Source organism: Phodopus roborovskii, unplaced genomic scaffold, assembly GCF_943737965.1.
Source record: "Phodopus roborovskii unplaced genomic scaffold, PHOROB, whole genome shotgun sequence".
Classification (NCBI taxonomy): domain Eukaryota; kingdom Metazoa; phylum Chordata; class Mammalia; order Rodentia; family Cricetidae; genus Phodopus; species Phodopus roborovskii.
In genome coordinates this window covers 20,708,526-20,780,614 of record NW_026126563.1, presented here as the reverse complement: position 1 = coordinate 20,780,614, position 72,089 = coordinate 20,708,526, and the positions used below count along the sequence as shown (strand labels likewise).

General features: G+C 41.3%; 2 protein-coding genes across 3 annotated transcripts; both read right to left on the bottom strand.

Annotated features, from left to right (window-relative positions):
• Positions 1-13,048: 13,048 nt before the first annotated feature.
• Positions 13,049-36,609, bottom strand: Rnf138 (ring finger protein 138). 2 transcript variants are annotated; one of them, XM_051201985.1, is made up of 7 exons: positions 36,209-36,609; positions 29,070-29,235; positions 27,635-27,750; positions 20,458-20,514; positions 18,674-18,785; positions 16,024-16,131; positions 13,049-14,526 (listed from the first exon to the last, which is right to left on the bottom strand). In XM_051201985.1, exons 1-7 carry the CDS (start codon positions 36,592-36,594, stop codon positions 14,458-14,460), a joined length of 1,014 nt encoding a protein of 337 aa, XP_051057942.1. In that variant the 5' UTR covers positions 36,595-36,609; the 3' UTR covers positions 13,049-14,457. The 2 variants fall into 2 exon arrangements, with proteins under 2 accessions (XP_051057942.1, XP_051057943.1); XM_051201986.1 differs by lacking the exon at positions 16,024-16,131.
• Positions 36,610-46,555: 9,946 nt separating this feature from the next.
• Positions 46,556-70,428, bottom strand: Rnf125 (ring finger protein 125). Its single transcript, XM_051202062.1, has 6 exons — positions 70,235-70,428; positions 58,819-58,972; positions 54,933-55,027; positions 53,537-53,627; positions 52,028-52,135; positions 46,556-50,648 (listed from the first exon to the last, which is right to left on the bottom strand). The coding sequence occupies exons 1-6, from the start codon at positions 70,396-70,398 to the stop codon at positions 50,562-50,564; spliced, it is 699 nt and encodes a 232-aa protein (XP_051058019.1). The 5' UTR covers positions 70,399-70,428; the 3' UTR covers positions 46,556-50,561.
• Positions 70,429-72,089: the final 1,661 nt, after the last annotated feature.

Here is a 72,089-nt window from a genome sequence, read left to right as displayed (position 1 = left end):
AAAATACATAAGTGTAATAAAAAAGTTAAATTCATTGGTTTTTATTTTACATGTATGGGTGTTTTGCCTGCATGAATATATGCATGTACACTACATTTATGCAGAGCCCACAGAGGACAGACCAAGGTGTCAGCCTTCTCAAATGGAATTACAGATGGCTTTAAGCTTCTGTGTAGGTGCCAGGAACCAAATCAGAGTCCTCTGTAAGAGCAGCAAGTGCTCTTAAACACTGAACCCTTCCTTCAGCCTTCCCATTTTACATTTCACGTATGGGTTTTGTAGACTAATGAAGAAGTCCATAGCCCAAGAATGATGGAGAGGAAGCTGTCTCCTCCCACCATATTGTCTTTCCTGGATGGACACTGCCCTGAATTCTCACAAAGGGGTAGGAAGCATTTGCCTGACAGTTCCAGAAAGCAGCCAAGTCATCAAGTCAGAGGATTGTGAGAAAGCTGCTTTATCCACTAGGTACCATAGGAACAGGGCTCAGAGCCAAAGATGCAGCACCATGGTATCTGCAAAAACACTTAAAATAGACCTAAGCATGGAAAATGCTTAGCTTTCAACTAAAAACAAAATTATGGATGTGAAGTCAACAAATGTCTAATTAAATGTTCTACCAAATATCGTATACTGAGCTCATCTGTTATCAAATTTAATATTCATAAATATTTTTGCATTTGAAAAACCACAGATCAGTTTTTTTTCTCACTTTTCAGGCAATTGCAAGCAAACATGCTCATGAAGAAAGGTAGCAACAGATATTTTTAAAATTACAGCTAGAAAGCAAATTATGAAAACGCATCAAATATTTTATGAGGGGAAAAGCTAGACTTGCATAATGTGGCATTTTAAGATTTTTTTGAAAGTAGTTGAGAGGGCAGGCGAAGGGAATAGAAACTAAGGGTGAACCGGGTCTTCAAACGTGCCACGTCCTGCTTGTCAAAACTATAACTTGTCCTCTGGCCTCCCACAAGCAGCAGGGTAGTTAGACAAGGGTGCCCAAAGTTTTGACACTGCGACATGATATTATGGTCTATAAATGTGTAGGGCTGCATACATAGCTGTCCTGGGATAATAGATTCCTTTCTGCTACTGTGATAAAATATCCGTACAAAAGCAAAACTTGTAGGGTATCAATCAGAGCAGACTGCTTGACACAAGTCTGAGCCAATAGAAAGTCTTTATTAGCTGCCTGGCAACAATACTGAGTGTGCAGGGATCCCAGTGTAGCACTGAGCCTTTCTTGGGGCGAACTTTTAAGTGCAAAAACCATCTTTTTGGCTGATAGACTTCAGTTAACAAGAACAATTAGCCAGAAGCAGTACTACGGAAGTCAAAAAGCAAGGTTAGTACATTTAGACTTTCCAAGAACTGCAGACTTTTATGGATTAGGTCTTTTTGTTTTAGCAGCTGTCTTTTTGCTGAGTTTTATGAACTGAATTTCTATCATGGAGTCAGCTGTGCTAAGGTCTGGGGGCCTATTACGGTCTCGGGCCCTTTGCAAATGAGTCAAATCTTGATTCATCCTTCACACAATTGGCCAAACAGTTTAAGATGCAGAGCCAACTATTAATCAGTCAGAATGAGAATAAAAGGCCCAGGCAACATTGATATCAGAGTAGTTAGCCAGGGGGACCTAGAGACTGGTATCTACTATCTGATTTACATCTTTGTCTCTTTCTCTTTTTGAGGTTTTGACCAAGTCTCTTTCTCTTTTTAAGGTTTTGTCCAATCGTGGCAAGATTTTCTCTAATTAATTTCTGGTTAATTAGCATAGAAACAACAGGTTTTCCCCAAAGCCATTCATAGTCCTCCTTATCTCCTGAGAGGCAATTCGAAGTCTCTCTGATTTTGTAGGACCACTTTCTATGAGGGAATCTAACTGTAGTTTTAATTCAGGAATGGAAACTTTTAATGCCTCTAGGTTTCGATCAAGCTGATCAAGCTGAAGTTTGCATGTCCCATGAGTGACCATGACTGTTACCAGCTCCAACAAGGAATGGGATAAGAACAGAAATAGCTTTCCTTTTTTATGTTCAGGGACTACATTAAAATGGTTTTTTGTTTTTGTTTTTTGTTTTTTTTTTTTTTTTCTCTTCTTCTTTCTCATTATACAGGGGCAGAATGTGTACTAAGATCTGTCAGTTTGGAAAGCATTAGCGTAGACACATTTAGTTAATCTATTAGTATGCACCCAGTAAGTAGTGTCTGAGGCCCAGTGATATTGCTGTTGTCCAGATGAGTTATCCTGCAAGGCAGTATATCAGGCATCAAAATAAGGGGAGTGCCTAGGTTTTGGATATTAGACAAGCTTCAGCACCTTGTAAGTCCTTTAATGCTAATTTGGACTGGTTAGTTCCTATCCCTACATAGCATGGGGATTGGAGGTCTAAGAATAACCAGAAATCCTGGCCAGTATCTTGATTAACTAAGTACTGAACCTTGTCAAGAATGGAAAATAAAGATGGGTATTCCTCAGCTTCCTAGACCGTGGGAGGTGGGACTCTGGTCCTGGGTGTATTAAGTGCTTTCAAGGGGACAGTTGGTAGGGGCCTTGACACAAGCAGATCTTTGTTAGGACCCAAAGGCCTCGGGAACTCAAGGGCTGGTGTGAATCTATCCCTAGGCACCTTCCTGTGATACAAAGTCTGATTCTCCAAATTCTAGCCAAAGGCCAGAATATTTCTTAAGGAATTTTCCAGGAAACCTCGGTTTCACAACACCATCTGCCAGGCATACCTTGGTCTGATCAACTCAGCACATTTTGTGGACCCAGATGAGTAGCCTGGTAATGGTCAGTTACCAGAGTCCTGTCAATGGTTTCTGGGAGAATGACCTTTCCTTCTGGTGTCCTCCACCAACCTTTTGTGTCATGGTACATCCTCAGACTATCACTAGACCCCACTGGCCTTAGGGCTATGTGTAGATAGCCAGCTCAGTGTCCCAGTTACCTCTTTCCTCAGAGGAATCACCATTTTTGTGTCCTCCAAATGGAGCAGTAGAAGATAGCAATTCACAGGGGAAACCAATTAGCCTTTAGGAGGGCCGTGATTTTCTCTTTGTTTTTATTGTCTGTTACCCCAGTGATGAGAAGTTCTCTTTCTCTACCGCTCATACTGTGAACCCCTGCAGTACTGAAAACATAGTGACTGTCCTGTACATAGTGTTGGACTTTTCTTTACCCCATCTGAAAGCCTGGGTCAGATTTGTTGGTGATGCTCTCTGGGCTGGGGTGCCTGGCTTGGTCCCAAATTAATTAGATTGTATAGCTCCAAAAGAACATGACCAATAGCCAACAAACAGGCTTTGGCAGCAAAGTTATGGGGGTGGCGGGGGAGAATTCTCCTATAATCAAACTGGGGATAATGCAGTCATTGTAAAAATCTGCAGGGGGGCTGGTTCCCACATGGGGAGATGTAAGGAGGATCCTGGGAATATTTTAGAAATGGAGTCAATGGGACTTGGATGAGATATGGGCCGGGGGGGGGGCGGGGTATCAAGGGTGAGGTCTGATTTTGGAGCATTAAATTGTTTTTGGCTAAAATTTGAAAAATTAAAGGAAACGTGGTTTGGATGGCGTGGGAGGAAATAGGGGTTCAGTTTAGGCCAAGGCCAAGTAAGGCTAAGTTATTATGTAGATGCTGTGAGGGTTCCTCTTCACTGTGAATGTAATTAACTTTGAAATCACCTAGGAGACACACCTTTGGGCATGTCTGTGGAACTGTTTCCGTAGGGAGTAGGGGAGACTCACCCTGAATGGAGATGGTATTTCCCTGGCTGGGATCCCATACTGAATAAAAATGGGAATAAAGTAGAAAGCAAGCTGAGCATTCAATTCTCTGCTTCATGATTGTAGATAAAATGTGTGTAGATAGATAGGGTGGGTGGTAGCTGGGTTGTTCCATCTGCCAGCTGCCCCTCATCCTCACTACCCAGCAAGCTCTCGAGCACACCTCAGCTAGCTCACCCAATGTAGCCTGCATCGAAGAGCAGGGCCGGTTCTCCTGTTCTGGGGTCTTCAGATTCAGGTCCCCCACACTCACATCACCAGGGCCAGCTCTACTGTTTTGCTCAGGCAAGGTGCAGGGCCCCTCGCTCCTAATTCTATAGAGAGAATACAAGGGGTGGAGGTCAACTCTCCTGGTCTCACGCCTTCAGGGTTGGCTCTCCTGTGTCCCTGACCACAGGGTCAGCTCTAGTGCACCCAGGTGAGGTGCATGCCTGTGGTGAGGGTGGGACCATCTTTCCTGAGTGCAGGGCAAGCTCTCCCCTGAAGGGTAGGGCTACCTCGCCTGCTGCAGTGTCCAGAGAGGGACAGGATCAGCTCAGCACAGCATGGTTCCTATGACCCCTGTGCTAACACTGGCCATGGACATCACCACTGACCCCAGCTGCAGCAGGACCATGGACCCAGACATGGCCCTCAGCAGCAGCTTAGGCCCAGATGCCACAACCCCAGTGGCAGCACAGGCCGCCCAGATCATCATAGGCAACATGACCCTTGTTGTAGAATATTATTTTAATGTATGTTACATTTGTTTATGCTCTGGAACATTTATTAATGACGTAAAGATGTGTTGCTTTTGTTTATGCTGCAAGTTTAATTCTGAAGCTGTGACTCTTAGTCTGTCTAAAACACCCAATGGTCTAATAAAGAGCTGAGTGGCCAATATGGAGGCAGGAGCAAGGATAGGCAGGGCTGGCAGGCAGAGAGAATGAACGGGAGCATCTAGGAATGAGAGGGGCAAGAGAAAGAGAGGGCGATACTGGGGCCAGTCAAGGAGTAAGAGTGAAAGTAAGATATGCAGAAGTCAGGAGGCAAAGGCAGGCAGATCTCTGTGAGTTCAAGACCATCCTGGTCTACAAGAGCTTATTCCAGGACAGTCTCCAAAGCCACAGAGAAACCCTGTCTTGAAAAACAAAACAAACAAAAGATATGCAGAAGTAAGAGAAAAATAAAAGCCCCGAGGCAAAAGGTAGTTGGGATAATTGAAGTTTAGGAAAAGTTAGCTAGAAACAAACCAAACTAAAGCCAGACATTGATAACTAAAAATAAGCCTTATGTGTATTTATTTGGGAGCTGAGTGGCAGCCCCCACAAAGAGTAAAAATGTCAAAAAGTAAAGAAAAAGAATTTTAAACTACAGACCCCCCTGGCACAAGCATGGTCCCAGTGCCTGGGCAGACCCTGTACATCCACAGAGCCCTTAATGTCAACTGGAGCCACAAGCACCACCACCCCAGACCCTGGTCTCTGCAAGGCCATGGACCCAGACATGGCCCTAGGCAGTGGCACATGCCTGGAATCTCCAGACTATACCATGGCCCCAGATAATAGCACTGGCTACCCAAATTGGCCAGGATCCGGTAGCAGCACAGCCCTCTGACAACAACATGGTCACAGGCTGCAGCCCAGACCCTGAGCATCTGAGTGGCCCCTGGTGGCAACATGAGCCAGGAACATCAACACAGAACCCCAGCCACAGCAAAACCACAGACCCATGGTCCTTGGCAGCCAGGTCCTTGAGCCAGGATGTCACCATGGCCCCAGGTGGCTGTGCATGCCACCCAGATTTGCATGGCCCCCAAAGGCAGTGTGGCCTTTGGACACCAATGTAGCCCCAGGTGGCAGCCCAGACCACAGGGCCCTGCATGGTCCACAGCAGGTACAGGAGCAACAGATATCAACACTGTACCCTTCAACTGTGAGCCAGGAGAAACCTGTTCTCCTTTAAATTGCTTTTAAACTTATGCAGACCAATATACCCTGCATATTTCCAACATTATGCTACCCAGGTCACTGCCTCAAAGACCTTCTTTTCTGCTAAGATAAAAGACACACCCTTTGGGCTTGCCTCCTAGGAGTCTGCTGGTTACACCAGGTGCATCTCCTAATTGCCCTCTGTTGTGGTATTCAAATCCATGGGAAAGACCAAAGACTTAGATTCAATTCAGATTTGGATTAAATGAGTTATTCTTACTGCTAGTAGAACAATGACAGCCTTAGAGCCAAACAGCATGCTGTAAGGTGGGATTTTAAGGCAGATATCAGAAAGGTGTGTATTACAAATACCTATGGAACCCACAGCTGGGCAGGGAAATTGTTTTACTTCCTTAAATGGTTTCGTTCTTTCTCAGTATATAGCAATAAAAATACCACTTCATCCCTTTCTCATAACAATAAGCAAGTTTTGCAGAAGCAAAGACAACTGTTAATACTCATAGCCCACTATCCTATTCTTACCTCACCTGCAGACCACTAGAAACTTCCAGGCATTCCAGAGCAAAAGATCAACAGCCCTTAGGAGAGACCTGGCTCTATATTAAGTTTTTCTAGCTAACACAGGGAACCTGTGTAAATTATTACTCAGGTCAGAGCACTCTAATGACTGGGATAGAGCGGACGATAACACAGTGCCATCAGGTCAGACCTGGCTGTCATATCCCCACACCTCCACACCCGCCATGAACATCTGCCCTCTTCCTGAATGTCTCCTGGACCCAGATAGCAGGATACTTCACCCTCCTATTATCATCTGCATAAGCTCCTCCGACCAGTCCAGGCCAGAGATGATCCCTTCTATGAAGGCTTCCTTTCTCTGAGGGATCCGTAGCATTTATTCTTGCCATTCAAGTTGGATGTGTATTTGGAGGCTTGTCTGTCTTCTTACATAAAAGCCTGGAAGTATATGCCTGTAATCCCAGTACTGGGGAAGTAGAGGCAGGAGGATCTGATCCAGAGCTCTAGGTCATTCTTGACTACATAGAGAATTTGTGGCCAGCCTTTATGAGACCGTATCTCATATGAATAAATTATTAATAGAAAGCTGGCAAAAGGATCTAGCCTTTCCTGCATGTAGCATGCTTGCTCTGAGAACAGGCTACAGGCATGTTCTTTTCCCTTCCCTTGCTCCTCTCTGTGACTCTCCACACTGTGCTGAATTACCATTCTGCTACCAATTCCTCATCTCCCATTTCTCCATTTCCCTTCAATTCAGTCAGTTAACATCTATTGCACACCTACTGGAAAGTACTGGTTTGATGACTTATCAATGGAGGAATTACAGATAAATCTCTAAAATTAAGCACTTCTGTAAACAGCTCTGAAGTCTGACAGCAACTATCTTAGATGGAAACTGAGAGGTTAAAAAGCCTGTAAAAGCATATCAGATGGGTGTGAATCGAGAGTAAGGCTTTGGGTGTGTGTGGATCATACTGTTCTGCAAGAAAAACAAAATGAGAGATGGATGTAAATACATAAACTGTAGTCTTTGCTTCCTTATCCATTGACTCCAGATCTACTGAGACTTTGACCTGCCATGTTATAGTTCTGAGCTGCCATCTAGTGGCTCCTACATATATAACTAGTCTGTGGTGGAAAGCTTGGCTTCAGTCTGATTTACACATTTTTTTTGCCTTCCATAGTCTGCTCCTTCCACACTCCCCGGAATCTAGGAACAAAGCATTTCACATATGACATGAGAAGAGTTGGAATACTAGCTTCCTCCTGCAGCATCACCAGTTTTCCTGTAACAATCATGAAAATGGGTTACAGTACTCCAAATTTTTCAAGAAAACAAGTGTCCCAAGACCTCCAAAACAGCAGGAGAGCACAGTATGTACAGCTTCCTATTCACCTTGAAATTTGCATTTTAAAGACTCTTATTCCACAGGTAATTCCAGACTGTTTTCACATGCTCTTCTGGGACAGCTGTGAGGCAACCCCACATGAGACCATAATCACAAAGGAGACCTAAGACAAAAAGCTCACATCTCTCTGAAAGGGTAAGTGGTGTCTTCTAGAAATATCCAGGCTGAGACTCAGACAAGAAAGTCCACAGGTTTGACTCCCAATAATGGGAGTAGGGTGGGGACTAGGGTAGATCTTCGGAGGGGAAAGCTGGCCTATTTTGGTGAGAAAAAACACAGACACACACACACACAACACAAAATCTGGAATTCTGTCCCAAGTTCCACAAATCCAAATAGCCATGCTTTCAAGAATACATTTAAATGTTATTAGGTAATCACCTCCTTTTTTACTTTCTTCCAAACAAAATCTTAAGATTTTGTTAAGAGTGCTTGCTGCTCTTTCTGAGGATCCAAGTTTGGGTTCCCAGCACACACATACTATGGCTTACAACCATCTATAACTCCAGCCCTAGTGACATCTAATGTCTTCTGGCTTCCTCAGGCACCTGCACTCATGTGGACATTACCACCCTTTCCCATATACGATCTAAATGCCTTTGGCCTCCTCCAGCATCCATACTCAAGTGTCCATACCTACATTCAGATACACAGAACTCTAATTAAAATAAAAACAAAACTTAAAAAGAAATCTTACATTGACCCATAAGATTTTTGAGATAACGCTTGGCCAGTGACACAACTGCCCAGCATTAGATCTCTTTAATACAGTTCTGCCATTTTAAAATTGCTAGGTTTTTTTTTTTTTTAAGTTTTTTGAAAAAGCAATGTATCCCAGGCCAGGCTCAAACTTTCTTGAATCTCTCCCTGATCTCCACATGCCCACCTCACTCAGCCTTATTCCGGCTGGAGATGAACCAGAACCTCTGGCATGCTAGACAAGCAGTCTATCAACTGAGGTACGTACATCCCAGCCCTCAAAATGACAACTCTAAAGCAACACTTGACATTTTTGTAGATCACCTGTCCTTGAAACTGGACTGATCATGGCTATAGTATCACCCCCAAGGAACTATTGAAAATATGTTTAGAGAAGGCAAAAGGAGAGAAGGAAGAGGGTCCTGCTTTCTCCCATTCTGATTACATGCCCTCAACCTAGCTCAGAGGAGCATGTTTCTGGAAAACTGCAGAAGGCCTAGAAAACATCACCGGTCAACATTATGACAGGTGTTATCTCCATAGTAACTAGCAAATGACATCTCACAAAGAATGTTTTAAATGCATCTAAATTGTAGATTTAGATACATTACAAGTCAATTCCATCTTGTCAGTTTTATGAATCTTAATTGTCAATCCTTAAAAAAAATGATCTACACAGACCCAGTGAGAAAGTTCACTGCTCAGTGATACAACACATGCTTTCCCAAAGGACAAAGGATAAAAATTTAAAATAAAATAGTTCCAGGCTGGGGAGACCACTCAGAGTAAAAAAGCACTTACCACACAAGGATGAGGACCTGATTTTGAATGTCCAGAAGGCATGGAAAAGCCACAAGCAGTCAGGCACACCTATAATCCCCATGACCCTACAGTGAGATGGGAGGCAGATGCAGAATCCCCTGAAGCTGAGGGCCAGTTAGCCTGAAATGTGCAGCACAAGTGTTCAGCAATAGTTTTCCCTAAGATGGAAACATTCCATCCTTCAGTGAAGCTCCTTAAGGAAGATAAGCAAATCAAAATAGTTCCAGGAAGTCCCTGAAACTGACCAGATTCACTAGGCCCCTCCCTGCCAGAGTAAGCAATAAAAGCTTCAAGTCCTACTGGACTAAGAAGACTCTCAGGAGAAAAGGTGCAAAGATGATGCTGTGCCCAGACCAGCTGCCTAGAAGCAGCAACACCAGGCAAGCTGCCTGGCAGAGGTTAGACCACTTGGAAAAGGAACTGTTCAACCTGTTGAGCTGCCAGCTGTGCAGTGTGAACCAGGTTCCCAGTTGTGGTCCATGCTGACATGGCATTATTTGTCTTAATACTTACAAAGTCTTACTAAATATGTAGAACAAGACCAGGGAACGAGAGAATTCTGCAGAAGGGAGACAAATAAAATGGCTGAAAGACTTCAGGCTTATTAGGAAGATGTCTCAGATAGTAAAAGCACCTGTCCTGCACACCTAATGGCCTGAATCTGATCCCTGGAACCCACAGTGGACGGAGAGACTCCTCAGAGTTGTCCTCTAGTTTCCACATCCACAGCACTCACATGCCCAATCTTCCTCCTCTCCCCGCTTTTCCCTCCCTCCCTCCCACACAAAATTTTTGTTGGAAAGACATGTAAACAAAGCTACAGAAAGTCAGGTAGTCATACCAGGGCATTGTTAGGTCATCTGCACCTTTCTTCAACAAGTTACAATGAAGCCAGTTTTTGGTTTTTCATTATATACAACAGACTCCTGGTTTAAATAGTGTTCACAAACACCAAAACTTCTTTAGGTTTTGTGGTTCCTGCCTACTACCGCAATGTTCAAGAGGCTGAGACAGGATTCAAGTTCTAGTTAGCCTGGGCTACAGAGGAAGATCTTGCCAAGAAACTGAAACATTTATAATTTTGGGGGTTTGTTTTGGTCAAGACAGGGTTTTTCTATGTAGCCTTGGCTGGCCTCTACTTCCTGGGTGCTGGGATTAAAGATGTGCACCAATACCACCAACCCAATCAATTCCACGTTTCCAATTTGAGCAAAAGACAAGTTATTACAGGGAGGTACATGGGGAAAATACACGCTTAATGTGAATACCAGTCATTTACTTATGCTTCTGTTCCCTTTGTGTATGCTGTGTCGTGTCAATCACTACAAAGAATATACCTTCTTCACATCCTGTTTCATGTCCTCCACTGAATAGGTTAATTCATCTAGTTGTGTGTTCTGTATCCATAATCATCCTCTTGCTCCTTACTTTCTTCAACTGCACAAATAGTCTTTTAAGTCTCATGTAGATGAGATGGGGAAAGACTTGGTTCCTGCCTCCAACTCAAGTGCTACCATGACCATTACTTTTAAAAATTTCACTTTATGTGCAAAGACTGTGCAACCATGTGTCTGATACCTGCGGAGGCCGGAGGCATCAGAGCACCTGGAACAGGAGTTACAGGTGATTACTAGCTGCCACACAGATGCTGGAAATTGAACTCTAAAACTCTGCTCTAATACCCGAAACCAAGCAATTTTTAAAAACCATACTGGTCTCAAACTCCTAATGCTCCTGCCTCTGCCTTCCAAGTGCACAGAACTTTTTAAAGACATGATCTGGAGAACAGGCTAGTCTCTACCTCCCCAGTGCTGGGACCAGACATGCACCATTATGCACAGAAGTCCAATAAAATTAGAGAGAGGGTTGAGACAGGATCTAATTACATAGTTCAGGCCACTCTTGACCTTATAGCAATCCGTTTGCCTTGGCTTCCCCAGAATTCATCGCTTACACAGGGACTGCAAATGGACTCTAGCAACAGAGCACATACTTTCAGTCCCCAGAACAACAACAACAAAAAAAAACAAGAACAAAAAAAAAAAAAAAAAAAAAAAAAAAAAAAAAAAACAACCCACAGAAACACACTGCAACCTTGTGTTGCAGTTTGGTGCCTTAGCAGGAATGAAAAACACATATATTTTACCAGAGAGAATAGTGTGATGGTTGGCCTCTTTCAAGTCTATGACAGGCAAGTGCAGTTTGGGTGCAGGGCTGTAAGTCCCCATTTTCACAATGCCTTTGTATCTGCCATTAAAATAATTTCATGCCACAGTACTGGGGAGGTCAGGGGACAATTTTGTGGAAGTCTGCTCTCTCCTGGATGTCTGTTCTCCTTCTACCATGTGGTTACAGGGATCAAACTCAAGTCGCCAAACTGTCAGTAAGTGCTTTGCAGTTACCCAGTGAGCCATCTTACTGACCATCTATATCCCTTTTACTCTATGACCTCTTCTTATAAAGATTTGTGTGTGAGTGTTCTGCCTGAGTACGTGTAACGTACAGATGCCCTGGAACTGGAGTTATGGATGGTCGTGAACCAAATCCAGGTATCCTACAAGAGCAAGTGGCTCTTAAGTGATGAGCCATCACTTCAGCTCTCAATATTTGTCCTCTTATGGTTGGTCCCCATTCTCCTTTCCCCAACCCTGTACTGCAGAACTGAAACTACACAATAGGTGGCATCATGCAATAAATTCACTACAAACTACAAATGATGCACTTGGGTGTATTCCAGCACACATCTTTCTACATAAGCTACAATAGCATTCCTCTGATGGGAGTCTATTTGAATATAAGACCTACAATTCCTATATAGAAGGCATGGTTCACTGAAAGCAGTGATATTTACTAAGCAATCTAACATAAAGATGACGCTACATATTTAAAATATTCTCAGAGTCCTATCTTGCCTACAGATGATTTCTCCACATTGAGGGGTCAACTAGCTGACTTTTTGCTTGACTGCTAACAGAACTTGAAATATTTTGCTGTATGAATACTTAATGAAATGCACGTTTAACACTGGAAATACATAACAAAATTTTATACAGTTCAACCCAACATACAACAGCCTGTCAACTTTTTCAAGTGCAAAATAATGGGAAATCAATACATGTTTTGCAAGCTCTTATGAGACCCAAAATGTTTATCTAAGGACAAATTTTAATTAAGACACACTAGTAGGAGAAAACCATTTTTAATTGAAAAAAAAATAAAGCAATACATCTCCAATGACACCATATTTAACAACAAAGTAAACTGTAAAGAGAAATAGCTTTCCTAACTGGTACTGTGAAACTGATGCATCAGCATATTGCTACAGCTTCTCTCCTTTATCCTGACAGCTACAAAGACTAACTAAAGTAGGGGCTTTCCCCAATGAATTAAATAATAAAGCCTACCTATCCCTGTTCTTAATGCAACAACACAGGGGAATTTTAAAAGTTTTTTTCCCATTGTCAGGAGTTCCCAAAACAGGGTGGGGATAATTCTTATTTAAAAGCTATTAATATTTAACTCATCCACAAGACTTCAAAACAGGATTTCAGCATGGCCTCTAGTACAATTTTAAAGAAGTCTGCATATCCCACGATGGTTTATGGGCACATTGGTTAATTAAATTTTAAAAGTATCAAAATTATTGCTTTAAGCTGGAAGAAATGTGGACAGAAGTCTCCTTTTAAAGAGTTCATTATACAGATGTTCCTAAAATTCCTGTATGTCAAACTGAAAGTGCTAGAAAACACAGCAAACATCACACTCAAGAAACGACAGAAAAAAGGCATTAAGATGTATGGCTTTTTGTGTGTTTGACTATTACTAAACATAAATAAAGTCATTACTGTTAAACTGAAAAGGGTTTTTACAAAATGCATGTTTAAAATTAACATTTTTATTAAATCAAGTTAAAAAATGTTCATTGTAGAAAAGTCAACAAGAGTATTAAGAAAAATCAAAATATACTTTTTTTTTTACAATATATGTATATATTAGCAGCAAACTACTTCAGAGATTTTCTTTTGATTTTAGTTATTTTAAAGAAAACATAACAGTGTATGTTAGCATGGAATGTCAGGAATCCACTCTTAAACCCTATACTCTGTGACTCGACCTCCTCTACAATACTTTACACCAAAGACTAAGAACAAACTTGGTTTTGACTAAACAGTAGCTGGTAAAATTGCTCTCACTACATCACCTAAGCATTATTTCAAAAATAACTAATGAGCACCATATTTTTCAGGTGTAATAACAGCCAACTGTACCACTTAATATTTGGCTTACTGTTTAAAAAATTTGGTAACATAGAAAATTTTAATCAAATGAGATAAATACTTCAATCCTATATTGCTTGCCCATTATTAAAACTCTTAATAGAAATTCTATACATAACCTGACAAACTCTAGGCAAAGATATATATGTGTATAGATACATGCAAAAGTGTATGTATATATCCACATACATCTTCAACTTTGGATTTTTAAAAAACTAATTTAAGGGTAATATATCATCACTGAGTGAAAGTTTCATCAGCTAGTGAGAAATACTGACTACAAAGAACTGTCATACAACTCATTTTAGGCTTACAAATTACTCAAACTAGAGTGAAGTAACAAACTAACCACAAAAGAAAACTTTTTTCTCTTCTCTTGATATGTTCATCTAACAGCAAAAGAAGAAACATTTGTACAATACGATTTCAAAAGTCAAAATTATTATAGAAATGTCACTAGTCTTCAAAAATACAAAACATTACATAAATACAATTTTCTTATTATTGAATTCGTCAGCTAGAATCTATACTTTAAAAAAAAAATCCCTTTGGATTATCCCACTTAGCACTTCAAGTTTCCATTCTGCAGCTCTGACAAATGGCTCAGGTTTATTATTTTTATAGGAATCACATCTTTCAGAATTTGCTACCGTTACCTTTCTAATAAAGTACTGTTACCTCTGTACTAAAGTAAATAGAAGGAACTGCATCAAATATCAAAAACAACTTAATGAAACATTCAGAATATGTAATACAAAGAAGAAAAAGACAACAGGAATTCCCTTTTCACCACACAAGAAAACACAACCTTTTCCATGCTGCTAAAGTAACTGTCTAGAGAATGGAGTTAGGGTGTCCCACCTTTATTTTCAATTAAAAACCTAATACAGTAGACTGAATTATTATTTTTATTAATATGCACAGCAAATTACTGAAACGGTGACTTCATGTTGTCTTCCCCTTAAAGATGGCACTTGCAGGTACAAGGATGCAGAGATGTGTATACATCAGATGTTTACTTGAAAAGATTCTTCTACAGCAGTTTGATATTGGGTTTCCTCATCTAGCTGAAGATTCTAAAAAGATTTAAAAAAACATAACAGGAAAATAACCAACTGCTCAATTGTATCTAATGCATTACACATCTTCACATGCATTTGCATACAAAAAAATTTATGTACAGTATGTTTTAAAATGCAAGACTGAGCTGAGCACCATGGTGCAAATTCTCAGCTAAGGAGAATGAAGCAGGAGGATATCTTGAGTCCTGGTGTTTGAAACCAGCATGGACATAATGGGACCCCATCTCAAAAATTAGCAAAATACAAGGCTTCAATACACAAACTTTAAATTAAATTTAGCTATAATTATTTAGTAATAACTGCTCCACTCAGCAGAGGATAAAACTTATACTGACCAAACTTATAGTTAATTAAAACGAATAGTATAATAAACCTGTGTCATTTCTAGAAAAGATTTCTAAGTTTTGAAGAGAAACTCATTTTTAAAAAGATAAGGAGTTGCTGAATTAATAGCTGAATAACAGCTTCTTAACCACAAAGTGAAACTAAGTAAAAGTAGCTCAGTCAAAATTATACACTGACTCTATGACTAGGGCTTAGTACAGCTCTTTAGAGAGCACTGAGTCCCTGACCCACCACCCAAACAACAGAAACACTACTCTCTTTTTAACAACACTATTTGCTGTCAATATATGCCCCTTGGATTAGCTTTAAAAGATATCAAGTCTTCAACTTACAACTGAAATACAGTTTTCTATGGCAAGGTAAAACAAAGAATTACATTAAAAATAGCAGATAAAACCTATTTTACTATTCCAAATATAGTCCTCCAGATATAGTATCAGCTCTTAAAATGGAAAATAATATACAATTACTTCTTTAAAGCACCACATGTGAATTTTACATACATTTAAATTATTCTGAAGTACTGCCTAAAATTGCAAATTCCATAAAAATGAAAATTATGCATGCCTATATATAATTGAACGGAAAAATGAATATCAGGTATTCTTTATTGGGATTGATCATGTATTAAATAAGATCTTAACCACACACAAGCTGAATAACATGCAATTTTACAATTAATAAGGTGAAATCACATCATTTTTAAAAATTGTCATGAATATGAAAAGTAAAAACTGACCCCTTTTGGTTTGAGGGCCTTTGTTGCCATTCCTAAATGAACAACCTGGTTTTTAACAGGTTTCTTTGGTTTGGTTTGTTAATGTGCCTCATATGCTAGCTATATTTGAAAACATATCCTCCCATATAGATTGTGCCAATTTTACTTTTCAAGCAGGTATAACTTTCTCTTAATTCTAGGCAATTTTTATTTAAACTTTCATTTTGCTATTAAGAGATTTATTTTTCTAGTAATTATCCCTCCTGTATAAACAATTCTCAGAACTTCATGAAGCTTAACAATTTTATTATTAAAATACAGCAACTTTTTCTTTATCCAAGCAGTCTGGTTTCACAACTTGCCTGAAAACTCAAAATTTAGATTGAAAAAGTTAATTTAACTTTCTTAATCTTGAAGAACTCACTTACCACAAATTCTCCATAATCAAACTGATGTCTTTGATTTAGATGACTAACGAAATTTCTAGTAATCTGGCTAGGATCTCCCCAAGGAAGAGACACACAAATAGGACATGTCTATGAGAAACAGATTGTTTTAAATAAAAAAATAACAAAAATAATGAAACATTATATAACTATTGAGAGCATTAAAATACAAGCTCATGTTACTGAAAACACCAGGTCTATTTCATTGTGCTTCCCTATGCTGCACTCCGCAGACATTCCATTTCTTTAAAAACTGAATGTTTGTGCCAACCCAATGTTAAGTAAGTCTATTTGGCACCACTGTTCCAACGTCTCAAATGATCAATAACACTGTTTAGCAATGAAGGATTTAACTCAGAAAATGTACAATTCAGGCATAGTATTATTGCATACTTAACAGAAACAGTATATATAGTCAAGTATAACTTTTATATATATATGGACTGAAAAAACATCCAAAAGGGTGTAGCTCAATTCATATAACTTTATTTATTTATTTATTTATTTATTTTGGGTCTCTCTAATGTAGTCCTGGCTATCCTGGAGCCTGCTATGTAAACCAGGCTGGCCTGGAACTCACTGAGATCCTCCTGCCTCTGCCTCCCAAGTGCTGAAGATTGTAGGTAACAGCATACCTGGCCCTCGCATCAATATCTGCTTTATTATTGTGATATGTACTCACATTTACAGTGTCTCTAAGGTTTGCCTGAACACAAAAAGTACTGGATGTTATAAAGAGATTAAGACAGGATCTCACTGTGTACCCCAGACTACCTTGAACTTGTGACCATTCTGTCTAAGCTTCCCAAGTCATGGGACTGTAGGCATGTGCCACCATGTGCAGCTCTTAAAATCCATTTCTAAGAGCCAAATCCCATGACTAGATCATTTCCCAAGCAAATTACCTTACATAAATGACACTATTATAGTAAGAGAGACCATGGACATTCTATTACTTAAATTTCTAGTTATATAACTATTTAAACATGCAAGCCTATACTAACATCAATGTAATGACAGTTTTTATTAGCTACCTACAACGTGTGCTACAACGTGTGCAACATATAGTCCCATTAATAACAATTACATAGAACTATTATTAGCTTCATTTCACTTACATGTAAAATGAAAATGGAATGAATTATAGTTTAAACTGTATCCTCAAAGTTTTATGAAGTACATTACTTAAAATGACACAAAAAGAAACTAATAACTAGATTCTAGCAAAAACTAACAATGTACAGATTAGGCAGAAAATACTAATCAAATAATTCAATATAAAACCAAGCATAATGTCTTAACTATGAAGATTTTCCATATACCTCTTTGGTACTGTATTTGCTTATTTAATCCCTTCCCTTCTAATAAACTGTTGCAGGAATTGAGAGAAATCCTCAATAGTTATTCGGGCACTGTTTTGAAACATTTTTCTACTATATTTGCTATCTTAAGAGTGGCTGTAATTGTTATTAATACATTTTAGTCCTTATTTTTGAAGGAGCTGCTTGTGGTAGCACAAACCTATAGTTTCTAACCTACTGTAGACTATATTACCTCATGATATCATCTTCTTTTATATAAGGTAATAAAATTTTAAATGTCTCATTTTGCAACACTGTCAATCATTAACAAAAATATGCTGTACCAATAACTTAAATTCAAATTTCAATCAACAACCTTCTCTTATGTATGTAGAGAAATATATAAAACCACCTCCTCCTGAGGTGAAGGCAGAAAAAAGCAAATACAAGGTATGCCTGGACAACTAAGTGAGACCCCATCACAAAATTTTATTAGAAAAAATTTAAAAGGCTAAAGATATATTTTAAAGGTATGATGCTTGTGGAGCAAAGTGCAAAGTCCCAGTTCAAGCCCCAGTACAGGGCAGGGGTATGGGAAGGAAGACAAAAGATGTTTTCCAGTTTAATACATCCTCTTCCATTCTCTAGAGTTAAAATTCACTGATCTATATGAAATGTATGCTCAAAACGAGTTCTGGGATCATTAATGTTGGAATCCTGTAATCTACATAATTTTACCCTAAAAAAATAACACCAAAAAAGACAAGTATGCAACAAAATAAAAATACAGTATGTCTTCTTTCCTCCTTGCTTTATACATTCATATAAAAGATTCAAGGATATAATTAAAAGAATCTACTGATTTTATTCTCTTGATTTAGAGACAAGGTCTCACTGTACAGCTCTGGCCAGCCTGGAACTGTTCCCCAAAGTGAAGATTAAAAGCATTCACCAACGTGCCTATCCCAGCTTTATTCTTTTATAGAGGTATTGTCTTCTACAACAGATTCACGTAACTGGATCCAGTCCTCTGCATCCAGCAGAACAAAAAATGAAAGGGCCCCATGGAATCAGGCTCTGCAACTACACAAAAATGACTCCCTCACTCACCTTTCATTCCTTCCTAGACTAGTCTACATTACCTCACAGTAATTATCTTTCTTGACATGAGGTAATCAAATTGTAAAAATCTCATTGTTTTGCCTCACAATCACTTATTAAAACTTTTAAATACAAATTTAAATAAGGAACCCTCCCCTTTATATACATGAAGACATATTCATGGAACCACATGCTTTAAACAAAAGATTCTTTTGAATATATGTACTTACCACAGGAACTATCTGAAATAGATGGTTACTATTACAGTGATCCAATAAACGCTGTCTGGTGAAATTTGACTCTTGACATAAGGGACACTTAAAGGTGGGATGCCCAGAAGAACTACAAAGCAATTCAAATGAGACATACTGAAATTCAAACCATCAACATAAAAAAATTAGATGCTTCTGATTTTTGATGCACTGTTGTAAATTCACTATGTTTTAAGTAATAATTATGATATTATTCAACCCATGATTTGGAATATAATTTCCCTTACAGTCTTATTTTATACAGTACTAGTGTTTATCATTTCAGTCCATTTTTCCCCCACAGCCCCAATTCTTAGTACTCAGAAGACTGAGGCAACAAGATCACGAGTTCAAGATCAGCTTGGACTACCTAATGAAACCTATCTCCAAACAATTACAAACAAAATACAGGACCATGGTTAAGAAGCTAAGTCCAAATTTAACTGTAATCAATCATGTGATGCCAGAAGTCATTGTGTGTTCATTCAAGTTTTTAACTCTCCTTCAGTTTACCACATTTTAGAAAGCCCCTATGTAGGAATTTAACTTCACACAGGCTCCATGGACTAGTGAGATAGCTCAACAAGTGAAGGCACAAAGTAGTTATCTGACCTGTAAAATTGTACAGCATGCTCACTATCCTGCCCAAAGCACACAGTAGTTTAAAAAAGGATATTCATCAAATTAAGAATCTAACAAAAATTCACAGAAAAGCAAAGACTGAAATGTGTACTGGTTTGAATAACAATGGCCCCCAAAGGCTCCTATGTTTGAATATTTGGCTCCTATTTGTTAGAACTGTTTGGGAAGGATCAGCAAGTATGGCCTTGCTGGAAGTGTGTCATTGGGCACACATTCAAAAAACTGACACCATTTCCAGTGTGCTTTTTGATTCCTCCTTATATATTAAGATGTGAGCTGCTCCAGCTACCAATCACCAAGCCTAATACCACCATCATGGACTCTAATCTTCTAGAAATGGAAGCCCTAAATACATTATTTTCTGTAAGATGCATTGGTCATGGCGTTTTTTTACAGCAACAGATACCCTAAGACAAGGTAGTTCAAAGCAATCTAAGAATCAAGCATCACTAGGTTTTAATACCTCAATGTCAGCTAGAGACAGTTCAATACTGATAACTGCCTGAATCGTACATGGAAGAAATCGGACCAAGAAAATAGATAAGCTCTTACATATTCCTGAAAGCAACAAGCATTAGCTTCTAGCACTATAATTAGTGATTTAACTGAACGAATATTTATTTTAAAAAAATACAGCAACTGGGCTGGAGAGATGGTTCAGCAGCTAAGGGACACCTGCCACCTACCCTAAACCCTGAGTTAAGTACCCAGGACTCACATGGTAGAGAGAACCAACTCCTGCAAGTTATCCTCTAGACCTCTGTATGTGTAATGTGGCATGCACACGAGGTCACACAGTCTAAATACATAAAACCAAAATCACACACACACAATACCTAATAATAAAAACTTACTAATCTATTGTTATAACCTACATGTCTGTAACTCCACACACTCTGAAGGCTTAGGTATGAGGATCATGAGTTTAGGGCCAGCCTAAGCTATACAGCAAAACCCTGTCTCAGAAAAAGAATAATCTATTACAAGGATTCAGGGTTATGGCTCAACAGTATAGTGAATGTCTACCATAATCAATCCCTGAGTTAAATTCTTACCACCACAAATAATAATCACCTTCTATATTATTCTATTTACTAAAGTAGAATTTTTTAAAATTTTACCTTGTATTCTCTTGGTAAGTTTCTGTGTTATCAGATGTAGATGTTTCATTCCTATTACTTAAGAAACACAGGGGGGAGAGGGAAGAGTTAATACCCTAAATAATAAAACACATCAGGGCTTCATTAATGTGAACTGTTTAATGAAGATGACCAGACTGAACTTCAGGGGCTGGAGAGGTGGCTCAGCAGTTAATACTTTTGGTCTCCATAGGTACCAGGCACACATCCACATTTAAAAAAAGAGAAAAGTGTGAACTACAGTAGTTTGTTTTGTTTTTTTAAGATTTATTTATTATGTACACAGTGTTATACCTGCATGTCTGCAGGCCAGAAGAGGGTACCAGAAATCATTACAGATGGTTGTGAGCCACCACCAAGTGGTTGCTAGGAATTGAACTCAGGACCTATATATAGAAGAGCAGGCAGTGCTCTAACTACTGAGCCATCTCTCCAGCCTCGAATCTTCAGTTGTTTTAAAATAAAAAAAATATCTATGATATTCATGACATTGCTTTCCAAATCAAGTAAGACTGCTTAAGTTCTTATTCATTCATGTATTCATTCTCTTAAAATAGAGGATATAGTGGCATACACATATAATTTCACCACTCAGGAGGTTGAGGCAGGAGGAATCACAGGTTTGAGGCCAGCCTGGACTACATAACATAACTCTTGTCAAAAAAGAAAAAAGAAAAAGAAAAGAAGAAAAAAGCCAGGTATGATGACACATTCCTTTAATCCCAGTATTTAGGAGGCAAAGACAGAGACAGGTGCATCTCTGAGTTTTAGGCCTCCTGGGCTACAAAGAGAATTCTAGGCCAGCCACTATTGCTTATCTCAGAAACAACAAAAAACCCACAGAAACAAAACCTTACAATATTCAGGTACAAATGTAAATTAGCACAGAATTTTAATTACAATAAAATTTTTTCCAACGTCTTTTTCCTCTACCTGTGATATCCTTTTGGAGGTGATGAGGTAACGTGAGGGCCAAGACAATCTAGAAATTAATGCAGGCTGGCTTCAAACTCCTAGGTTCTCCTGCTTCATCCTCCTGGCATTATAGACATGTGCTATCATACTTGGCTCTTGCTGACCTTTTAAACATGCAGGGTGTTTTGCCTGTATTTAAGTCTATGCACTGCATGCATGCAGTACCTGCAGAGGCTAGGAAAGGACCCCCTGTATCTGAAGTTACAGATGGTGGTAAGCACCCAAACAGATAATGAGATTCAAACCCATGTCCTATGGAAGCAAAGCTAATGTTCTACTACTAAGCATCTTTCCACTGCTCGTTGTTAAAATTTTAAACCCTTGGGTGAACTAAAATATTTGTGAATCTTTGTCGTGTATAGCTAGGATATGGTAGAAGACTGTGGCTTCCAAAGTGGAGTAGGCCTCACAAAATATACTTTTTTAATGAGAAGTTATTCCTAAAAAAAGAACTAGGTGCCAGGTGGCAGTGGCACATACCTTTCTTTAATCCCAGCACTTGGGAGGCAGAGGCAGGTGGATTTCTGGTCTACAGAGCTGAGTTTCAGGACAGGCCCCAAAGCTACACAGAAACCCTGTCTCAAACCTCCCTACCCCCAAAAAAGAAACTAGACTTCATTAGCACACTTTTCTAATACACAGACTATCCTGATATATTTGCTTGTACCCTATGCCAAAAAAGTCAGAGTCATAAGGAATATTAGAAGGGAAGAAGGGGCATTCCATACAGAAACTGTAACTAACAAGGGCACAGAATTTCATCAGCGTTGTCAATTTTATAAAAACAAGTACTTGCAGGCTTTGGGGCTTCTTTTCCAGCCCACTAGCCTACTTCTGCCATGGGAAAACACTTTTTTTTCTTTAGAGATTTGTGTGTTTCATTATATGAGTGTATCTGTGTATGAGAATGCAGCTGACCTCAGAGGCCAGAGCTATCAGTTCCCCCTGAAGCTGGAGTTTTTGGATGGTTGTTAGCTGCCTGATATGGGTGCTAGGAATCAGAATACATCTGGAAATGGAAATGCGCCCTCCAAAAGAAAAACATTTCTCTTGCCAGGTATCATGGCACCTATAATCCTAGCAGTCAGAAGCCAGCTCATCAGGTCAAAGCCTACTCAAAACTCCTAATAGTCACATGGCAAGATTCCGTCTCAAAAAACTAAAGTCTAAGGAGATAGCTCATGGTATAGTACTAATCTACAATATGTAAAGTACTGTGTCTCCAAGTCTGATCCCTAACCACCACAAAATAAACAAACCCAACAACAAAAAAACACAATTCTGCACATGTCCATCCTGAAAATTCTCTGAAAATTCATGATGCCTTCTACGGTAATTAAAACATTGCATAGGATATAAAAACAATAATAGATAAGATTTAGCAGTAAATAAATACAATAAAGTTCAAAGGATCTAATTGGACTATAAACTACAGTTCTACTAACAGGAAGAAATTCTAAGGTTAGGAAAGATTGTACAGGGTAGCTAACAGTTTAAATAAAAAAAGAAAAAGTCAGTAAAATGGCTCAAGGTTTAGAGGAGCTTTCCACACAGGCCTGAAACCTGAGTTTGATCCTCAGATCCCACAAGATGCCAATAAAGGACCGTCTTCTGAGAGTTGTTCAACACACACACACACACACACACACACACAGTAAACATTAAAAGTATAAAAAGTGTACCAGTGAAGTAAAAGAGCATTGCCTGCTCTTTTTTTTTTTTTTTTTTTTTGGATTTTGTTTTTTGAGACAGGGTTTCTCTGTATTGCTTTGAAGCCTGTCCTAGAACTAGCTTTGTAGACCAGGCTGGCCTTGAACTCAGAGATTCGCCTGCCTCTGCCTCCCCAGTGCCAGGATTAAATGTGTTTGCCACCAACACCTGCCCGCTCTTCTGAAGGACCTGGGTTCAATTTCCCAGAACCCACATGGCAGCTCACACCTGCCTGTACCTCCAGTTCCAGGGGATCTGACATCTCATATAGACACACATGCAAGCAAAACACCAATCGCATAAAATAAAAATAAATCATTAAAATTTTGCCAGTCCCCATACTCAGAACCCGAAGCAGGTGGATCTGAGTTCAAAGTCAGCTTGGTCTACAAATCAAGTTCTAGGATAGCCAGGGCTACACAGAAACCCAGCTCCCCCCTCCCCAAAAAAATAACTAAAAACAATAAATAAATGAAGTGGTCTGCCAGCTGAGCAGATTTGAGTGCTAAGGAAAAAACAGTACCATGGAGGTGAAGGTGTGAACTAACACCTGGCAAGACACTATTCAACTTAATCTCACCTATACTAATACATTAATTAACTTTCAACCTCACTTATAAAGGTGAGAAAACCAAGGCAGTTTCCTGACAAAGTCAAACAACTACGAAAGAACAGAACTGAAATATGAGCCAGGGTACTCTCAAATCTAGTGTGCACTCATGCTTGTGTATGTTCCTTTGTTTGTTTGTTCGTTCGTTCATTCATTCATTCATTCACTCACTCAACTCATTTTTGCAGTACTGGAGATCAGTAACCCCCCACCACCTTGCTTTCTTGGGTTAAAGTCCTGCTAAAGCTGTCTTGTCTAGCCATGAAAGCCCAGGCCAGCCTTAAATTTGTGATTCTCCTCCCTCAATCTCCCGAGTGGCTGGGATTACAGCCCTGTTCCACCAAGCCTATCGCTATAGTTTTCATTTTATTGTACTCATATATTTATTTTTAGTTAAAAGCAAAATTTCATTACATAGTCCAGGTTGGCCCTAAACTCATCATGTAGCTTTGACAAGCTTTGAAGCCATGGTAACTGTCTTGCTTTAGTTTTCTAAATACTGCACCACAGGTGAGTGCCATTATACACAGCTAAACCTTCTCTGTTAACTAAGTAAATAGCAAGGATGAATCTGGGGAGATGCCCCAGTGGTTAAAGTGCTTACTGTACAATCATGGCGTGAGTTTACCTCCCCAGCACCCATCGGTGACAGGAGCACAGCACCCATGTAAAAAGACAGGCACAATAAGGCACTCATGTAAAGCTAGCACTGGGGAGACACAAACCGATCCCTAACCTCTTGTGATCAGTGAGCTCCAGGTTCAGTGAAAGAGTATCTCAAAAACTAAGGTGGAGAGCAACTGAAGATATCTAATACTGGCCTTTGCCCCACCACATGAATACATATAAATATAATTAACATGTATAAAACTTTGTGCTATTAGGGTTTGCAGACTACATCCTTTTTTCCTAAACATTACAGAAAATACACTAGAGAGAGTGTGCAGTAGTTAATTCTCAATTAAAAACAAAAAAGAAAAAATTGTACTTGCAAAGGACCTGAGTTTGGGTTACAGCAACCACATAAACAGGCTCATAACCACCTGTAACTCCAATGCCAGGGGATATGGCCCCCCTCTTCTGGCCTCTGCATTCACATGTACATATACACACACAGAGACACACAGGTCTACATATAATTAAACATAGAACTATCAACTGGACACTAATTGCACTCAAAAAAATAACAGGGACTGAGTTAGGGAAGTAACAACAGGAAAGAAAAAAAAAGATAAGAAATATTACTAGTACAAAACATTGTTTGACCAAATGACTCTAAGGGTCCAAATGAGCAAGGCTTATCTCCTAGGAATAGGGGTAAGGTATTGTCATTTAACAAGTAGCGCAGAGTATGGGGGTATACACCTGTAATTCCAGAACTCAGGCAGCAGAGGCATCACAAAGTTTAAGGTCAGGATAGTCCACATATCAAGGTCCACACCAGCCAGAGTAAAACCAAATCCCCAAATGCCAAAACACAAAAAACAAAGCAGCCCAGTGACTGTACATGTAATACACTCTAGGAACTTTGCTGAGAACTTGGGATACAGTGAAGAAAAAAGATAACAAAACACTACCCCATATTAAGAAAAATTAATGGTGGTGGTGCACATCTTTAATCCCAGCACTCAAGAAGCAGAGGTAGGTGGATCTCTGCATTAGAGACCAGCCTGATCTACACAATGAGTTTCAGGACAGCCAGGGCTATACAGAGAAACTTTGTCTCAAAACAACAAAAAACAAAAAAATTAATTGAACAAAACACCAAACAGATGTGTACTTATAATACAACAGAAGTATGGCAAGAGGAGCACAGGGACAAAAGAATCCACAGGGATTTGGTTTTTTAAAAAAATCATTAAATCGAGAACTTGGGTTGAGTTACACAAAGCAGTGAAACCATTCCTAAATAAATTACCAGACATTTCAACTAAGTAGTCAGTAAAACGGGATAACCAGAGTTGTTTTAAACTTTATTTGACTTAGCACATTGATTTCCACAAGCTATTGTTAGACTGAAGAAATTGCATCTCTTCACACTATTGAACACAAGCTTGTCATTAATTATCTAAATGAAGAAAAACATGTAGCGATACATGTGAGGATGATAAAATAAAATAAAATAAAATAAAAATCCAAATGAAAGAACAGTGATTACAGGGATACGAGACCAAATGGACACAGCTCACAGGAACCTGTTCTGGTAATTGCTTTATTTCTTGACCTGGGCTAGTGGCTAACTAGATATATATCTTATCACTATTATTTACTTTAACAGTATTTATTAAGCTTCTAATTGTGCCTGGATATAAGGAGAATAATGAAAACAAATTACCAAAGTACTTCTATTTCAAATTAGTTAAAGGATGCTCGTAGAAGGGCTGAGGAGATAGATGGCTTAGCAGGTACAAGCACTTGCTTATACTAACCCTAATGGCCACCAGAAGTTGTAGTACATGCCTTTAATCCAAGCAGAAGCAAGTTAATCTCTTTCCAAGGCCAGCTTAGTCGACTAGTTCTAGGACAGACGGATTATGTGTGTGTGTGTGTGTTGTGTGTGTATAGTATTATTGTATGACATAAAAAATATATTAAAAGTTACTGTACATTATATATTAAGGTGAGAATTTAGGCAGAAAAAAAAATAAAATGATGAGAGAACTGCAAAAAGTGGAGAAACAAACAGTGACAACAAACCTAGATAATATGCTGAACTTTTACTGAGATTTTCCAGGACTATTTATTGTATTCTAGAAGATTCTGGTAGCTATAGTTCAAACTCTAGTACATAAGACACAATCTAAATATTTACCAAATATCAAAAAGTATTACATTACCAGATCAGCTACTTGAGGGAGAAAGACTTAGTCAAAAGTTAACATCTAGTTAAACATCTACCTCAGCCGAGCAGTGGTGGCTCATAACAATAATCCCAACACTCAGGAGGAAGAAACAGGCAGATCTCTTAAGTTTGAGGCAAGTCTGGTCTACATAGCAAGTTCCAGGACAGACTCCTAAGCTACTCATGGAAACTCTGCCTCAATAAACAAACAAACAAACAAACAGATGGATACGTAAGCAAATGAAGTGAACATCTACCTGACAATGCTGGGAAAGTGCCTCCAAGACCTTTGCTTACCCCCAGCCCCAGTACTCCATAACCCCCCCCCTCCACAACACCCCTCCCCCAATACATATGACTAACCCTGCTGAAAAATAAACAAACAAAGGCCTGGACCTGAATTCAAACTATGAAAAAGAAAACTGATTCCTCCAAGTTGTCCTCTGAACTCCAAAAACACATAGCAGCACACACACACAATGTAATAAATGTTTTGAAGTGATTCTACAACAAAACAGCAATTAAAAAAAAAAAACACTAACAAATTCAAAACCAGCTTTGAATACATACACTATACCCAGTCTCTAAGTTAAAAAAGAAAAAGTAGTAGTAGTAATAGTAGATCTGAGACACTATCAGAATAAAAATTTCAAATGCTAAACCTATTCCTTAGAGGGCAATGAGAAAAAACAAAATAAAAACAAAAACATAAAAACTCCAGTATTTAAATAATTATTGAAAGTGATTTTTGCCAAATAAATTCACCTGAAAATTAGTTGAGTCTTCAACTCCCAGGTATAATTTTTATTCAAAGAAAGACTCCCAGAATGATTTTAAGTAACATAAGCTTAAGTTAAATCATAGAGGAGTTGGTCTCCTATATACAAACAGCAAATAAATATGGAAGGCAAATTCTAGTTAGGATAGTTAGTGTAATTTGTTAAACATATACACACCAAAATTCCCCAAACAATTTCCATTTCAATTATTAAAATTTTGCTTTTAGGATAAATGTTGCTTACCTGCTCCTTACTGAATCTTGAGAAATCTTAAAGTTTGGAATGACAGAAGAAACACCATATTCATCCTGATACTTCTTACAAGATTTGTAATGATGTCTCATGCGATAGAATTTAATCTGCAAATTATTGGTTAAAATAAATTTTAATTTAAAACCGAACTCACAAAGTTTGATACAGGTCAGTAAGAGGTAAAAAGATGACAACATCTTTAGTTATCTAAATATTTAGATATCTAAATATTTCATTTAAGTGCAACATCTTTAGTTATCTAAATATTTCATTTAAGTGCAAGTTTCTTTATATATGTAAATTAGTGTCAGGCAGGGTGGCACACAACTTTAACCCCAGCACTTAGGATCTCTTAGAGGCCAAGGTCAATTTGATCTACACAGTGAGTTTCAGGTTAGCCAGGGCTACATAGGGAGACCCTGCCTCCAAGTGTGTGTGTGTGTGTGTGTGTGTGTGTTTGTAAAACATTTTTGTTCATATATACAAGTCCTGCTTTCATTAAACCCCTGGGGGAGGGGGATTAACAAATAATCCTATACTTGAAACTATAATACTGATAGAAAAAGCCAGGCACAGTGGTGCATGCTAGTAATCTCAGCATCTGGGGAGAGGAACAAACAAAAAAATCAGTTGTTCAAGGTCCTCCTCAGTTACGTTGTAAGTTCAAGGCCCACTTGGGCTATCTGATGACACTCTAGTTGAAAACCAAATACAAATACTGTTGGGCGTTTGACTATTTTTCACAACCTGACAAGTGTTAGAAAGCAGGTTATAAAATGATGTTCCTATGCTCATATTAAGAACATTGTTTAATTTCCCAGTGAAAAGAAAGGCCAGAATCCCACAAGAGTTTTCACTTCACTTCCTTTTCAGTCCAACATCTTCTTCAGGCATGAAAAGCAGATCTGACTTGGGTAAATGGTCTACAGACACAAGGCTAGTCTCAAAGTCCAATCACTTCTCATGTTCAGCATTCTTCAAATAGAATAATTAGCGAATGTTACTTGTTTATCAATCAATACCTAATTATTCCATGTGCTCAAAACTTAAACCAGTCTTCTTTGAAATATTTCATGATTTTTTAAATACCTAAGTGGGTAGTTACAGAGGTTTCTTTGAGTACATAAATCTGTTTGGCTAAATTATTAACATTTGAGAGACTGACATTTGAGAAAATAAAATATTAAAGATGAAAATCTCTAAGGTTTCTGATACATGAAGTTTCTGGGTCTTTTCTACATAAATTTTGTTTATTTTCTTTTTGAGACTATCTCAATTTGTAGCCCAACCTGGCTGTGAACTTACAACCCTACTAGTTCAGCCTCCTAAGAGCAAGGATTATAGGTGTACACCATATTGCCTGGAAATGTCCTTTTCCAAACCATGTTTACCAGGAAAATAAAACACTGTCATAATATAACTCTACCTTTTTTGAACAGCATCTGCAGCTACCAGAAAACTTCCTCATGATATTTTCAAGATCTAAGGCCCGTTCTGGACATGCTCTTTCTCTTCTAGTCACACTCCCACGACATAGGGGACAATGTATTCCACTTTCTCTCATTGCAGTCAGGAAACATTTTCTACAGAAACTAAACCAAACATTTGTGACATGTTAGTTAATCACAGGGGAAAAAAAAAAAAAAACACTTTTTATTTCTATAACTAAACAAACAAGTGATTATGGATATGTACATATAGTATGCAGTCAGACTATTCACATATATGTACAACCCAGTTTTAGTCATGTTTATTAGAAATAACTGGATTAGGTGGTAACAAAATGAAACTATATTCAAGTCCATTTTACAACTTTCTTTTCTTTTTCCTAAATGTCACTCTGAAGCTGAAGTTTAGACTCCAAAAAAGCAATCCTACTTTAACTTCCTGAGCGATAGGAATTACAGTTATGTGCCACCACACCCAGCTACATTTGTGTTTGAATACTATAAAACAAAGACAGGTGTGGTGGCACACGAATTTAATCCTAGCACTCAGGAAGACAAGGCAGAAAAGTCTCTTTGGGCCCTAGGCCAGCCTGGTCTCCATATATCAAGTCCCAGGACATCCAGAACTACATAAAAAGACCTTAGTTCAAACAAACAACAACAAATCACCATCTAGTAAATAAGTATGTTTTATTTCCAATTTTACTGTTTTTCCTTCTGTACCACAAGCAAGCCTCTTTAGTTATAAATTTGTTTATCTCTTTGAACTAAACTAGATAAATTTGCTGCATGGAAACTTATTTCAAAAGAAAGTTTAGTAAGTTTTGGTGTGCACCTTTTCCTTCTCTTCCTGTCATACTTGCTTTTCCACATATCAAAAGAGCCTGTACTTTTAGAATACTTGTCTTTTTTCATTCTCCAATAGAAGGCTGGTTAACAGATACTGGGCGAGAAAACAACTGCATTTTCACCCACCTTGCTTTTAGTGTAAATTACAACTGTTTGTAACTCCAGTCCCAGGAGGATGCCCTCTTCTGGCCTTCACAGGCACTGCATGCAAATGGTGCACAGACATATTCAAGCAAAACATTGATAGACATAAAAATGAAGGTTAATTTAAAAAGTCTCTTGAAGCTAGAATGACCTCAAATTCTTCACATAGGCTGGCCTTGAATTTCTAATCCTCCTGCCTCCGAGTACAAAGATCACAGGCATGTACATACACATCATGCCTGACCTTTTTTTTTCTCCCTTGAGACAAGGTGGCCCTGATGTGGCTCTCCTGCCTCAGTCTTATTAATGCTGAAACCACAAGCAAATGCCAAAATACAAAGTTCCCCAAAACAACTGAGGAAAGGAAATGAGGAATCAATTAGTCTTCAGATCTTAAAATTAAATTTCTCTTTTAAGTAAACAGTACAGTTTTAATTATGCTACTTTATAAATAATGACAAAGGATTTAGATAGTTTAAAAGTCTTTTAATCCCAGCACTCAGGAGGCAGAAGTGGATCTCTGAGTTGAGGCCAAGTTCCTGGACTGCCAGAGCCACACAGAGAAGCTCTTGACTCAAAAAAACAAAACAAAAAAAAAAAAATCTTAAAACATGAAATGTAGAAGGAAGATTTGTTGGGAAGAAGTTTAGAGGAAATTAGAGGGAAATAAGAGGGTAGTTGAAGATAAAAATGAACAAAATACATTGTATGTATGAGACTTGATAACAAAATTTAAAAAAAAAAAAATGACTTCCCAATTAGCTAGAGCTACATAGTAAAACTTCCATCTCAAAAGCCAAAAAGAAGCCCGACGTTTTGGCCCATGCCTATCATCTCAGCACTTCAGAAGTAGAGTGAGGAAAATCAGAGTTCAAAACCAATCTTAACTATATAAGGAGTTCAAGGTCAGCCTGGGCTATATGAAAACTAATGTTTCCCAGATGTTATTATATGTAAATTTTCATTTGGATGAGTTTACTTCTAACAGTGTACAAATATTCCTTGACATTTTTTAAAAAAGAAATTATGGTTTTTATCAACTTGACCCAACCCAGAATCACCTGGGAAGACAAATTGAGGTATGGTCTAGATTAGGTTGGCTGGATCTATTGGTATATTTTAGAATTGTTTGATAGTTATTGATACAGGAAGACCCAGACCATTTCAGACAGGAGCCTTCCCTGGTTAGGGGCCCTGAACTGACTAAGAGAAGGATGGCTGCTAGGCAGTGGTGGCACAGGCCTTTATTCCCAGCAGTTGGGAGGCAGAGGCAAGCAGATCTTTGAGTTCAAGAACAGCCTCGTCTACAAGAGCTAGTTCCAGAACAGGCTCCAAAGCTACACAAGGAAACCCTGTCCCCAAAAACAAAACAAAAGGGGGGGGGGGGAAGGATGGCTAAGTAGCAAACAAGATTTGTGCATTTATTATATCCCTGTTCTTGACTGGACATGATGCTTTAAATTCCTGCCTTGACGTCTCCAAAGAAATAGGCTGTAATTGCAAATCAAATAAACCCTTTCTTCCCTAAGTTGCTTTTTGTTAAAGTATTTTATCAAAGTAACAAAGATGAAAATGAATAGAAACTAAGAGATTTTTAAGATTACAAAATAAAAATATGAGAAATAACATTAACAACCACTCTATTTTCTCCTATAATGATTTTTGTATAATTGCCTCATATACACTTTGGTTTTGGCTTTTGCGGAACACTATTGCTATATAGCCCATGCTGGTTTCAAATTCATGGCAATCCTACCTTACCTTATCTCCCAAATGCTATTTTTATAGATGTACCACTATGCCTGATTTGGGGGCTGGGGGTATGAAATTGAACCTCATATAGGCTAGATTAACTCATTCTGGTGTTTTGAAACAGAGCTGGATAGCCTAGCCTTGAAATTGCAATTGTCCTTTCTCAATCTTCCCAGATGCTTTTGCAGGCTTGTACCATCCACCCAAGCCATTTTTTTTTTAGTGCTGGGGATTGATCCTAGACACTTGTGCATGCTAGGCAAGCATTTTAGCACTAATCCCCTTGGCCCTTATTTTTACTTACTTTTAAAAATCACTACATCTGACTATTATAAGGTATCTAACAGTGCTGTAGTTTGATCTTTTTGTTATTGCTTCGCTTTTTGTTTTCAATTCTTAGTTTATGTCTTGCTTGTTTTCCTATTCTATCCTTCTCAGGTTACAGCTCTCTCTACATAAGAATACTTAAGTATTCTCTACAACTTGGATCTATCTAGGACCTCCTCTTGCTTTTAGTTACATACATTCCTTAGTGAATATACCCACAAAGGCAGCTCACCTCCATTTATTCCAGATCTATGTATAGCATACACATTTAACTACTGGATATGCTGTCATTAAATCTATACAACATCCTCAAAAGGTCAGGGGTCTCTTCTCTGTATTACCACTATCTCCTTAGTTTAGTGTTCTAATCGTTCCCTTTCCTGACTTATCAATGTGCCATCAACATTACTAATCTCAACTGCCAACCTGAAACTTGACACTAATATAAACTTTCTAAAAGTAAAACCACACCATGCTGCTCCCCTGCCAAAATAGGTCTCTGATTTCTAGGAAAACATTCAAATGGCTCACCCAGTAAATTCCTGCCAATATATGTAAACTACAGCTCCACTACACATGCTCTCTGGCTCCAAAGTCTATGAGAATAGCCTTCTTCTGTACTCCTCCTTACCACAGTACACAAAGTAAACCTATACCAGGTACTCCCCACCACGGCCAAAATACAAACTGTCACCAGGAACTACATCAAGAAAGTCAACCATTTATATTTATATTCCTACTGATTTTGACACTTGCTTCTTGTTGCTAACATTAGACTTCTTTACCTAAAATCTTGCAAATATCAGTAACACTCATTTATAGGTTTTCTCCATTAGACTACTAACAGTTACCAGAGAAAGTATACCGAGTACTCCTTGTGCCAAAGAAAACATTAGACAATTTCTAATTGGAGAAATGGAGATTAAAGTGACATTTCTATTTTGATAAAGCCATGTAATGATTTTGCTCCTTTCCTGTCACTGAAATGGCCATGAAAATTTATTTTTAATACCTACAAAATTCCCAGTGATCCAAATCACTAACTTCATCCCTCTCTATGAATCATATAGTAATTTGGTACTTTTCCTTCTGTCTGTTTGGTAGACTGGAGTGTGTCCATATATTGAGGCACCCCACCTCAAAAACACTGATTTACAGCAAAACATAAACTTGTTAATTGGCACAATTCTGTCTTTTGTAAAAAAAGAGGTAATGATATAGTAAATTAATACTTTAAATAATTCTAATTATAAAAAAAAAAAAGCAATTTCTTCAGCCCATTTAATCTGGTCAGTCTAGTCCATGTTCCATCATTACCTACCCTCCCATTTATATAAAACTTTTCCTCCCTCTTCCCTCTTTAAATACACTGTTCAACAAGAAATACAAAGCAACTGCAGGGAAAGTGAGGGTGTACAGCTATTCTGTTCATGTCATCATGTGAAAGTCCAGAAAATTAAGCTGAAGAAAGTCAGAAATTTAAGGAAAAAAAAAATCATCACTTGAGGTCAAGCCAAATTACAGTTCTTCATTTTAAATACACCACAAGGGAAATAGAGTGGCATTTTCTTCACAGAATTTTGAAGGAACTAAAAATTACAATGGGGTCTTGGGTCAGTGACCCCATAGTATTTGAAATGATGATGTATATAAAAGATCTATGGGGCTGGAGAGACAGCTCTGAAGTTAAAAGCACTGACTGCCCTTCCAGAGATCCAGACTTCAAATCCCAATAACCACATGATGGCTTAGAACCATCTATAATGAGATCTAGTGTCCTCTTCTGGCATGAGGCATACACACAGAACACTGTAAACATAATAACTAAATCTCTTTAAAAAAAAATCTAAGTACATACATAGCAACTACTACAGCTTCCTCTCACCTCATCTGCACCAAATAAAGGAATGTTAGTCTGTCATTAATTTATTAATTTTTCGTTGTAAAGAGCTTTATTGTTTTAAGCTGTGTCTGTATGAAGATATGTGCATGTGAGTACAAGTGCCTACAGAGGCCAGAGATGTTGAATCCCCTGGAACTAGAGTTAACAGTCAGTTAGTTGTCTGCCTGATGTGGATCAGAGACATCTCTCCAATCCTTTCTTTCCTTTTTTTTTTGTCCTTCAAGACAGGATTTCTCTGTGTATTCCTGACTGTCCTCAAACTCACAGAGATCTGCCTGCTTCTGCCTCTGAGTGCTGGGATTAAGGTATGTACCACCACCACCCGACTTCTTAATCTTTCTTGATGAGCAAAAATAATTTACATATTTCATCACTTAAAGCTAACTCACATGACTACCATGGAATAGGATTAGTGAAGATGAAGGACAGTGAAGAGTTAGCTATGCCCAGTAGAAGATGGACAACAAATAATGTCAGTGTTATTTCTGCAGACTTTTGAATCACATTACTTTGCGCATTTTTTGTCCCTTTTGTTGCATATTATCATCCGATTTTGTAGTTTTATGGGTTTTATTTGTTTATTTGTGTTTTTCTTTTTTCTTTAGTCTGGTTTGTCTGGTCTTATTCTTTGTTTGCTAAAGACAGCTAAAGAAAAGGCAGGTAGGTAGGCAGGATCTGGGAGGAACTGAGGGAAGGGAAACCATGATCAGACTATGTTGTGGATTTTTTTAATTTAAAAAATTATCACTGTCAAGTACAGGTGACAACAAAAAACTCACCTATACTTAGACTTGTATTTAAGAAGCCAAAGTTCTATCCACCTCCCCTTATTCCTTTTTTTTAAAGAGGGGACTATTGGATTGTTGATACTGTTGGGTGGTTGTGTTCTGAGACAAGTTTTGCTTCATGTGTAGTCCAGGATAGCCTGGAAGTCATGACCAGGCTTGGCTTCAAACTCAAAATCTTTCTGACTCCCAAGAACCACCTCTCTTGGCTTCTACCTATGCCTTGAGGGTTCTAAGTCCCATCATCAAACAAAAGAGTGGGAGGAAAAACTTATCTAGAGATTTGTTCAATTCTTTGCAGCTGCTTGGAAGCATAGAACTTTTTCAGGCCCCACCTGCCAGATACCCATTTCTGTGTTTGGAATGGAGCCTAGAAACTGGTTATCTTTACTTTAAAAAGTTCCTCGGGGGAGCCAGGCATGACCGTGCAAGCCTTTAATCCCCCCCGGGGGGGGGGGGGAGGCATGTAGATCACCTCGAGTTCCAGGCCTGCCAGAGCTACATGAGACACCTGGCGAGATGGTGCATGCTTTTAACCCGAGAGGCAGGTAGATCGCTGTGAGTTCCAGGCCAGCCAGAGCTACATGAGACCCTGTCTCAAAATAAATAAAAAAAAAAAAAACAAATGACTGGTCCTCGAGGGCGCTGATCATCACCCAGGCCTGTCACATGCCTCATATACTTTATTAAGGTCTGTGCCCAACTCCTAACTGACAGCGGACGTCTAGCAAATGATGGAGGGTGTCCCCACAAAGAACTATGGCAAGCAACCTGCCTCCTGCCACCCTGCAATGCCTTTGTGTTCCGCTCATCCCTGGAGTGAGTGCCTCATCCAGCAATAGTAAACAGAACGAAAGCACAAAGGGAGCCGCCTCCTCGGCCCAGGAAACCTTGCCAGGGCCGACCCAAGGCGGGAGGCGGCGGCTAACCCATCGCACACCGTTCTATCGCTGAGTTTTAAGCTGGCTCGAGGACCGCGTGAAAGAGGGCTCAAAGGCTTGCGTGTGCTGGGGGCGGGAGGGGAGGAGGGAGCACAGCCAGGGGCCAGGGTCTGAAAACGACGAGAAGCCCCGAGAACGCGGCGGCGGCTCGGCTCTTCCAGCGGGCCCACACGACCGCACCTCCGCGGGGCGAGCACTCAACGCCGGGGCCTCCACAAGGGTTGCTAGGAGACAAAAAGGCTCCACGTTCTCTGCGATCCCCCTCAGGCCCCGCAAGGAGGCCAAGGGACGGACGCCACCGACAGGGCCCGAGGCGCCGAAAGCAGGCGGCGGGGACAAGGCCGGGCGGCGGGGCTGCCGGGCGCCGGCGGGGCCGCGGGCCGGCGCGGGGCGCGGGCGCAGGGGCGTCTACTCACACGTGCTGACAGGCCGCGGTCCGCACCGGCGTCTTGAGCACCTCCTGACACACGGGGCAGTAGAAATCATCTTCCGTGTAGGCCGTGGCCGCCGAGAGCTCCTCGGACATGGCGAGGGGTGGGCGAGGAAGGCGGCGGCGCCGGCAGGGGCCCGGGTGGCGGCGGCGGCCCTCGGCCCGTCGACCCGAGCGAGCCCTGAGGGGGGAGGGAATGGTGTCAGGAAGCGGCTCGCTCAGGAAGCGGCCAGCGCCAGGAAGGGGGCGGGGCTCGGGGGCGGGGCGGAACACCGAGACAAGGCAGCAGCACGAGCTGGCCCCGCCCATTCTCAGCGGGACCACGGCGCGGAGGCGGGGCTTAGCGAGAGGTGAGGTAGAAGGCGCAGTCATTGGCTGCGCCGCCGCTTCGATCACCGGCGCGCGCCGAAGCCCCTCCCCTCCCGGCCGCCATAGTGCCGAGGCCCCGCCCCCTCCCCCCAGCGGCCCGGCGCCTGCCGCTACCCTGCTCCACGCTCGGCGGCTCGCCCGGCCCTCGCGGCCCGCCCTCTCCGCCCTGGGGCGCTTCCGCGCTCGCCACGCCCTCACTGACCCGCCCCCTCCCCGCCCTCTCCGCCCCGCAGGCCCAGGCTCACCTCGGAGCCGCGATTGGCCTCGAGCGCCCTCTCCGTCACCGGCCGACCGAGCGGTGCTCCTGCGCGGTCTTCTGGCTTCAGTCTCACGGCGCGCAGGCCTCACGGGACCGGGCCCGAGTGAGGCTCGTGGAGCACTGAGAAGCCCCCACCCCCGGAGCCGCCGTCCCTCGGCATTGCGAGGCCCGCAGCCCGCCCGCCGGTCACCGCCCACAGCAGGGAGGGGGCGTGGTGGCCTCCCCGGCCCCCATGGCAACCGGGGGCGGCCCGGCGGCGGATTGTGACGACAGCAAGAGGCGGCCGTCTTCACCCGGTAGCCTCCTTCCTTAAGCCGCCCCGCCGGGTGGGTTCCGTGTTTGTCCCCCTTGCTACGTTTCCTGGGAATTAATCTTCCGTACTTCTTTCTCTCGTTCTTCTTTCTTCCTTTTTCCCTTTCTTTCTCTCTTTCATTCTCTTTCTTTGTTTTGGGGTCTTTTTCTAATGTAACTAGAAAATACCGCTATTGCAATATTCCTAATGTAAAGAATCTGATTTTCACTATTTGTCCTGGCCAGATTTGGATTTGGAACAAGTAACCACAATCTGGTTAGATGTCTGTAATTGGGGAGACTGAGGTAGGAGGATCCCGGAGTCAAAAGACCAGCCTGAGCTGATGTGGCATTTGAGCTTTCATCTTAAGCAAAATGACAGATTTGTGCATTTCAGACTAGTCACATTGACAGATGCAATCTTCCACGTAATTGCAAGTAATATCTTTTCAATTAAGGAAGGTGAGAATGATAGCTTTGAATAAGAATGAGCTAGAAGCATGTGCCTGCACATTGCATGTGAGTCACTACGTTATTTACCTCACTTTGGAAACAAATGTGCATTCTTGAATGGGCCTTTAATTCCTAGATAAAGCCACATGAAATAGGAAAGCACCTATGTGGGAAAGAGAAGGCAAGGAAAATCCAGAGTATATTAGGGACTCTTCAGTAAACTAGAGAAAAGCTCCAGTGTCATCTGTTGTTAAAACCCTTAACCACTGTCTAAGGTAATTATAAATAAATGTCATTTAGACGCTAATTAGGGGACCAGGGACATGGCTGAGCACTAGCTGCTCTTCCAGAGGACAGATTCAGTTCACAGCACCCACATGGATCTGACTTCCTCTTCTGGCTTCCATGGGCCCTGAACATGGAGGTGCACAGGCATTCTTGCAGGCAAAGCAGTCAAAAAAATTGCAAAGAAAAATTATTTTTTTAAAAACAGTCTAGCCAGGCAGGAACACACCTTTAATCCCAGACCTTGACAGGCAGATCTCTGAATTGGAGACCAGTTTGATCTTGTGGTCTGTTCTCAAGCATGGTAAATAACAGAACAGCCCTGATTTGCTTTATGGAATGGAATCTTTCAAACTTCGTGTAATTGCAAATAAAAGCCAATTTGAGATTTCAAAATGTATAATGTTTCTAGTAGCACTGTTAGGTATTTTTGTAGATGTCATGAGTTTTATTGCTCTAATAGTTATCAAAATGATGGTTCAAGGAGGAGCAAAGCATGGTATTTGAGGAAGCATTAAATTTTACATTAATAGTGATTATGAAGGCAAAAATGGAAGGAATAGAATCTATGGTTTTCTAAAAAGTCTTGGGGAGTCTCAATGTGCATTATAAAGCAAAGAGACATCCTAGGACTGGAGAGATGGCTCAGAGGTTAAGAACACAGGCTGTTCTTCCAGAGGTCCTGAGTTCAATTCCTAGCAACCACACGGTAGCTCATAACCGTCCTTAATGAGATCTGGTGCCCTCTTCTGTCATGTGTGCATGTATGTAATAGATCTTTTTTTTAAGGGGGGGGCCTAATCTGCACGAGAGAGGCCTAAGGGGAGGATGGAGACTTCAAGGTCAACCTGGACTACATAGTAAGACTCTGTCTCAGGATGGGCAGGTTTCTAGAACAGCAATTCCTTCTGCTCCATGGCATCAAGTACAGTGGAAGTGGGAGCAAGGCAGGAAAGCTTGTGTCAGCTTGCGATTTCCGGGGAGGGGAAAGAACATGTGGTAGGAGGGACTCGCTGGCTCCTCAAATCCCCATCCGTGTTTTTCAGATGCCCAGTGTCACTGTGTGATAGTGTATTTTCACTCACTCCACTCATTCTGACCACCTTATGAAATATATTCTCTATATGGTATTCTGGTTTTTATTAAAATGCATACAATATATTTTAATCATGGCTTCCCCCTCCCTGGTCATCTCCCAACTCTATGCCTCTTTTTCTCTTTACAAAACAAGCAGGCAGGAAAATAATAATAATAATAATAATAAGGGGCTGGGGAGATGGCTCAGTGGTTAAGAGCACTTGCTGCTCTTACAGAGGGCTCAGCTTTAATTTCTAGCACCCACATGTTGACTCACAACCATCTGTAACTCCAACTCCAGGGGATCCAATGACATCAACTGACTTCTGAGAACACAGGCACCCTGAGTGCACAGACAGACAAGCAGGCCAGACACATAACTAGCAAAGTTATTTTTTAAGATAATAATATGACATTCTATAATGTCATTCCTAAGAATACCTAACAATGAAGTTAATTTTGTAAGTTTAATTTTATTTCATCCTTTGCAACCCTAACTTTCCACATGTCTATTACAAATATGTTTACACCACTCCCTCCTAGATTCGCAATCATTTAATGTAATTGTAAGCAACTCACAGAGATCCTGCTGACTCTGCGTTCTGAGTGCTGGGATTAAAGTTCTTCACCACCCACGCCTGGCACATATAGTTGGTAACGTGCAAATTGGTTATAAAAATGCCATGGTAGCTCACACTTTAAATATGAGCACTGGGGAGGCAGAGGCAGGAGGATCTTTGTGAGGCCAGCCTGATCTACAGAGCAAGTTCCAGGACAGGCTCCAAAGCAATACAGAGAAACCCTGTCTTGAAAAGCAAAAAAAAAAAAGGAACAACAGAAAAACCAAAAGAATGAGAGAAAGGCTCAGGCTTCACCTTTTGTTTGTTCCATGACCTAAAGCTACGAATGCAAAAATTTCTACTGTCTTCTTAGATTAGGATCTTAACTTGATCTTGCTCAGGAATGACTCCTTAGTTGAGCCTGCTTAGGAAAAGGGCATGACTATATTGAGGCCCTGAAGAAAGTCCCCATAATACCTTCAAGGAGGAAATTAATGTGGAAATCACGTGTGTGTGCGCGCGCGCGCGCGCGCACACACACACACACACACCAACCACACAGCTCTAGGGCTCCAGGCTCAATCATTGAGCAGCAGGTAAGACCTCCCATTCCCCTGTTACATTGTGGCTGTGCTCATTTTGCCTTTGAAATCACCCTGAAATGAATTCACTGTCAGTTTTGAGATTTCTCTTCTCTCTACCTGTGGTGCTTAAAATTATTCCTGCCATTTAATTCCTTAATTGGCAAAGAACATAAACCCAACAGAGATGCCCTAGACTCTGTATCAGTCCAAAGTCAATTCCGAGTACCTAAAGTATATAAAGGAAGGAGGTGGGGAGGATTGCCTGTGGTGCTGAGCTTCTGTAATCCTAGCTACCTAGGGGGGTGAGGCAGGATGAACCCCTTGGGGTCCACTAGTGCTACATAGTGAGATCTTGGGAGGGGAGACCTCAATATAAAGGTGATAGAGATTTGGCTCAGTTGGTATTGTGGTGTGGCCCAGGGTTCAGACTCCACCACAGAAAACTAGGAGACATACCCTTGTACTCTGTACCAGAGAGGTGAAAGTAGGGGAATCAGAAGTTCAGGGTGAGGGACTCTACCAGGCCACAGCTTGGGGCACATGGCTGTGGCAGGCCTTGCCGCTTCCCCTGTTCCATCTTTCCTGCTAAATCCATTAGATTACATTCCTAAAACTAACCCCCAAGGTCCATTCCCTTATTTGGCAACTTCCTCCTCCTGAGGCTGACTACCAAATGAAAAGTTTCTACACCTGATAAGCCTTGCTGACCACAGATGTAGCAATCCAAATCAGAATAAATCAAATCAGAAAAAGCCAACGTTTAATGGATACAACGCACCCAGATGGCCTTCCAGCCCCCCCAGAGAAGAGTCGGGAAATAGAGACTGGAAAATCACATGTCTATTTTCAAGGGGGGGGGTCAGTTTAAATACCCTGTGGGAGTGGTCTTGAGTATCTCTGGGGGAGGGGTTATCATTTGGCGGTTTGGGCGGCTGAGCTGCAGCAGGTTCTGGAAGGGGACTTGGGTGGAACCTCCACCATAATATCCTAGACTCTTTGGGTGTATGCATGCCGGGGGCTGGGGGAAGCTTCTACCAGAACACCAAGGTGAAGCTATCAAAGTATTGAAGTTCAGCAATCAAAAGCCCATTTTGGCTGCTCTAGTTAACCTGTCCAATCAAAATTAAACACCTTATCCTAACATCAGGTTTCTCCCTTTCCATTTATAAACTGCCATTTGCCTAATGGGCCATGTCTGTCTCTCTCCATCCAGAGGGTGTCCTTTACCCTTCAGGACAAATATGCCTTTCCACTTCTCCCTTATTCTGTTCTCCTCCTCCCTCATCCTTTATCTCCTGTCTTTGTCTCTTATTCTCTGCCTTTTGTCCCTCTGGGCCAAATAAGTCTCCTTTGTTCTGAGAACTTGGTCTTGGGATTTGTGGTAGTTTGAATGTAATTGGCCTCATAATTCCATAGGAAGAGGCGCTATTAGGAGGTGAGGCTTTGTTAGTGCGTTATGGTGGGGCTGGCTTTGAAGGTTTCCTATGCTCAGGATACAACCTAGTGTCTCACTTGACTTTCTGTCTGCATATCGCCATGCTTCCCCACTGTGAAGATAATGGACTGAATCTCTGACACTGTAAGGGAGCCACCCAATTAAATGTTACTTATAAGAGTTGCTGTGCCCATGGTGTCTCTTCACAGCAATAGAAAACCTAACTAAGATAGGATCCCTTCCTGGGGTTATATAATCTTCCTGCACTATATGGTAAACTGGACATCAGCATGTCTGGGTTACATGAAACTCCATCTGGGAAAAGATGTGTACAAGAGAATTTTAGTCATGTCCAATGTTATACACTATCCTCCACGCTATTTGAGAGACAGAAGGGATCACTAGGCCTCAGGAGTTCAAGGCCAACTCGGATAACATAAGGAGACACCCTCTACCCCCAAAAAAATCAACCCAGTCCTATGTGTGTAACTCAGTACTGGAATACTTGAAAGAGGTAATTAAGCTGAAATGGGGATGCTAGAGATGGAGCTGGGTGGTAGAATGCTTGCCTAGCATGTGCAAGGTCCTGGGCTCCATTTCTATCACTGCAAACACAAAACATTAAACTGAGGTAGAGGCGTAATCATAATGGTACACAACTTAAACACCAGGCAAAGAGGTTCATGAATTCTAGGCCAGATCTGCATAGTGAGTTCCAGGTCACCCTGTATTCATAGTGAGACCTTGTCTCAAAACAAGACACAAACCAGAAATATAAAATGGGAGTGATGCTACTGTGTCTTGCAGTCAATCAGATCGAAAGCAGCACGTGAAAGGTGAGCAGTTCAAACAAGGCTGTGTGCTTTGCACTTTATCTGAAGTCTGATCAGAAACCCGTGGGTGAAACCAGTGACGAGGAGTTTCTCTGTCTCTGTATTTAAATGCTTTATTTTTGAAAGTTCAGGCATTGCCAGTAAAATGACATTGCTTATATTTCAAATTTCACAGATATAATTTACCAAGCTTATTAAAAACTAAGCTACTGTGTTTGTGTGGGTGGAGAGAGAGAGAGGAGGTGAGAAACACAATACTAATGTAGATTCTTAAGAACTGACAGTTCAGTCAGTCAGTGCTTGCTGAACAAGCAAGAGGACCTGATCTTGATTCCCCAGAATGCATGATATTTTCTAGTTTTTGTTTTGTTTTGTTTTAAATAGGTATGCAGTTCACATCTGTAATCCCAAATGCAGGTGAGGCAGCAGCAGGAGGGTTCTTGGGACCCACTGACCAGACAGTCTAGCCAAATCACCAAAATCCAAGTTTAGTGAGGGCCTTGTCTCCAAAAATCAGGTGGAGCTGGGTATAGTGATCTACTTCTTTGGGGGCCGTGGCAGGGGAATCTCTGTGAGTTTAAGGTCAGTCTGGTCTATAGAGTAAGTTCCAGGCTAGTCAGAGCTGAGTGATAAGAGCTTTGCCTCAAAAATAAAAAAATAAGGGTGGAGGGTGATTAGTGAAGAACCAATCTCCAGCCTCCATGCAACACACACATACACAGATTAGATTGCTCAGCACTTACACAGAGGCCTTGTAACTCCTGTTCCAGGGTATCTGACGCCTTTTTCTGACCTCCACGAACAAAAAGCATGAACATGGTGTAATACATACATGCAGGCAAAAACACTTATAAAATGAATAACCTAGTGCAAATATTTTTAAGATTCCTTCCTTTCTGTGTGTTTAAGTTTTTTGCCAGTCTGTATGTCTGCTCACCATGCCCATGCAATGCTGGCAAAATCCAGAAGAGGGCGGCTGCTCTGTGTGTGTTGGGAACTGAACATCACTTTTTAAATGTACAGTATCGTCGTATCAACTATACACCTTGTGTGTACAACAGGTTTTAGAACTTTTGCCTATTGCCGAACTGAAACTCAAGACCCATTAAACAATAACCCCCATTTCTTCCTTTCAGCCACTGCAAACCACTCTGTTTTCAGTTTCTGTTAATCATATTACTTTACTACCTGGTTTTTTTTTTTTTTTGGTTTTTCGAGACAGGTTTCTCTGTGGTTTTGGAGCCTATTCTGGAACTAGCAGAGATCCTTCTGCCTCTGCCTCCTGAGTGCTAGAATTAAAGGCGTGCGGCACCACTGCCCAGCTTACTACCTGTTTTTTTTTTACTGGGAAGGTTGGGGGTGTTTTTAAGTAGTAGAGAACTTGAGTAGTATGTGCAAGACCCTAGGTTCAATGCCCAAAACTGGGTGGGTGGGGAGCTATTTCCCCTCTGTACCAGGCTTTTTCTTTATTTTTTGGCCAACCAGCTCCCAAATCATGACACAGGGACTTATATTAGTTTTGAATGCTGGGCCGAGCTTAGGCTAGTTTCCAGCTAGCTCTTTTAACTTAAATTGACCTGTTCTCTTTATCTGCCTGTTGCCTTGGGGCTTATTACCTTTCCTACTTCTGTGTATTTTATTTTCTGCTTTTCTATGTCTGGCTGGCATCTGGCTGGCTTCTTGCCTCGGGTGTGTCTTGTCTGGCTGGTGTCTGCCTAGCTTCTTATCCAAGTCCCTTGTTCTCTTTCCTGCCTCTCATTGTCTTTTCTCGAGCCTAAATTTCTCCTCTTTTTATTCTCTGTGCCTGCCAGCCCCACGTATCCTTTCTCTGCCCAGCTATTGGCTGTTCAGCTCTTTATTAGGCCAGTCAGTCAGCCAAGATGAAGCAAGTGCAACACATCTTTCCATAATTAAACAAATGCAGCATAAATGAAAGCAACACATCTTTGCCTAGTTAAAATAATATTCTATAACATCCCTGCAAGGAGTTTTAAGTGAGCCCGCCCAAGGCTGAAATTTCTGTAGAACACATCTTGAAATCCCATAGAAAGATAATATAATGTTGCATTTTAGGCCCTCTGTAAACAAACAAACAAATAAATAAATAGGTGGACATCTGTGAGTTCGAAGCCATCCTGGTCTACATAGTGAGTTCCAGAACAGCCAAGGCTACTTAGTGAGATCCTGTCTCAAAAGAGACAGATGAGAAGGTAGGTACTGGTAATTTTAACATTTGAAAGCATTTGGGTGACAGAGTCCAAGTTGTTTTTATATGTCAAGCTTGAGGTCAGTCTGAGCTACATGAAATTCTGTCTCAAAAACAAAACAAAACAAAACAAAAAAAGAAAGACCTCAGTAAGATTTGAAGTCTAGTCTTAAACTCTTTATACAGCTCGTTAGCTCTACACTCTTCCTGCATCAGCCAAAGGCCAGGATTATAAGTATGTATGTGCCACCATACCTGGCTCTGATACACACTTTTGTCATGGTAACTTTTACTTTTACTCGAACTTGAGAATCATTAACAAATGAAAAATGGCCAGGCTGTGGTGGGGCACACCTTTAATCCCAGCACTTGGGAGACAGAGGCAGGCGGATCTATGTGAGTTTGTGAGTTCGAGGCCAGCCTGGTCTACAGAGCCAGTTCCAAGACAGGCTCCAAAGCTACACAGAGAAACCCTGTTTCAGGGGGGAAAAAACTGTGATGTTCATTTTTTTGTTTTGTTTTCTTTCAACTGTGGCGGTACACATCTTTAATCTCTGTTCTCAGGAGGCAGAGGTAGGCAAGCTTTCTGACTTCTAAGCCTAATCAGCACTATAAATTCAGATCTTGCCTCAAAAACAAAACAAAAGACCAAGATGTGTTCTTTTCTGCCTGGAGAGATGGCTCAGTGGTTATGAGCATGGGCTGTTCTTGCAGAGGACCTGGGTTCAGTTCTCCCGCACCCATATGGCATCCCACAACTGTATCTGATGTCTCTAACCCAAGGACTCTTGTTTGCACCTGGTGTACAAACACATACTCAAGCACACATACATAAATATATATTTATATCAAAACTTTTTAAAAATGTATATCTTCTGAAATCTTAAGACTATATTTTGTGGGCCAAACTGACCTCAAACTAAATATAAAGCCAAGGCTAACTTTGAACACCTGTCACTCCTGCCTGTAACATTATAGGCAAGTGTAATCACACCTATTTTGTTTGGTGCTAAGGATTAGACCTAGACTTGTGTGAGGCAAGTCCTCTACATCCACAGCCCAAAAGCAATATAGAAGCACTTTTTTTTTTTTTTTTTTTTTTTTTAGATAGAGTCCTGTGTATCTTAGGCTTGACCATAACTCCTTCAGTAACTGAAAGTGGCCATCAACAATGCCAAGCAAGCTTTCTTACAGAGGTACATGCAACCCTCTTTGTTTTGAATTGTGGCTAAGCAACATCTACCACCAAAGTCATTTTCATTTAGTTCAGGAGTTAACAGCTAGAGATTTTGTGTTCCAGCAGACATTGTCATTATCTACATGCTTGATTGTCCTAACTGGAAAGTGTAATATTGGCTTAGGATGTAGGCAGAAACTAAGGATATTCAGTATTCTCCAGTGCAGAAGATAGTCCCTCATCACTAACATCCAAAATACCCATAACAGCACAATTTAGAAAACTTGGTGTTCTGAGCACCCTGGTGTCCCTGTTGGCTGTTCCAAGGATCTCCACTGAAGCTCACAGTGTAAAAAGGAAGTGTGCAGGGCACATGCCCTGAGTTCCTGCCCTAACACTTCCAAGAAGAAAGGAGCAGACTTCTCCTAACCCACTTGGCCAGGAATAACAGTGCATGACTACAGTCCCAGCACTTGTTGGGGAGGGCAGAGATAGAATGATCACAAGTACAAGACCAGTCAGGTCTATGTAAGCAAATTCCAGGGCAGCAGGGCTACAAGTTGAAACCCTGTCTCAAAACAACAAAATCTGTGTATGGTGACTCGTGCTTGTCATCCCAGCTACTTGAGGGGCTAAAACAGAGGCTTACAATTCAAGGACAGCCCCGGCAACTAATTTAGACTCTGTCTTAAAAAGGAAGAGGACCAGGGATGTAGCTTGGCACTAGAATGCTCAACCAGTATGTGTGAGGTCCTAGGTTCTATACCCAGTACCACAAAAATAAAAAACCACATACACAGTGGATATCTTAATGAAAACAATGGTCCTGCCATTCTTTATTTTTCATAATAATACAGTTTTCAAAAGAAAAAGAATTATACATTTTAAGTTCTGATCAGAAGTTCTTTTTACATTCGAACAATAAAAGAATGAATCTCTTAGTACTTAAAAATATCTTCAATGTATGAGCATACAAATTATCATGATAAACATTCAAAAATTGGAGTAAGCTCTCTTTGAAATGAAACACACATAATACCCAGTAACAGTAGGGAACCAACATTACCATAGTTAGGAGCACTAACTCTTTAACTCTTTACCACTGATCCACAGTCAATCCACTTCCTATGCGGTTTAGAACTTAGTTTTAGAATTATTGAAATATTGATTTTTTTTCATTGATAAAGTTGTATTATAAGGCAGTATTTACAAAAAAAGCACACAAAAGAATTTTATTGGTAATCAATAACTTTGAATACCAGTTTTTACTTTTTAAAGCAATGAATTACAGACTCTATAAAAAGATAAAGCACAGTGAAAGGATATTTGCATGTCACTTTCAAACTGCAGCAATTCAGAACACAAAATAACTCAGGCGGCCAGCACCGAATTTATCCTATAGGTGGCAAAATTAAAAAGAAAAAAAAAAGCAAGCAAACAGACAAGGCTGTCCATGCACTGTTAATAATGCATGACTTCAACTTAGTACTTACAACACAGGGTTTTGGTTTTTGAGACAGTTACATATAACCCCCAAGCTGGTCTAAACTTGCTATGTAGCTGAGGCTGGCATCTCATCTTTTTGTCTCTACTTCCCAAGTGCTGGGATTACAGACTTGAGTTACCATGCCCTATTTGTAATTCAGCTGTTGGGTTTTTTTTTATTATTATTATTAGTTTTAAGTATTGTATGTGTGTATGTGCATATGCTCACACACTTGTGTTCTCAAGTATCAGCGGAAGCCAGAAGAGCTGGAGTGAGCTGTCTTTCCCATATGGGTGCTGGGACCAAGGACCTCATGACGGAGCAGCAAACACCGAACTGCTGAGTCACCGTCTCTTCAGCCTCGCCTCCACTTATTTTTATGTGTGCAGATGTGAGCATGGGCATGCCACACCAGCATGCCACAGTGCATGTGCAGGAGAAAAAAGACTACTTTCCTGAGTCCTCCCTTCCACCATGAGCTGCTGGAGCTCAGACAGACTCAGACAAACTCAGGGGCCAGAACTGCAGAGAGCATTTTACCTGCTGAGCTATCTTGGTTATCCAAGATAGGTTGTCTTGGTTTTTTTTTTTTTTTTTTTTTTTTTGTCAATGTTTATTTATTTATTTATTTTTTTTTTTGTATTTGCATTGGTGTTTTGCCTACATATATGTCTGGGTGAGGTTGTTGGATGCCCTGGAGCTGGAGTTACAGTTGTAAGCTACCATGTGGTTGCTAGAATTGAACCAGCATCGGAGAAGAGCAGCCAGGGCTCTTAACCACCCCAGGGCTTTTAAACTTAGAGGTGTAACAACTTGATGGCTCTAAATTAACAGACCAGGTGTACATCACTTCCTGGGTCAGCACTGGCCTGATGCACACCACTTCCTGGATTTAATCTACCACCAAATGATTAATGAATGAATGAAAGAGATGTCCTGAAGCCTTTTTCCTGCCTGGCTTTATATCTCCTAAGTGACCTTGTCCTCGGTGGGAAAACAGTAACAATATCAAAGCAGTCACGGAAAATTCATTAAAGAAAGTTTAGAAACCAGTGGATCACATATAAATCTCAGCGTTAGGAGGTTGCAGGAAGGTCACTTAAAGTTCAAGGGCAGTCTGCCCTACACAGTTCCAGAACAGCCAGGGATACATATTGAGAACCTGTCTCAAAAAAAGGGGGAAGGTGCCATGCACCATGGTTATGACAATGTTTATGTGCAATGAATGACACTTACAAATTATTACAATTTAATTTGTGTTATGTTTATTTGTGTGTGGGAGTTCCTTTTCACAAATGTGGGTCACAGAGATCAAACTTAGATTGTCAGGCTTGGCAGCAGCATCTTTACCTACTGAGCCCTCTCACCAGCCCGCTAGCTAACTTTAAGTCAAATAACATTTCACCCTCAGGAGCCGATGGTCAAAGTCTTTGTTACATTTTTCATGTCAAGATGGAAATTCTAATCAGTGTCCTGAAAGTGTCATTGAAGAATCAAATGTGTCCCAGTACTCAGGAGGCAGAGGCAGGCAGATCTCAGTGAGTTTGAGGCCAGTCTGGTCTACAGAGCAAGTTCCAGGACAGGCTCCAAAGCTACAAAGAAACCCTATTTCATAAAACCAAAAAGAAAAAGGTATCACATGTGAAAAACTCCAGTGATGATATATATTACTTGAAGAATAAATAGGGTGGGGGGGGATAAGAGGGAGAGAGTAGAATATAAAAAAAATGTTGGCAGAGTAAAAGTGATTTTGAAAATGGGGAATAACTGCCAGGCATGGGGGACACACCTGTATGCTCACACAGGAGGCTGAAGCAAGAGGGTCCCAAGTTAGCAGCCATCCTGGGCTACCATGACCACCAACCAGCCTGTTCTATCTTTAAGCAAACATACAGCTGTTTCCTCAATCTCTCCTTGAAACAATGCCCATCTTAACAACAGTGGCTATCCTTAGAGCCTTCATCTGGAATTAAAAAGGTCTTGTGTAGCCTAGGCTGTCCTTAGACTTGCTATGTATCTGGGAAAGAACTTGAACAGAAACTCCTGACAGACATGGGCTACATCCCCAGCTTTGGATTTTGCTTTCAAACACCATTCTGCACAGAAAGAAAGCTAGCTGGTGATTTTAGAGCCATAGTAGCAAACACAAACTCCGCATGGAGGATTTTGCTGTAGGAATCAGCAAGGAAGGCAACAAAATGTTCAACTCAGCCAACCTTTGAGGAATGGCCCAAAAAAAAAAAAAAAAAAAAAAAAAAGAGAGAGAAGTTGAACCTCAATAAAGTGATGTTTGTAATGGATGAAGGTCCATTCATAGATGTTACATGAATTCATAATGCTTTTGCTTCTTTGGTTTTGAGACAGGGTCTCACACTATAGCCCAAGAAGGCCTGCAACTAATTATGCTTTGCCTCCCAGGCATACACATGACCTCATCCATGAGCAATAATGTTTCTTATAATAACACATTAAACTATACATTTTGTATCTGTTTTTTTGTATGTGTGCTTTATTTTATACTTTTTAAGATGTTAAAATTAAAAACAAAACTTGGGAGTTCCACTCAAAATTACCAATGTGAAAATTTCAACCATAAATATCAACAGATAGGTCTTAAGAAATCACCTATATTATAAAATACTTCTAAATAATAAGGTACGAATATTTGAAAAATATTCTATCAAATTTATATATGTGCATATATGGTATGTCAATAGTTAAGTCCACATAAATTTCTTTTTTCAGTTTTTTAATGTTTTTATGGTCTCATTAACCAAGGTTGGCCTTGCACTTCTGACCCTTCCGCCTCCCATGCCCACCTAAGTACACATTCCAAACACAAAATTTCTTATAATATTATGTACTGTAATTTGGTTAAAATCGATTCTGTTGACTTCAAATTCTTTTCTTTCTTTCATGTAAGATCATTCACATTCTTTTATTGGGTAGAGTATCAGGATTTGAATACATTTCAGATTTCCTTTAATGTCCATATTTTGGTCCATTCTTTTGCGTAGAACAGAGATTGGTTATCTTGCCTAGCACGGTATCACTAATGTGCATGCGGGGCTTCTCCATCACATACTCAGTCTGTGTCTCTTCCATCTGTTAATAGCTTATGGAGACTACTGCCTGTGGTTAAATGTCTAAGAATGTAAAGGCAGATCTAAACCAGAATGAAAGCAGGTTTTGAATGCAACGTAACAAAGACAATCGTGTAACACTGTAGTACATTTTTCATCATCACGCATTGGCAATTTCCCTCCAGTCCTTCAGGCAACATCTTAAGTGACACAAGTGAATCATCCCTTGCTACTTATAAAATTATGTGGTGTTTGAGTGATTCACATATTCAAGAAGTGATCGGTCTAACACTCTTCGGATAAGGGCTTCCTCAATTATATCAAAATCCTACAATATAGAAAAATGATTAGGAACAGTCAGCAGTGTCTCCGAAACAGAAGGGGTTGGCACAAGGGTCAACACAATGCTCATTTTTCAGGAAATAAATTCCCTGAGTTACAAGGCCTGTTCATCATTGCAGGAGACCTGTTAGGCCCAGAACTTACTTTGAGGTTACTGTTTCCTGTTTGACTTCACTGGTCTTTCAGGAATTGCCATCAAATCTTATTAATAGTTTATAGAGAATTGTACACATCTGGGCTAGAGAATGGCTCAGTGTTAAGAACGCAAACTGTTCTTCCAGAGGACCTGAGCTCATTTCCTAGCATCCACTGTGATGGCTGAAGAAACTCCATTTTGTGCTAGGCATCCACCTTGGTACCTAATAGCTGTTTGTCTCTGACTCAAGCTCCTGGAAGATAAGTTCTCAGAAACTCTGACTCCTTAACCCCCACCAGAAATGTACAACCGTGACCATGAGCTTGTTATGCTCTAACTAACTGCTGGTTTTGGCTTCTGTAATTTGCTTGTACAGACATTCAAGGACTATTTTGAGGTCACCTTGACCATCTAATCTTGGTATAGAAGTCTTTTCCTGGTGGTCTCAAACTCTACAATACCATATTATCAGGTGGCTTATCATTAGGGAATCTGATGTCCACTTCTAACCTCACTGAACAAACAACCCCTCCTCCACAACATACACATATACATATAAGTAAAAAGTAAATTAAAACCTTAAGATTTATAAAAGAAAGCCTTGTCAGGTAAGGACATTCTCTATATTTCATATATACTTGGAATAAAGTTTACACATTCCTGATAGTTTGGGGGGGGTCACAGTTAAATGACAGCATTTTCCTAGAGTAGGCAAGATACTTGGGGGGGTCTCTCGTACTGGGGAATAAAGACCACTCCTAACATTCAAAATACTAACAGTTCTATTAATTACTGATTTACAAATGCTCTTCTTGCTTCTTTATGCATCAAGAACCCTATCCCTCTCCAGTTCCTCTTGCTTTTAAACAAAAGGTGAAATTACTATTGGAAGTCCATTCTATGGTTTTAGTTTGAGACAGTGTCTTACTGTGTAGCTCTGGCTGGCCTTGAACTTACTAAGTAGCCCAGGTTGGCCTTGAACTCAGAGCTCTGCCTGCCTCTGTCTTCCCAGGGCTGGGATCAAAGGTGTACATCACCACAGCTGTTTAAAGAAGACCACCTTGATATTAGTAGTGAATGCTACTCTGACATGACATTCTCTTTAATACTAATCTGAACATTATACCCACATGCTCAATTTTTCTTGTATAATTTTATTCATGGGGATTTTAAAAGGTAAACTTAACACAGACAGCACAAAAAACAAAATGTAAAAGGAATATACTTACTAGGAAATCATCATAAAACAAAGTGTGCCTGACTTGCAAATGTCTAATTAAGCTGCCATTGAAGGTACTTGGGCTCTCGTTAGGTAGTAAATGGCAAAGCGGGCAGAACTAGAAAAAAAAAAAAAAGACCAATAAATAGTTCAAATAATTACTAATTCCAGAATTTTAAAAGGGAAGTCACCATTGAATGTGACTTTTAACTATGAATCCATTGGACATACCTCAACATTGCATTTTGTTTGTTTAGTTTCACGTATGCATGTGCTCTTGTGTTTGCATGTACATGTGCAGGGTCATGTCTGTATATGTTCATGTGAAGGTCAGAGGTCAATGTCAGGTGTCTTCCACAATTGTTCTCCACCTCGTGTTCTTAAATTATTTTTATTTTTTATTTCCACTTTATGTATTTAAGGTGCCATTCAGTCTTTAAGGGTTTTAAAAAGTGGTTTATTGACTTTTACGTGTGTGAATGTTTGCATATGATATGTGTACCACATCCATGCCTAGTGCCCATAGAACCCAGAAGAGAGCATCAGATATCCAGGAGCTGAAGTTAGATTGCTGGACACTGTCACATAGGTGCTGAGACCTCTGGGCTTACCCAGACCTCTGCCCTGAGCCATCTCTTCAGAGCTTCTTAATGAATCTGGAGCTAAGCAATTAGGCTAGGTCAACTCACAGTCCTGGGACTCCAGATGTACCACACCATCTCAGAACCCAGGTCTTCCTGCTTGCGTTGAGGTGCCTTACTGACTAAGCCATTTTCCTAGCACTGGTTTTTTATTTATTTTTTGTTTTTTTTTTTTTTTTTTTTGTTTTAGTTTCTCATGTAGCTCAGGCTAGTTTTGAATCCACTGTGGCCAAGTCTGGCCTTAAACACCTTCTATTACTACACTTCCTATCTCAATATTTAAAAAAATATATATATTTACAGCCAGATAGGGCTGCATGGTGAGATCCTATGCATTTAGTTTTTCATAAGCGTTTCCTTAAGAATTAAAAATAAATTACAGGATTCCACTGTTGTAGACCTGCCTAGCCTAGAACTCGCTAGCCTAGAACTCCCTATGTACATCAGATTTGTCTTGAACTTACAAAGAGCCACCTTCTTCTCCCTTCCAAAGGTATCTGCCACCATGGCCAGCAACACGTTACGTAATTTCTCGGGGCTGGTGAGATGCTCAGTGGGTAAAGGCACTTGACGCCAGTGACGGCAAAAGTTCTCTCCCAAGAGACTCCCCAAAGTTCTCTGTCTCCTAGGGGAGCTTTGTGTGAGCACACAGATACAAAAATGTGTAACTTCAAAAATTAGAAAACAAGTAAGTGCTGGCATGGAATGTACTATGCAGCTCAGGCTGGCCTCAGCCCTGCAGCATCCATCCTTCCTTCCTTACCTCACAAGTGCTCAGATTACAGGCATGAGCCACGATGCCCAGATTCTAATATATCTTAGATTCAGAAACTCTATTCAGACAGAGAGGCAGACAGGTGGTAGGGAAGAATCATTACCACAGGCCTCCTTTCTGATCTGTGGTGGATGATGCAATGATCTAGCAAAGAGTCTTCATCCAGTTCCCTCTGACAGAATGGACATACACACCTGGAGACAGCAGAGAATAAATTAAACCACTAAAACAGTTGTCAGCCGGAGAGTAGCCACCTACTAGGTTAGTATCTTTTTGTCAGGGGCCAGGGTCTCACTATATAGCTCAGGCTTACCTTGGTCCTCCTGCTTCTAACCCCTAAGTGCTGGGATTATGATAATGCACCACCACATGCCTTGCTTTTCATTAGTTTTGAGACAAGAGTCTTGCTATGTAACTCAGGCTTTCCTGAGCAATCCATCTGACTCATCTTCCTCGAATGCTGTGGTTATAGGCGTTTGTCACCACACTGGGCTGACATCTTGTTTGTTTTACTGCATGGTTCAAGGTGTCCTCAAAGTTACTATGTGGCATTGACTAGCTTTGCATTGCTGATCCTACTGACTTGGTCTCCTGAGTACTGGAATTATAGTCTGTGCCACCAAACATAGCTATGTTTATATAGTCTTTGCTATAATTTTAACCAGCAAACGAAATTAGAGTTTAAATTAGTTTCTGTATATTTAAAATTTTTATAAACTCAATCAACTTGCAGTCAAAGCCACCCATATTTAGCCTTTCTTCTTCCCTACTGGTCAGTCTAACAGAATCTTAACTCCGCTTAGCAAAAATATTCATTTAAAATTGATGGCATCATTGATAAAATAAATCCTGCAATAGTAGGTACATTAGCAAGGCAATTTCAAGTAAAATAAAAAGCAAGCCTCAGACTTTTAGGTTAAAATGTGTAAGCTGGAGGCTGCAGAGATGGCTCGGAGTTAAAAGGACTTGCTGCTCTTACCGAAGGCTCAGGCCCAGTTCCAAACACCCACAAGGGGGCTCACAACTCCATGTAACTCCAGTAGGGAATCCAACATATTTCCTACTTCCACTCAGGCACACATACATACACACAAACATTAAGAAAAAAAAGATGGGAGCTGTGTACCAAAATCACCCACTGTTAAAAAAAAAAAAAAAACCAAAGAGATGTTCGGGGCTAGAGAGATAGCTCAGCAGTTAAGAACACCAGCTGTTCTTACAGATGACCTGGGTTCAAATTCGAATACCCACGTAGTGGTTATCTGACACTTTTTTCTGACCTCTGTGGGTACTGCATGCACATGGTACACATAAAATAAAAACTAAAGAGGTCTTTTTAAAAAAAGAGATGTTCAAATTCAATTTTGAGCGCACTTTCATGTATAGCCCAGGATGGCTTCAGACTCATAAGAATCCTGCGTCAGCTTCCCAAGTGCTAAACTTAAACTCTTCATACATATACTGAATTTAGCATGACATTACACTGTATTCAAACAAACCTTGCTGTTGTCTCGCCAAGTTCTTGCAGTGGCCCATATTTATCGATGTACTTCTCACAAGTCCTTATGTGTGTCCTCATGTCACTGAGGCAAACCTACACAAAGGTAAATTCAAGATAAAACTCCTGTTGGAAAGGGCCTTTATGTGACCTAGCTCCATGACTTTCAAATCGGGTTACCTTGGGGCAGTAGTTAATTGGATTTATTCATGAAATAGTCACAAAGTACAGGCATCAAGAATAGTGCTGAGCCAGATGAGCATACCTTTAATCTCAGCATTTAAGAGTCAGAGCCAGGCAGATACCAGTTTGAGGCCAGCATGGACTACAGATAGAGTTCCAGGACAGCCAGGGATACATAGACAAATCCTGTCTGGAAAAACCAACAAGTAGTAGTAGTAGTAGTAATATTAACAACAATAACAATGTACTGTGTTTTAAATCTCCTAACACTTCAGAAACTTTCAATGTTGAGCTTTTAAATTTGTTCCTCCCTTTAAAAATACTGTTTTTTAAAAGGCAAAAAAAAAAAAAAAAAAAAAAAAAAAAAAGATGAGTACTAACAAAGGTTTTTTTTTTTTTTTTTTTTTTTTGCATTCTGTTCTGCAGACAGGTTTTGGACAAAAGGGAAACTTGAAGAGGAAAGAGTAAGAATAGAGACGGAGAGTGAAGACGATGTAATGTACGCATTTTGCAAGTGTCCATCATAAAGTAAAGGAGCCCTCACACCTTGGTGCAGTCATAAGTGCAGCAGTTCGTGGTAGGGCTGGCAGGGCTGAGTTCACAATGCCCAATGTACTTCCTAGTGCCGTCAGACCTAAGCATTGGAGTCCATCTTCATCTTACTCTGCAGCACCACAGAGGGCTATGCTGACAGCACAGTGCACACTCCACTCAGTTTTATCACAAACACCGGTAAGATGCCCTGGTGGAGGAAACAGCCAGCCCCTGCTGCCCAGTTCAGTTTCAAAAAATACAGCATGACAGAAATAGCCACAGTCCTTAACAAAAGGCAAAAGTTAGCAAGAACACAAAAACAGTGACAAAATATTAAAAAAGGAGGACCGATCAAGGTAATTGTCTTAGAAAGACATGGTGGTGCATGTTTTTTTGACAGGGTTTCTTTGTGTAACTCTGGCTGTCCTCAAACTAGCTCTATATACCAGGCTGACCTCTAACTCAGAGATCCTTCTGGCTCTGCCTCCTGAGTGCTAGGATTAAAGGTACAAACCCAGCAGTGAGCAGATCTTTGAGTTCCAGGCCAGCCTGGGCTCTACAGAGAGACCACGCCTGTGAGGGGGATGAAGGCTGGGGAGAAGGCACAGGAGTAAGAGAAGGAGTAGGAGGAAAGAAATGTTTATAACCTACAGCATCTACTTTGGGGGCTGCTGAGATAGCTCAGTGGGTAGAGGCACCTGCTACTAAGCTTGACAACTGATCCCAGGCCCTCACAAAGTACAATTCCTATAAGATATACTCTGGATTCCACATGCAAGCTGTGCCTATGTGTGCCTGTTGGTACACACACACACACACACACACACACACTCTTAACTAAAATAAAAATTTAAGACTCCTATTTTCACATGGCTTTTCTTTACTTAGCTTAATCATGTATAAATATATATGTACATATATAAATGTAATATGTTTTATGTACATACATACATAACATCTTTAATAGCAGCACTTGAGAGGGAAAGGCAAGTGACCTCTGTCAACCTGACCCATACCACCTACAGAGTGAGTGAGACCTGCCTCAAAACAAACAAACAATCAACAAAAAACAGAAAGAGAGAAAAGTAGGGAGGGGGAGGGAGGGAAGAGAAAAAATTCGCCTTACAGTAGGTGTGGTGGTACACACATAACCCTCAGGGTTTGGGAGGAGGATTTAAAGCAGGAGGATCACATGTTTCAGGCTAGACTAGGCTAAGACTCTGTTTCAAAAAAAAACCATATTCTTTGTTCAAGAAAGATAAGCTTTCCTTAGAAAAATCAACCAGGGGATTGATTGTACGTTGACATATAAGTAGATTGATAAATGTATAATCTAGACACTCACACGAAATTAGATAAAGTACCATTGAAGAGATGGTAAAGAATGAGCCTCTTGTGTGTTCTAAAGTTGCAGATAATCAAATAGAGGAACAAATATGTGCAGACAGGCAGCTAAGATGTTTTGAGAGGTACTCCACTCCAAACACTACAGCCAGGCTGCATGGAGAGGAGAATCGGCCTGGACAGTGAGGTCCACAAAGCTGGAACTTGTAAAGGAACAGGCAGCCCTCCTGGACAGAAGAACAGCCTAGAAAGCAAGAGAGAGTTCCTCAAACATTAACCAAAATCCTGACTGGTCAGATAGCAGAGATGAGAATCAGGTAGGGACTCCACCCAGGACCTGAGAGAATGCTGCTGTTTTAGATAGACAACCATGGTATAAGTTTGTCCATGTGTGCTCCCCACACACATAAAATTAATTAATAAAAATAAACACACAATTTGTGTATTTGTGCCAAAGTCAGAAACAGCAAGTGAGAAAATTAGTTCTGGGTCCCAGGATGCTTGCTCCCAAAGGACACTTCATAAATTCTGGTCAGGTGGCCATGATAGATTATTTAGCTTTACACTTAGAAATGTCTTTTACCAAGGCCTTAGTGAACCAGTGCTGGGTACAAAGTTAAAGGAGATGCCAAGATCCCCGTGTGTCCTTGCCTCAAGAGCCCTGGCAGTGGCTGGCACATGGAGTGTGACCATACAGGTCCCTAGGGAAAGATGGCAACAGGAAAGGAGCCTAATAGGAGGCAAGGGCCTCTGAGAAGTGGGGTGCAGGGAGCCAAATCAAATCAGTCACTGTTGGGGGCTGAGAATCTGAGAGACCATTTAGTCAGAGGTGATTCCTTCCGGGTCACAGGGAGGGAGTGGGGACGATGTTCAGCTATTTCCAGGCTCTGAGGCAAGGTAGGAGAATAATCACATTCTTTGCATATATGCCTGCAAGCCAGAAGAGGGCGCCAGATGTCATCGCAGATACTTGTGAGCCATCATGTGGTTGCTGGGGAATTGAACTCAGGACCTCTGGAAGAGCAGCCAATGCTTCTAAGCTCTGAGCCATCTCATCTTTGTTTTGTTTTGCTTTTCCAGACAGGGTTTCTTTATGTAGCTTTGGCTGTCCTGGAACTCCCTCTGTAGACCAGGCTGGCCTCTGCATCCCAAGTGCTGGGATTAAAAAAGCATTCACCACCACCTTCTGGCAAAGCTTGACTTTTTGTTTGGGGCATTTGTTGTTGTTGTTCTGACAACAACAGTCCTGGCTTGACTGCAACTTGTTATGTAGACTGGGTTAGCCTTGAACATACAGCAGACCCTCTTACTTCAGCCTCCAGTAAGCTGAGACTAAAGGCATTTTTTAATTCCATATTTATTTTCCAGCTCTGGTTGATGGTAAGAAAACAGAAGAGTCAAGTAAAAGTTTCCAAAAGAAGATTTAAAAGGCTGGTGGGCCAAGTCTACAATGTAAGCGACTGTGAGGATAGGAAGTTCACAGCTAGCGCAGGTACTACTCAACGACTCTGTCTCAGAAGCAAAAGTAAAAATGAGGGCTGGGGTTGTGGTCAGAGGTACAACAGCCACCTAGCATGCAGGAAGCCTGGGGCTCGATCTCTCTGAGCTATGAATAAAAGAACACCAAAGGAGCTGATGCGGTAGGCATGCTGGTAACCCTGACACTTCCAAAGCAGAGGCAGGAGGATGGCAAGCTCAGGTCCACCCTGGGCTACAGCATGAGACCCTGTCCCCAAAGCAGGGGAGCTGGAGAGATGGAGCAGGAAGAATGATAATTTCACTGGGAAACTTGGCTTGTAATCACGAATGTGGGTTATGTTACTCACCAGGGTCCCACACTCGGTACAGCTCTGGTACTCTGACTTCATTCTTTTGGCTATGTCAGTTGCTGGCACTCCCTCTGAAGGAAGGTATGCCCGGCAGTATGGACATGTCCACTTATTATTCTTTATACTGGTTGCAAGACAGGATCGGCAGAACCTACTCAGAACAAACAGAGTAACATCAGGAAGGACTCAGCACTTGAGGTCACACTTCCAGAGGACCCAAGTTCTTCTGGCACTCACATGGGCACACAACCACACACAGACACATGCACATAACTTAAAAAAATAGCTAGACATATTGGTTCACGGTTTTAATCCTAGCACTCAGGAAACAGACAGGCAGATCTGGGAGTTCAAGGTCAACCTGGTCAACACAGCAGGTTCCAGGCCAATCAGAGACACACAATGAGACCTGTCTCAAAGAAGAAGGCGGAGGAGGACAGGGCTCTTACAGGTCCGTTCAACTCTTCACAGGTAAAAAGACCAGAAGCTAAATTCTACCACAGCTCTGCATGAGACCCAAAGCAGTGGGGCCTAACAACCATCTCAGAGAGGCTGATTCCCTCACGCCATGGTAAGATGGGAGGAATGATTGTCCGCCTTAAAGTGGTAGGTACTATGCTTTTCCCTCTTAGAAACTCCCACCCTGGAAGTAGTCTCCTTTGGTTTCCACTTCCCCAAGTTACCCTGAAAAACCTAACTTTTTCTCTTTCCTCCTTCCAAACTCCAGGCATGCTTTCCTTGGTAGTCTGCGTTTTCTGCCTCTGCTGCTCCGTGTGACCGTTTGCTGAATATGTTGGATCCTAACTCAGAAAGCATGGCTTTCTCCCCTCGCCTAAATTCTTATATGAATGAAACTAAGAACTTCAGTTCTTCACTAACTCTCTACCTCCAACAGTCTAAACTCTAACATCACTAACCCCAGCTGAAAGTATATTCTGGTTTTTCTTGTCTGTTTTTGTAGTCTTGGTTGGCTGGTATGTAATGTATAGATGAAGCTGGCCTCAGACCCAGACACCTGCCTTTCTGCTAATTTCTATTATTAGAAGTTGGGCCCACCATGCCAGTCCTGAAAGTGTATCCTTTTAAGAGTATTCTTTACGAATATGGTTTTTGTTTGTTTTCTGTTCTTTGGCTGTCCTGGAACTCTTTGTAGAACATAGAAATATGTCTGCCTCTGCCTCCTGAGTGCCTGGATTAAAGGAGTGATCTTCTACCTCCCAGCTACAATGGTTCAAATGTTCAACTAAAAAAATTTCCAGGCTGGAGAGACCATTCAGAGTTTAAGAGCACAGGCTGTTCTTCCAGCAACCATATGGTGGCACCCCTTATGGCCTGAAGACATATATGCAGACAGAACACTATATACATAATAAATAAATCAATCTTTAAAAAAATCCAAAGGTACCATCAATGGCTCCAATTTGAATTATCTGGTTCCATCCCCACCCCTGTATAAACGAGACATGGTTGTACATACCAGTAATCTCAGAAATCCCAAGGAGGAGGAATTCTGGGTCATCTTAGCCACATTGGTGAATTTCATATATTATTCAAAATGCCAAGACATACTGGTGCCTTACACCAGCAAATGGCAGTTAGTTGACAGTGGCAATGGGACAAGACAGGCAAAATAAAAGCCATACCCTTTCTGCAAGTGAAAGAGCTCTAGCTGTATAATCCCAAAGTTGATGCCAGAAGCAGATGGGGCTGATGGGGCTAGCCACAGAGAGACTAACTGTAAAGGGCAGGAAAGGATTTCTCAGGGCAAGGGAACCAACTGTTCCAGATCTCCATGTGGTGTTGTTACATGCTGTGAACAATTGATGCGATTCATCAACCATCATACACTGTATGAGTCACACTGTATCACCTCAGTAAAGCTGAGAAGCAAAACAAAAACTTTTCTGTGATGACAGGGCAATTACGGTAACATTGCAAGAAAGATCACAGGACCATTTCCAACACAGGCTCCCTCCTACACAACCCAGGCACAATTGCAGTTGCTCAGAACACTGTCAGAAAGTTGACATAGCAATCAGGAGAAATTGCCCAATAGAGTTTTCTGGGAATTCCCAAAGTTCCCATGAGTAAATCATACTGTGGTGCCCTGTAGCTCAGCTGATGGAGTGTTTGTTCACAAAGCCCGGGATGCTGTGGTCCATGCCTATAATCCCAGCATTTGGAAGGTGACAGCAGGAGGGTCCACAGATCAAGATCAACCCCAATGCTGTCACAGTTTACCAGTTGATCTACATAAGATCCTGTCTCAAAAGGAGTGTGATTCTTTCTGCCATGAAGATCCCAAGGGGGAGAAATGGGCACCATGGAAGCAGTATTGGATTGTCTAGCCCGACCCACCAGGAGGCTGTGAAGGGAAAGGAAGGACCAACACAAAGAGAATATGCAGTTGAAAGAGCACAGATGTAAATGGCATACCATCTTGAAGCCCTCCCTCCAGCCCATCGTGGTGGAACACCCCTTTAATCCCAGTGCCCAGGGGGCAGAGGCTGGAGGATCTTTGTGAGTTTAAGACCAGCCTTGTTTACAGGCCAGTCAAGGCTACATAGTGAGACCCTATGTCTAAACAGCAGCAGCAACAAAACCCATCTGGCTCCTTGTTTAATTCGGTCAGTGAATTATCCAGTAGCAAAAAGTGTCCTCTGCCAGTTGTTTTCTGACCTCCACACGGGCAATGCGGCACAGGCACCCATCCACATACACCCCACTTAAAAAAAAAATGTTTTCAAATGACAGTATGATCCACAAAAGGAAACCTTCCAGATGCAGTATCAGGGCTTTGAAGTCAGACTTCCCATGTGAGTCCAGGGTCCTGGCTCAGCTGTGAGGCTTGTCTTACTAGCCCGGTGACACTCCAGTGATCTGCAGGAGGTGCTGGGCGAGCCCTCTCAGGAGCGCGGCCCTCTACTCCAGTACTCCTCCATGCCTCCCTTTGTAGCACAGGAGAAAATCAGTAGGGAACTCCATAAGGACTGGTCCAACCCTGAAACCAGCTGGAAACTTAATTACATCATTGCTATTTGTTATTTTAGAGCCCCATTCTATTTGTCTAAATTAATTATCCAAATCCCTGCAATAAAGAGGCCAGCCGAGTGCTGGAAGGAAACAGGAAAACAGCTAAGGACACTTACTTATGCCCCAGTCTCAGAGCAAAACTGGAATTAAAACAGGAAAGTCCTGGGGACTTTCTGGGGTGGAGGGGAAGGTTCTGGAGGGTTCTGTTGGCAGCACAAAGCAGGTCTAACCTTTTAACTGAGGAACCCAACTCTATGGATGTGCCAATACAATGCCAAATTCAAAGCCTGTGATGGCCAGCTTAATGGTTCACACATGTAATTCCACCAGTTTGGAGTCTGAGGCAGGAGGACTTGCTTTAAGTTGAAGGCTGGTCAGGGCTATGTAGTGTGTTCCACTCATCCTGGGTTAGAGGGAGAAGCTGTCTAAACAATCTTTAAAAAAAATAGTATGCTGGCAAAGTAAGCATGAAACTGGAAACAGAATATGGAGGGATGTTATCAAAGACAACAGTCACAGGCTAATATTCTGCTATACAGCAACACACACGCACATGCGTGGTCAGACGGCTGTTGTAAAAACTGTTTTGTTTAACCAATAACCAACATTTAATTGCCAAACATTCACAGAGTGGTGATATTGTGCAAAGCAGTGTTCATGAATCAACTAGGACAATAATACTCAAGAATTTCCCAATTGTTGTGTTCAGGAACATGGAAGGCTGGTGTATAATCAGTTAGTTAGTTCTCCTTAGAGAGAAATCACAAGATCATTGGAGCTCAGTTGGTAGAGGGCTTGTGTAGCATGCACAAAGCTCAGGGTTCAAGCCCCAATACCATCTCATAACCTGACTATATATGTGAACTTGCTTCTTCCTTTCTGATGATGAAATTTGAAAGTATATATGAGACAGGTGAAAATTTACAGGAAATTAGAGACTTTCCACCATATACTAATGTTGAAAATGACAATGGTTTGGTCAACAAAACAAAATAACAAAAGCCAACCTAAGAAAAAAGCCTAAGTGGTGCTGGGTATTGGTGATACACACCTTTGAGCCCAGCAGTGGGGAGCACAGGCAGGCCCATCTCTGTGAGTTCGAGGCCAGCCTGGTCTACAGAGCTAGTTCCAGGACAGGTTCCAAAGCAAGAGAGAAACCCTTTAAAAACCAAAAATAAAGAATAAAACCCTAACTGGTCCCAATTAGTTGTAGCCAAACTAATTTCCTTACCCTTCTACCTTCCTCCAAGAGGTTGTCTATTAATATTCAAGTTAAGTCTACAGAAGGAGCTGAGCATGGTAGCACACACCAGCTATCCCAGCATCCCCTCCTTGAGGGGAGAGGAGAGCTCATAAAATTCAGGGTGCAAATGAGGTTGGAAGAGTCTATGATGCTTTATCTTCACCATCAGTTCAACTGGATAAGGAACCACGAAGGAGGCACACTTCCGGATGTTTCTGAGGCAGCTTCAGAGAAGGTTAACTAAAGAAGATCCAGCCAGACTCTGGGTGGCACTGTCCCAGAGGCTGGGGCCCCAGGCTGAGTAAGAAGGGAAGGATGAAGCCAGCTGCTTCATAATTCATCTCCCTCTGCCTCCTGACTATAGACAAACTTGGCTGCCTCATACTCTGCCCACCATGCCTCCCATGTGCCCAAATGAATCCGTTCTCTTAGAAATTGCCTTGGTCATGGTCACAGAGTAGCTAACCTGCATCGCCAGCCTTCTTCAGCAGGCACATCTGTAACACTCAGAACAGTTGGTTTTTCTGGTTCTGGGCACCGAACCCAGGCCTTGTACATTTTATAGAAGTGCATTACCAATGAACACTATCCCCAAAAATTTGTTCTTTTCTTTTCTCTTTAACTGTAAAGCGGGTTCCTTTTCAGTTCAGTTCATAGTTTCTATTCAATAATCTCCTCTTTCACTAGTTCTCTGACAATATTAAAGCAAACACAACATAATTCAGAGGCTAAGAGTGCTTCCTGCTCTTCTAGAGGACCTGAGTTCTGTTCGCAGGATCCACATCAGTAGTGCGCAAAGCTGCAAGCCCAGCCCTAGGGAATCCAGCTCCCTCTTCTGGCCTCTGAAGGCACCTACACTGGTGTGCACACCATAAATACTTATCTCGAGTGTGCGCGCTCATATACACACAGATAAAGATAAGCCTTTAACAATTGCCAATGGAGAGGCAACTCTTGAGTGAAGGTACCTAGAGGTTGTCCAGGGACATAGTTCTTTAGGTTCATCATCCGACCTAGAATGGGGGTTTGTGGGAACAAAGCCTTGGAGTGACCTATGCTCCTGTAAGTAACTCCCAAAATGAACTCATTCTTTGACCAAGCCACACTTGAAATAATAATCTCTTTGGTCATCATTGGAGTCCATCTGGAGTGAGTAGATGCTTATTCTTATCTCGGGAGGAAAATCCACAAAACTTCTCTCTACCATCTTCACCAAACTCAGTTATACCCCAGAGGCTGATTTTAACAAGAACACAGAGGCACACATCCTTTCCATGGTTTCTCTAGAGAGTTCTCACTAATTGATAATACATACACAGATAACAAATATCCACAACGCATAATAGGGTAAGATGGGTTCACTTTAAGCTAAGAAAGAAATTTTTGAACTGTTCATCTCTAAGAGTGAAAGCACTGTAGTTGGGGGTGTAGCTCAGTGCTAGACTGCCTGCCTCTTGAGTTCAAGGACCTGAGTTCAATCCTTAGTAGTCAAGGAGAAATGAAACGCCCCCCCACAATCAGAGTCCAGTGTAATAGAGTGTGCCTATAACCCTAGCATTTAGGAGGGCAAGATGACCTCAAGTTCTAGGCCAGATTGGGCTATGTAGCAAGAACCACCTCAAAACAAAACAAACAAACAAGCAAGCAAACACCTGCCAGGATCTACTTATTCAAGAGAGCCACCACTTTGGAGAGGCTTTATTGCTTCTACTTAATCACAAATGTGACATTTTCATTCACTTTCCTCAAAGTGATTAGGAAGTAGCCTCAGCACCATTGCCTTCTAGGAAGAGTATGCATTATGCATATGTATGATTGTAAGCAGTTGTCTTCACTGAGGTAGAGGGAGAATACAGCTCTTCCCATCCTATACCACACCCTAGTCTTGGCTATCTTAGGCCAATTCTCAACCTCTAGATCAGTGTTCTCAACCTTCCTAATGCCTCGACCCTTTAATACAATTCCTCATATTGTGGTGACCCCCAAGCATAAAATTATTTTCATTGCTACTTTATAACTATGGTTTCATTGCTGTTATGAATCATAATGTAAATATTTGTGCTTTCTGATGGTCTCAGGCAAACCCTGTGAAAAGGGGTCTCAACCCAAAGGTTGAGAAACACTGTTCTAGAAACAGTGCTCTAGACCTTTTAGGTAATTCTTTTAGATTTCATCTACTTCCCCAAATTTACTCCCCAGAATCTTTGAGAGATGTGTGTTTGCTTGTTTCTGGTATTTTGTTATTTGAGACAGCGTCTCCTTATGCAGTCCTAGCTGGCTAACACTTGATATTCAGGCTGGATTTAAATTTGTGGCAGTCTTCAGGAGTCTACATTTCAAATGCTGGGGTTACAGACAGGCATGCCCCACCAGAGCCAGCTGCAGGCTATCACATTTTAGATTCTCTTCAACAGATTGTTAAATGCATAGTAGGTATGTGACAACTATTCTTGGTTGTCAACTTGACTACATCTGGAATAACCAAAATCCAAAAATGGAGGGAACTCCCGGGAAGAATTTTTTTCCCCCTTAAAGTAGATCTACTTCTAACCCAGACCTTTAAGGTAGGAAGACATGGGCCTTTGGTCTGGATTGTGAGGCAGGAAAATAAACCTTTAATCTGAGCCACACCTTCTGAGGACGTGGTAGGGACACCAAAACTTTTGCTCTCTGCCTGCGTGTCCTTGCTTGCTAGTATGTCCATTCCTTCACTGGCATTACAGTCTACTTCTTCAGGGTTCCAGCGCAGACTGAAGACCAGCTCAGACATCCGGCCTTGTGGACCAACCAACTACTGGGTTTGTAGACTTTCCACTCACAGCCAGCCATTGTTGGATTAGCTGAACTGCAGCCTGCAAGTTGTTCTAATCAACCCCCCTTTCTATATATAGAGAGATGCATTCTATAAGTTACGTTACTCTAGAGAACCCTGAGCAATGCAAGGCCCTTCCATGAGTTCATTAAATCCTAGGGATTGTCTCTTAAGGTCTCTCTCCTTTGTTTACCATAGCCAACCTGAAATCTAATTATTTGCCTGTTTCCACTTGAGTGTGTGCTATGAAGGGATTGAATCCAAAACCTTGTGCATACTAGGGAAGAACTCTGCCACTATAGTATAACATGTGGTGGTTTGGAGATGTCCCCCATAGTTCTGGGCATTTGGATGTTTGGTCCCTAGCTAGTGGCAGTGTTTGGGAAGGTTTGAGGGTTTTAGTCTTGTTGGAGAAGTGTGTCACCTGAGGCAGACTTTGAGAATTTAAAGACTCTGGATGTTAGCCATTCTGAGTTCACTCTCTCTGCTTCCTGCTTGTGTTCCCAGATTTAAGCTCTCTGTTTCCAGTTGTCACGCCTCCACCCTGCCAAGGTCATGGTGTTTTATCATTGTAACAGCAAAGTAGCTAATATGTATCCCTAGCCCTCTTCAGCAGGCATGTCTATAACTTTCAGAACAGTCGATTTTTCTGGCACTGGACACTGAACCTAGGCCTCACACATGTTAGACAAGTGCTTTGCCAGTGAACATCCCCAACCCTTTGATTGGTTCCTTTTTAGTTCTATTCACAGAACTAAGCAACTCTCTCTCCCTAGTTCTCTGACAATATTAAAGCAAATGCACAAAGTCCTTTTCTCCTAATCTACTTTTTAAACTATTTTTGTGATTATTCATATTTTTGTGATATGAATAATCAATCTAAAATATAAAACACTGGATGTCAGGCACAGTGGTGTACACCTCTAATCCCAGAACTAGGAAGGCAGAGGCAGGTGGATCTCTTGTGATTCAGGAAAAGCCTTGGTCTACACACTAAGTTCCAGGCCAGCTTGGGATATGGAATGAGATCTTGTCTCAGAAAGAAAGAGACTGAGTCCTATAGTTGTGGGAAACTGTTCAAAGCATAAAGCACTGGGCATCAAGATGGCTCCAAGGGTAAAGGCTCCTACCACCATACCTGACTACTGGAGGACAGTTTCCAAGACACACAAGGTGAAAAGAGCCAGCTCCTGAAAGCTGCCCTCTTCCTTCTGCTCCCATATCCTAGGAAGCATGTATCGCTGCACTTAAATTGAAAAGCTGTTTAAAAAATATCAAACAGGCCTGAGGATATAGTTGATTTGGTAGAATGCCTGCCCAGCCTGTTTAGCAGGCACAGGACCTGAGTTTGATACACAGCACCATATGTGTAGTATACCTATAATCTCAGCTATGAAGACAAAAGAAATAGGGCTTGCTAGTTGTGTAGGTACATGCCTTTAATCACAGCAGTTAGGAGGCAGAGTTCAAGATCTGAGTTCAAGGTCAGCCTAATCCATGAAGTTAGATCCTGTTGAAAGGAAGGAATAAAGAGAGAGAGAAAGAAAGAAATTTAATGCCAAAAGTGGACAGGCATCTTTGACTATATAGGGAGTTCATGGCCAGTTGGGATGCATGTCTTTGTGTCAAAATAGAGATGATGATACCTATTTATGGACTTATGCTTACAAAATGACTGGAGCAAACTGAAACCACATTGTGAGCATCTTCTGTGTGTGGCATTGGCAATCCAGTCCAGGGCTTGGCTTGTGCTATGCAAGCACTCTAACACTGCAGTCCACATTTCCAGTTCTCAGCTTTTCTTACAGGCTTCTCTGCATCTCAAATGCTCACACAACACCTCATTTCTCACCACTTTTGAAAGAGGAGACTCAGATCCTAAGATTCCAGCACTCGGTTGCAACATGGCTCGTGGCTGTGCTGATTTCAAAGGCACTTTCAATCATGCTTAACTGTCACCATGCCACAATTGTGTTTGAAAAGGATCATCTATACATTCATCCAGTAAATTATTGTCACTATGCATGTTTGACTTTCAATAGATCTATGAGCCAAAGTCAACAAAATAGCCCCGTTCAAAATCTAACCTCAATATGGGATAAAAAAAAACAAAGGGCTTCACTGGCAATTTCTTCATTTTCTGAGTTATGTTCAGAAGCAAAGAGTAATTCATTGAGAATGTACAATTGATATTAACAGCAGTCTCCAGTGCAAAAAGAACCCTGGTTAACATTTATAAAGTGGAAGGGGCCCAATTGGCCAAAAGGAAGAACATGGAAATTTTGCCCACAGCCAGAACAATGGACATAGATTTGTCAAAACAAAGAACAGTTAAGGGAGGGAAGACAATTTGCCCAGCCCTTGTTACGCTGTTTTATGACTATTTTTCCAGTGCCCAGTTTCCTATTCACTTTAACAAAGAAAAAAGATTAAACGAAAATAAATGTAACATTTAGCAAGCTTATATTATTCTTTGGCAGAAACAAATAAGTTGTGTTCAAAGTCCAACCCCTGGAAACAATCTGGCATCACTGACTGCAGCAGCAAAGCTGTAGAAGGGAGTCTCAAGACTTATTGTCAGTCTTTGGTTCAACTGCAAAGCTTTAATGTTAATAAAGATTAAACTAAAGCTCTGGGGATCTAGCTGAGGCATAAGGCACTTGCTTAGTGATTTATTTACAAGTCCCGAATACCACACACATTCACAAAGAGGAACATGCCGAGTTGGTACGGAGCTTTCTTACCATGCAAGGATCCCCAATCTGATATAAACTGGACATTGGGTGCAAGCAAGTCAATGACCCCTGCACTGGGCAAGTGGAGACAGGAGGGTCAAGGCCAAGGCTGGGCAAGTATGTTAGCACCTTTAATCCTAGAACCCAGGAGGCAGATCTGAGTTAGACACCAGTCTGGTCTACATAGTGATATCCAGGCCAGCCAATACTACAGTGACACTCTTTAAAAAAAAAGTTCAAGGCCATCTTCATACTCAGCTACTTAGTAGGTATGAAGCTGGACTACTCTACATTAGAACCAAATTCACTCCTGAGCCCCCCCCCAAAGAAAACAAATAGGTCTTTTTAAAAAATAAGTTCTTTATGCCATTGTTGTGATCTAATCAACATATTTCATGGCATTACACAACAGAATCTTGGCTCTCACACTGTCAAGCTGGCCTTTGGATGGTATATCAAAGAGCTGTATTGAGACAGCTAGGAAACAACATCACTAACTGGAAACAATGTTAAAAATGTAAGCCTTGAGTTTAAAGTACAAAACTGGAAAAACAAAACAAAAAGCAGGTCCTGAACATAAACTACTGAGTGGGTTGCACATTCTCTTCCCAGGCTCACGGTGGACTCCAGGGCTATCCGTCTCCCTATTTGTCAAGCCTCACTCAAGTGCTGTTAAAAAAACATGGTCGTGCATATGTATGTATTTTTTATATGCAGGGGTTGGTTTTGTTTTGTTGATAAACTGAAAGTGGGCACCAGCAAACTGTTTTTGTTCTGTTGCTTTCTCTCGCTGTAGTTAGTTTCATAGAGATGATGTGGAGTGGGCTTTGCTTTTGACCTATGTATGCAATCACACAACTCAGACCCACATAACCAAAAAACCTGTCTGAACAAATGGCTAACACAAATCACACAAAGGGCTCTCCCTCTCTGCTTATTCAAACATGAGAGCATGCCTATTGCTGTCATTTTTAAAGCCTTAGAAACTACCACTGCTTTACAACAGTTGTGAGTTTTCACAACATGACACGAGATTTTTGAAAAACAAAACTGTCTATCCTTTCGATTCTGGGAGAGGCCAGTGCCTATGGCAGGTAGTACACAACCTCCAGTCACTCTGCAGCTGAGTTTTAAATGGGCGTGGAGCAAATGTCTGAGCAACCTTAGAAAGCCTTTGGCAATACGAAGGTCTCACGACCTTCGAGGGTGTCAGCATCTGTGAGTGTTAGGAAAGGGACTGTGTGGAAACTGAAAGTTTGTGCAGATCTTCTACAGCACAAGACATAAGACTCCGGAGGTTTCTGGAACACGTGCACAGCTCCAGCAAAACAAAACCCATCCAGGTTCTTCGGAGAGTGGGAGGCACACCCGCATCAGTTAAAATCAGCTGGACCGCTGTGCAGAGTGGGCTCCCTGCCCTATAGTCTCACGATCCCTGGCTCCCATAGTCCTGTGTAAGCGTCCCACAGGCAGCCCTGCATCAGTTTGCCCAATAGTCGCTGCTTCTACACCCACCCACCCTGTGCCCTCCGCTTCCCAGGCATCCTTCCCCGATGGGTGGGCGCGACACCCGAGTTCCCAGACACTCACACGTGGCCACAGCGGGTCCGGACAGGCTGATGTAGCACCTCCAGGCACACCGAGCAGTCGAAGGAGGTGATGGGCAGCTCGGTGTCACCGCTGCGCTCCAGGGGCCGTGGGGCGGCGGAGGCGGGCGCAGACTTGGAGCTGTCGCTGCTCAGCAGGGAGCCCATGGCTGCGCTATCACGCTGTCACCGCTGGCTGCCAGGAGCTCGGTTGGGCTGCGGGGGGAGGAGGGGTTCTGTTGTCTCTCCCCGGAGGAAGGAAGTCCCGGCCCAGCCGGGATCGCCGCCTCCTGGCTTGGCCAGCCGCGTCGCGGGGCCTCTCGGAGGAGCGCAGGCAGAGCGCGGGGCCACCGCTTGCAAACGCTCTTCCTCGAGCCACCAGGCGCTGCAGAGGCTCGAGGTCCCCAGAGGGTGAAACCTGAACCTTCCACCCGGTTGCACTCTGAGTTCTGCAAAGTGTAGCTTGAGAACAACCACTGGAGACAGGATGACTATCTGGCCTCCCTCCAAGTTGGTATCTTAATAAACCTCAGAGCCGACCTATGACCATTTTGGTGATTGACTCAATGCTTTAACCAGGAAGGAATACATAGGTGGGGGGGGGGGGGGAGAGAGTGGAAAGTTCCCTGATTCAGAGTCCCACTTGGTGGCATACAGATACAGTGCCAACCGTCAGGCAAGAGGATTACTGCGAGTTCGAGGCCAGGCTGTGACAAGCCAGACATCATGGTTTGTGCCTTCAAGTTCAGCACTTACAAGGCTGAGCAAGGAGGATTATTGAATGTTTCAGGGCACCCTGGGCAACACAGTGAATTCCAGAACATTCAGGGCTAGGGAATGAGACCATCTCAAGAAAACACCACCATTTTAGATGTAGTTCAGTGATGCTTGCTTAGCCTGTGAGGTCCAGGTTTGTTGCCCAGGACTGGTATAAATGAAAAAAGTGTAGAAAATAAGACTCCTACCTGCTTATGGCGGGGCACGCCTGGGATAAGAGAATGCAGGAGGCCGAGCTAGAGGAAAAACAGGTTGGAGAGAATAATAATAGACTTAATGCAGCTGGATAGGCAGATACACACTATGCTGTAAACTATATATAATACTACAAAATATGTAATGCATTAAACTAAATTATCCTGGTCTTCACGAAGTTTCTCCCAGTCTTTACCTTTTTTCTTTCTCTTTTCAAGACAGGGTTTCTGTTTGTAACAGTCCTGACTGTCCTGGAATTCACTTTGTAGACCAGTCTGGCCTCAAACTCAGATTTCTGCCTGCATCTCCCTTTGCACCACCATGCCCAGCTGACACTTTTAATTTTATGTTGTTTAATTTTATGATGCTGGGTCTTGTCTCTCAAGCAAACATTCTAACATTTGCTTTGACAAGGCCTGAAATCCAATCAGAAATCAGTTGGTAAACCCTAGAACAGGGATGGAACTATTACACCAGCAATGGGCAATTTTTGCAGGTATAATTTTTGTTGAAAGTAAATGGACACAAAGAACAGTGAAGCCTACCAGATGGAGTTAAATATATGTTCTGTCAATGACTGTACTCATCCGTGTAGGCATTTAATGAGGAAGGCTACTTTGTGTCAAATTCATCACTAGTTAGTCTCTAGGAGCAGGATAAAGGATGGTCTAGTTAGTTAGCATCAACTGTCAACTGGACAAAGCATAGAAACTAACTGAGGAATTTTCTTTATCAGGTTGGTCTCTGGGCTTGTGTATGACAATGAGAAGTTGTCTTGGTTGTTTAAGTAGGAGAGCATAGCCTACTGTAGGCAGCATTTCTCTCCAAGCAGGTGGTCTTCAGCTATATATGAAAGCTACCTAAGGTTGGGCTGTGGTGGCACATGC

Excerpts from the sequence above, each read along its gene's own strand:
- Rnf138 (XM_051201985.1), bottom strand. The coding sequence starts at position 36,594 with ATGACTGCGCCTTCTACCTCACCTCTCGCTAAGCCCCGCCTCCGCGCC. Across the intron at positions 29,236-36,208 it reads ACCGCGGCCTGTCAGCACGT|TTTCTGTAGAAAATGTTTCC; the intron begins GTGAGTAGACGC and ends TGTTTGGTTTAG. Across the intron at positions 18,786-20,457 it reads ACTTACCAAGAGAATACAAG|TTCTTCTGGGCATCCCACCT; the intron begins GTAAAATTTTAA and ends ATTGCTTTGTAG.
- Rnf125 (XM_051202062.1), bottom strand. The coding sequence starts at position 70,398 with ATGGGCTCCCTGCTGAGCAGCGACAGCTCCAAGTCTGCGCCCGCCTCC. Across the intron at positions 58,973-70,234 it reads CGGACCCGCTGTGGCCACGT|GTTCTGCCGATCCTGTCTTG; the intron begins GTGAGTGTCTGG and ends TGTTCTGAGTAG. Across the intron at positions 50,649-52,027 it reads TGTTTTATGATGATTTCCTA|GATTTTGATATAATTGAGGA; the intron begins GTAAGTATATTC and ends TCTATATTGTAG.